Here is a 72,089-nt window from a genome sequence, read left to right as displayed (position 1 = left end):
ATTGACACATTTATTTTTTAGCCTAGATGATACTGGGTTTAAATCCAGGTGTATCCAATACTTTTAAAGACTTTTAAATAATGATTGATAATGTAGTGATATGACTTCTTTATAGTACATGTGTTGCTGTGTGTTGTCATCACACAGCTGAGTTAAGTAGCACTGGGCAGAGGTAACCTCAATATTGTACAACCGTTCACTGTCCATGCGCATTGGGGCACAATGTGAAACTGTCCAAACATAGAGCCCAAAAAGTTAAGGGATCCATTGCTTTTTTCTGCTACTTATGTGTATTGTGTGTGATTCTATTTTTAGACCAGATTAAGGGTGTCAAAATGGGGTAGATATGAAGAGGGGAGCAAGCAAGGGGAAAAACAAAGGGAAAGCAATACAGAAATGTGCAGGAGGGAGGTAGGAAAGAACCATAGCTATCCATTTCTTTAACAGTAGAAACTGAAAATACTGTATGTGTAAAATATTAACTGAATTTGGACTGTCACCTCCACAAACAGGAGTGACAACACAATCATGTTGAATAACCAACTGGATCTAATCAAGTGTGTCAAGAAGACATGTGCGAAATGGATAGCTATGTACAGGACAATTTTTTTTTTTTTTGTGGGACAAGTACCAATTTGTTTTTAAATTCAGTAAGACAGGACTGCTCAGTAAAGAACGTGGGTATGTCTGGGTCAGGTAAGTTGGGTAGGTGAAGAAGCAATGGGGATCAAGCTTGGAGACAGTGAGAATTGAGTCCTCACCCACTGGACTGATATTACTGTTCTCTTACTTTGCTGGCAGCTGGAGTGCTTAACATCTCCTCTTCCTATGAACCATGAGGCAGAGCAGTCTCTCCATCTGGTGTAGGCATACAACAATGGTGTGGCACACAACTCTACACACCATCCCTGGTAACTCCCTGTGGGTGATAACATCACCACCTCCACCACTTCTCCTGGAGGGTACCACTGCACGAGCTTCCAGGGCAGTGCTGCCAGGTTGGCTCCCAGATGTTCTGGGCATCAGTGCTAAGCTGTTGGAGAGGGGGCAGACTGATCCACTGGGCTGGCCTACCTTGTTGTGCTGTGTAGCATTTAGTGATGTGGCACACATGACATGGATGACATAGAGTCATTTTGATGACACATAACAGAAAATCAAAAAAGAGAAATAAGGGGTGGGGTGAGGGAAAGAAAGAGATGAAATTAGTACCATCATGTATGACATAGAATGCTGTAATACAATTATGCGACTCTTTTATCTGAAGTATTATATTTAAATTAACATGCTAACAGATATACACTAAACAACAGATTGCTGAAAGCAATCCTGAAATGTGCATATATTGCACATATGCATGTTCAAATTATACAGATTACAGTTTACAGCTGGACATTTGGGTCACTGGTATAGAGTTTTTATTTAATGTAAATATTATTGAAGAAATAATAGTATTGTATAGTTGTGAATTGTGGTGTTTGAACCCATAACCTCTGACTGTAGTCTAATATTGGACTCTTACAACTGGTTTATGTTACAGACTAATGCATGCATACTTTCTTTTACAGCTGGGATATACATGCTCAATTTGATACAACTCTATAAAAGATCTTTAACTTTTAATGCTATAACACTTCTCTTCTGATGCATACATATTACTTGCTTCACTCACTGTCTCCAATTAAGCAACATAATCCTGCTAATTGAACTCACACTCACTGGCAGTTGGGGAAAGAACAGAAAAGAACAGAAGAGCATTAAGCATTCCGGTCTTGTCTATATTTATTTTTCTACGTCTTACAAGTACTCTCTTATTGTCATGCTAACACAGCTGTGTGATGTCCACAGTCTCAAATTCCTCCAATCAATGGTTGTGAGTATCCATTTTTCTCCTGTGTTGATCATTAAAATGATGACTACATTGCTGTCCACAGCACGGGATACCAGTGGCATTGGATACAGTCTGGGCCAAACTATGCCACAACTCAGACTTGCACTGGTAGCCAGAATAGTCCCCTGCAGAAGCCTTTGGCTGTGGTACTCTACCAGGGGGCCAATAAATATCCTGGACTCCTAGACACCCCACCTCTGTCCCCTAAACCTGTCACCTTCTCTTCTAACTCCAAACATGTCTACCAGCCAAGCTAGAGCAATCCAAATTGATGCTTTCCCACCAATTTCGGTTATCACATTTACTGGTAGTGTGCAAACCAGAACAACTATGCCAACCACATTTGTGTGATGTTAAGTGGAGAGCAGCAGTGCCAAGCAGGTAAGAATTAAATAATTGAAAATGTAAGGTTAATCTCACACTTGGCCTTAGTTTGAAAGGTGTCTACTGATGTAGCCTGGAAATATATATTGGAAATTGGAAGGTAACTGTTAGGTGAGTAAGGTTTGCACAAATGCACTGGGGGCACAAAGGTAATGACTTGATACATTTGTTTTTACCTTTATACACTGAGAAAATTGACTTTTACACTGTGGGATTCACGCCATAAGGGGCAAAACATTTTCTTCCACAGCATTGATTTTCCATCTTTGCCACAGAAGGAGTATTGCTCGGATATAGTCAGGTATCATACATAAATACAGGTGACACTTTGAGCTGTTACACATGCATGTGTGTGAGCTAACAAGGTTATTGTATATATATCCAGTTCTGTATGTGTCTTATATAATTGTAAAGGCCAGGCAAGTCCATATTGCAGACTTATACTTACAGAAATATAGTACACAGTATACTCTCAGTCATACATGGTGTCTCATCCCTCATAACTATAATTCATATCAGCTCCACAAAGTGTTATAAGTGAAAATGAATATAATGGGAATTGGAACAACAGAGAAATTGTATGCAATAGTCTGTATTAGAACCCAGGACCATGTGTATGGCAGTCCTACACTTACACCTGTTGCACATAAACATTGAAATAGCACTTCTCTATTTTTCATTAAATTGCTATAAACTGCACTGCCACAACAGTAAAAAGAAAAAAGGTTGCATACCCTGTACTAGAACCCATGATTACCTGTACTCCAGCCCTCCACTTATACCTGCTGACACAGGACTAGATATATGACATTCTCTAATTTACTAATCATTCTTAAGGCCTCTGTGTTAACCGCTGTGCAGCACTGCTTAGTGGGTTTGTCGGGTTCCCAATAGAATTAATTGAATGTATCTAGTGTCAATTATTGGCTATCTGAGTCCTGCCTGCAGGTGTTCTGTCTACTTCCTGGGTCAGCCAGTTGTCCAGTTTACGCACTGCCACTCTTTGCACAGACGAGGTGAACACAGCTAAATCTGACATTTATTTTCCTCCATTTTCCATGACTGCACTAAGTGGTGCATCCTACAAACACTGCCCTCAAGCAAAAAAAAAAAAAAAAAAAAAGAAAAAAGGGACAAGTAGCTGAAATGAAGAAAAGCAATATATGACATACACACTAAAAATGTTGGTGCACATGAGATATTTCTATATAGGTCTGGGTTTGAACTCTCACTCCCATGAACCTTCAGAAGACAGGAAGGGTGCCTTATCCCTCTTTGCTACACAAACACTGTTGCAGCAAGGAACCAAAATCATTCTGCATACATCCAACTGTGGCATCATCTACAGTAAATTGAAACCATACAACTGTTATTTGTACATTTATTATTTCTGGATGTAGTGCACTAAGTGATCACACAAACAGTTATGACTATTGCTTGGAAATTTACAGCTCTGTCTTACTTCTCTGAGTTTATTAGTCATTCTTCACTTATCTGACCAGTAATCTGAGACATGCAGTCTGTAAGCCATTCTATGTCATTGTATTTAAAATATGTGAGGATATTAAATGGCAATAATATATGTAGTTGCCAACAAACTAAGGGGAGGTTGGTTGGTAATGAACAGAACCTGTGAATTTTGTGATGCTCACTTACATTTCCAACCATACAGCTAACACTTTGTAAGTCAAACCTGACACACCCACTGGATGTAGGGCACTCTGCAGTGCTGTGTGTTTTCCTTCTTCCAACCAGTAATCATTCACAGTTGCAATACATTAAAAACAAACACTGACAGAGTGTCTGCACTATGTTTACATCAGATACACAGATCCAATTATTTGGGATTCAGCAATTCTAATATGTTTAAACCTGATTTGCATCTTCACCATGCTAACAGCTCTGAATCTACACCATAAAAAGGCAGCTATGTAACTATGGAAACTGAAGGTGAGGAGACTTGTTCTTAGGATCATAGGAAGTTACTAGGCTAATAGCCCTAGGTCCATTATAAGCCTAGCCAAGTTCTACCCTTATTTCCACGATCAGCACCTATTCTCTCTGTCTAAGAGTGACACAGGTGGCACCCTCAGGGTGAATTTAAGGTTACCCATCCAATAATCCAGACTGTGTTTGAAGACGTCCAATGAGGTACTCTGTTTGACATGAAGTAGGAGTCTGTTTCAAGGGTGTGGTAACCTCTGGGAGACAAATCTTTCCCTCCAGCAGGTTCTATTAATGTCACATACCAGGTTAAGGTCTTTAGAGTGAGTAACTCATCCACCATTTGACTTGTGGATATGCAGCATTTCCAATAAAGTAGGGTCAGAGATTGCATTACATGCAAGGCGGAGATCACCTCTGAGTAGTTTGTATGAAACAGAATAAAGTGACAGTGACTTCCCTTGTGAGGAATCTCTGTAGTTTCACCAATTGCTGCAGGTGCTTGGAAAGATACATAGCAAAAGGGGCATTGTACTCAGTTATTAGCCTGATGAGGAAAATGTACAGGAAGGTTATAACTTCTTTTTTTTCTGGAGGCAATGCCCTTACTTATGAGATGAGTAATATAGAATGCTTTTCTTACCACTGTGGAGGCATGGTGATCAAATGTAAGGTTGCTGAAAACCTGTATGCCCAGATCTCTCACCACTGAATGAGTACTTAGGGTGTTGCCATTAATGTGGTAGTTAGCAGGAACACTGCTGTTACCAAAATGATGATTATATATATTTTTTTGCATTCAGTTTAAGGTCATGACTTTGGTACCATTCATTTGTTTGTATAAGACCATCTTGTAGGATGTTGACATAATTTGGAGATTCTTTGACCACTCCCAGTTTGCAGTCATCTGCAGACTTTCTCAGCCACAGACCTTTAGTTTTTGCCTGTACTTCAGAGAAATAGATTCCAAGCTGTAGAGGTCCAAGGGCTGATCCCTGTGGAACACCACTGATTACAGGTCAACTATTTGAGGTGGAGTCCCCTATTTTGAGTATATGTGTTCTATCAGTGAGCCAGTTAGCGACCTGTCTAATGATATAAGGGTTGATACCTAGCTGGGTGAGTTTGTCAATGATGCCTGAGTGGGGGATAGTGCCAAAAGCCCTGGCTAAGTCCAGGTAGGCTGTATACACAGATTTCCCACTGTCCAGAACCTTGGTGACTGTCTCGAAGAAGTCCACCAGGTTTAACAGGCATGATCTCCCTTTGATGAATCCAAACTGAGTAGGGTCAAGTGTTTGCAGATTACCTATATCTTTGTTGACAAGTTCCATGATGACTTACTCTGTGGCCTTGCAGATAAGGCTAGTCAGGCTAATAGGTCTATAATTCCCAGGGTTAGTGGAAGCACCACATATTTACAAGGCAATAATGTTGGCCATTTTCCATTCAGCTTGGAAGAAGCTGGTGCTTAGACTATGACTGAAAAGAGTATCCAATGGTGTTGCTAATTCTTGTTGGAGCCCATGTAGTATGCAGCCTTGGATGTTATCAGGTCCCATATATACTATGTTTTTGGCTTTAGAGAGGGTGTTTATGACCTGCACTTTAGAGATACAAGGTAGAGGACAAGTATTAGAGATGTCATAGGGTATGTGTGGTGGGGACAGGGGAGTGAAGTTTTCACAGAACCTGTCAAACAACAGGTTAGCTATGTCCAAAGGTGCAGTATATGTGGCATCATTGACTACCAGTTTGGCACAAATCTGGGCCTTTCTTTTTACATTACAGATGTAAATAAAGAACTCCTTATGGATGTCCTTAGTTGCAGAAGCTAATTTGGATTCATTATTTGCTTTGGAGGACTTCACAAGAAGTCTTATTTGCTTGTTTAAGTTGAGGAGGGAGTGTTTCCAGTTTGAATCTTGCTCCTTCTTACTTTTAGACAGCAATTTATTCATCTTATTGTAAAGCATGTTAATGGCAGTTGTCCACCAGGCAGGTTTGCTCTTCCTTGAGGAGCCTGTTTTGGTCCTATCAGGTATAGCTGAGTCAAGGCAGTTATACAGGTGTTTGTATAAAGCATTGGTGTAGAACTCAGCATAGTTGCCAGTTCTGAGGGGGAGGTGCAGTGTAGCTATTTATACCATGCTGTAAGAGGTTATAATCTGCTTTCGAGAAATTATTTACTTTAGCTGCTGCTGGGAGGGGGCGGCAGGTGTGATAGTTACTTTGGATGAGAATGATTTGTTGTTAGATCTCACCAGGAAAGACCTCACAGTGGGGGTGCTACAGTGGTCCCCCATATTGGTAAACACCAGATCCAGGATACTGGCACCACTTGGGGTGTTAACCACCTTCTCCAGGGCATTGGAGTTAACACACTTAAGGAACTTTTCAGCAAGGGAGTTTGAGCATGAGTAATTTACCCAGTCAATGAATGGGTAGGTAAAGTCAGCCAAAATCATGGGGTTCTAATGTTTCTTGATAAATTCACATAGATTCAAATAAGCAAAGTGGATGTCCTGATTAATAGAGGAGTCCTGTAGCTGGCAATGGCTTGAATAGGTGTCCGACCAACAGTTAATTGCATCTGAAGTATCTCCTGGGAATCATGCTGTTTAACCAACTGGAGGTGCATTTATCTTTAATGTATATTGATATACAACCTCCTTTAGTTTTCATGCCTTCAGTTTGTGGTCTGGGCATGTGGAATGAGGTTTAGCCTGGTATGGCTGGGGTGCTCTCTACAGCCTTGAACCAGGTCTCCATGACTGCACAAATGTCTGCATCTTCTAAGGTGAGGACTGCAATGCAGCATAACCTTGAGGTTGTTTTAAGATGGAGTTTTTACACCTGAAATTTTGTCCTTGAGACATTACCTAAAAAAGGCACTATGGGGGTGACAAGAGCTTTAGCCAGTAACCAAAATCCCAGAGGTGACAGGTGAAGACCATCTCTGACAAAGCATCGAGATCTGCCAATCATGTCATCCCAGGCTGACATATACTGGATCCCCTTAGAATGATACCAGAAACTAAGCCAATTATTGAAGTCAATTATGTTTTGTTTGAACTGAGACATAACCTTAGGTGAAGGTAAAATGCTGCTTAAGGCTAGTGACATACCTGCCTGAGACACATAGTCTGAGAACTCAGTTATGTCTCACTTCAAATAGTCCAGAGAGGTACATCTCAAGTCTTTCACACCAACAAGGACTATGATGGAGTTATAACAATGCCTGTTGTTGACAGAGTTGATTGCATGTGTGATATGGTGGATCCTGGCACCTGACAAACAGCTGACTGTGACCTTTTCCTTATCTAGCCTGGTGAGAGGGACATCTGTGTGTCTCATGATGGAATCACCTATGACTAATATGTTTAGTTATGTGTTTTGCCTTAAGGGCTTGACTTGTGAGACACTGGTATGTGAGCTATTATGTGTATTGTGTTCTGCAGAGGAAGTACTATGTGTAGCATGCTTGTGTTTGGGAGGTCTCTGGTGTTTAAGTATGTTTCTGATGAGGACCTCCACATGTGAAGGTATGTGTGATGTATGTTTGGGTGGAGTAGGAAGTGAGGTGTGCATGCTGATAACCCACTCATTGTCATATGTACTGACTGGTGTGTGAGAGAGCATGGATTCAAGGTTCTTAATATAGTTACATCTCTCACATGTTGAGTTTGTGTGGACTAAGAGTAGAGGGTTGTCAGTGAACATGAGGCAGTTGTTACACTGTCTCATGATGTCTTTGTTGACCAAGTTGGATGGAGAAACTGTGGGAAATTGTCCGTCCATAGTGTTAGGTAAATTTATATGGTATGGAAAAGAGGTCCCACTTAGGAACTGCCAGTGGGTGTGAGGTGTGTTAGTACCTCGGATGCTAGGCTTAGGGTTCCAACTGACAGTAGAGCAGGGTCACAAAAACCTCTGGAGGACCACAAGCAAAGTGCTAAGGGAAATATTAACAAGCAAAATGTTTGTGATAATAACCATCAACGGTAACCACCACTACGCGGCAGTGCACAATGGTGTGCTACACTCAAACAAGTGCAAATGTGGGGCTTAAATAAAACAAGAAATAACCCTTTAAACTCAAACTATCCAATAAAGACACTTTCTCTGAGTTCTAGTCCAATCACCCTCAATTAGACAGGATCCAGACAGCATGCTCCTCCCACAAGGGTGCAAAATGGCCTTTACTAACAAAGATGGCTTGAACTTGATGCTCAGATGTTAGAAAACAGACCCAGAAACAGCAAACCTGGAACATGGCTATGCTACAGCTGAACTAGTACAGTACACAGTAAAATGTGGCAAAAAATAGTTCAGACAATTCAAACAGACAGTAGGATGCAAATGCAAATTAAAAGTGCAATACAAGAGCAAAAACATATAGTTAACTGGAAGCCTCAGATCTTTCAGTATCTCAGTGAAAAGCTGGTTTTAGTGCTCAAGTGATCCCAAACAGTCTATACTAAGCATCAGCATTCAACATATTTATGTGGAGAACACAGAAAAAAGGCTATTACTTTGGGATATATCTGCACAGAGGATTACAGAACTTGAGAAGGTATGCTTGCATTTGTAGACTATATACTGCACATGAAATATAATTAAAAATACCTGGAAAAAGCTTTTACACTTTTATCTGTATGCCGTAGTTAGAAGTGTACAGATGCCATGGGCATGTTTGTCAGGGCATTTCACAGGTGTACATGATTGACAATACCTTAAAATGGAATGTTCTGCGTTAAATCTGTAGATATGTTTCAGGGATGGTTCATTAGATAACACTTTTAGTATTTCAAAGATAGTTTGTTTGCAAAATGTTTCATTTGTCTGTTGTTTGAGGGCAGGGGGAGCAAAGCTGCAGTTCTGTTATAGCACAAATAAGGATATATTGCTGTTGTTATTCTCCTTTTTATTCCATCCAGTCAGTTGTTCATATTTCAAATCTCTAGACTGCTTTATGTTTATAATTATATCTTGGAATAGTTATTTTGGAGTCATGTGATACTTATGTGTATTATCCTTCTGCTGATTTTTAGGACACCAATAATTATGCCACCCAGGTGTCTCAATGCTCGAAGACTACCCTTCACTGACACCGAAAATCAGGTAATTGTTGACACTTTTAGGCAAAATGGTGCCTTCCTGCTTGAAAGCAGATGGGAAGATATGTCACACAGAATGCAGATATGGCAGCAGACTGTCTATGATATTAATACTGTGGGTAGCCACATCAGGACATATGAGCAGTTGTTCCATAGGGCCACTGAAAAGATCTGCATGGAGGAGAGCAGCTGCACTGGGCCATGACTGGGTGGTTACCAGGGGGTGGCTTGATACAGAGCCACCACTAACTCCAAATGAAGAGTTCCCGTCCACTGTCATGGATCCAGAAACCTCCCAGGAAAGTGCAGAACAGCATGTCCTTGACATTGGTGCTAGTGTTTCAGGGAGAGCAAACATGTCTCAGGAAAAGCTTCCAGGTAGGCTCTTTTATCTCAGTTATTGAACACTGCTGTACAGTAAAAGAATTTAAATCATTACATTACTTATGTTTCACAAGAGCTTTTTTGGGGGCTATTGAAGATTGCTACAGTTAATAACACATTCTGATTGATTAGCTTAGGTTGGAGTTGTCATCTGAGTTCTTGTTGAAAGTATAGATAATTGATATATAAAGGGGTAAAAATATTACCCGTTGTATTACTATTAATTGTGATGATGTTATCCTTACCTTTTACTAAAGTTCTTCCAGGACCATCTGGCATGCAGAGGATACCCTCATCTGCAGATGGTATGCCAAACATTTTTATGTCAGTACTGATGAGCAATTAAAATAAATATTTTAGTGGGTGATACTGATGTGAGGACTACTGTGTGGGGTCTATATTGTATTGTCGCATGATTACAATATTGAATCTGATATTGTCGGCACAACAATGTCGAAAGTGAAGAATATCGGCCAGGTAAACAGAAATCTCCATAGGGGGAGATTTCCATTTACCTCAATGTAGTGCGGTCTCGGAGTTGGTATATTTAAGTAGCGGGGGTGGTGTGGGAGGTGCCACCCCCCATGTGGGGGGTGCAGGGGTGCTTGCCCCCTGCCTACACCCTTTAGTTTTTTGTTTGTTCTTTTTTGTTTTTTTACACTCATTCGATATTTTACTGCATCAATCAACTGTGTTCGACATTTATTGCTTCGATGCAGTAAAATTTCGATGAGGTAATATAAACGCTTATAGTTTACTGATACTTTTAACATCAGGTGGTAAAAGTCCTACACTTCCACTGTCAGGATCACCTGTGATAATAAGCAACAAACATAGGAAAAATGTATACCTAAACTACCATACTCCAATACATGCTAACAAAATTACAGTACTGCCACTATTAGACAGTACAACAACACACACAACGCGTTTATATTACCTTGTCGAAATTTTACTGCATCGAAGCAATAAATGTCGAAAACAATTGATCGATGCAGTAAAATATCTAACGAGTATAAAAAACAAAAAAGAACAAACAAAAAAAACTAAAGGGTGTAGGAAGGGGGGCAATCCCCCTAGCACCCCCCCACATGGGAGGTGGCACCCCCCCACATGCCTCGCTACTTAAATATACCAACTCCGAGACCGCACTACATTGAGGTAAACAGAAATCTCCCCCAGTGGAGATTTCCGTTTACCTGGCCGATATTCTTCGCTTTCGATATTGTTGTCAGCTTGTGACAATACAATATAGACACGACTATAATTATGATGGTGGCCAAACAGAGGCACAGTTGATGGGTGCAGAGGTTGAATCTGACACTGATGTTGAGATACATCTGTCCCCTGTAATTCCATAGGACATAGTCAGTAGGCCTATGCCTACCCATTCCAATGAGCCAACCAATATTGGACAAGTGGAGGGTGAGACAATTAATCAGGGAAGTGTGGTTACTGTGGTTTCAGTACCTGTTGACTCTGGCTGTAGCCAAAGTGTGGGCAAGATGCCACACAGGAGAGTTGTTAGGGATGCTCGGAGGAGGCTTGCTGTACATCCTCCACCTAATCCAGGTGCCTCTTCACATGCCTCTCAACTTATGTTTAGGGCCATCATGGAGGCACAGGTATATTCCTATAAGTGCTCCAGAAAAATGCTTAGGGTTGTCAATGTGGCACAGGCTGACATGTGTAACTGCTTCCACTACGTTGCCAATTCAATGGATCAGATGAATGACATGTTGGAATGAGTGGTGTCTGTGATGGAACATCTGCTGGGAGGGTGACAGAATCCACAATGCTGTAGGTCAGCCACATCATCTACTGTTAGTCAATGTGGCCATGCCCGATCACATTCCCATGGTGGCAGTACTTCCACTGCTCCATCTGTAGGCGAGCTGCCGCACCCAGACATGGCAGGCCACTGAGTCATGGTCCTGGGTGTACTCATGAAGTGAGCTCACCCAGCAGACACCAGTCACGTTCAGGTAGCTGCAGTACATCCAACCGTGGGCATGGACGTACCAATGCAACTCCTGGCAGAGCCACTTCCTGTGGTTGGGGACAACAATGATGAACTGACAACTCTACCATGCATGGCTCACACCTGTCCAACATACCAAGACATAGAGCTAGCAGAGAGCTTGGCAGTCTTCATGCAGTCACTCACACATCAGTTTCACTTGTAGGACCCCTACAGACACACACAACAGTTACATGGTTGAGCCAAGCAGCTTAAAACTCATTTTGTCTCACTGACCATTTCTCAGTTTATCCAAATGTCTGCCTGCTTCTCTTTCTTACTCACACTCACTGATCTTTTGTGTCTGCCTAGGCTTCCTGCCACCCCCAACACCCAGTGCAAGTGATGATAACTATGCCATATCCCTGTTTTGTATATTTTGGATTCAAAAGTATGTAAGCTTTCTGTCTGATGCTCAGGGTGCATAGCTGACTTAGTGCTTAGTATATCTGCATTTGTCATGTTAAACTGGTAAATTGTACCTTTGTCTTAAAAAGTAGGTAGTTGATAGCATCAACATTTTCCATCTTTATAGTTAATGATCTTGTAAGGGTTATGAAGTCTGAAACTGCAATGCATATCATTACTTTCTAACTTCTCTCTTTAATGATTTTCCAGTACAAATGTATGGTTCTAAACTGAGGGTATGCAGTGACCATCACTAATTTTGAGAGGTATGGGTGTGTGAATTTTTGACGCCTGAGGCCTACTACTTAATAATGGACACATATAAGTCAAATAAATCTCTGATAGCACATTTTAAGGTCATTTCTGTACAAATCTCCCACTTTTTACTTGCTTACACTATAAAGTGACAAAAGTCAAGGATATGCCAGCCATTCATATTATTACACAACACACTCCAGGTTCAACACTTACCTTGTAAATCCAGCAATTGCAACAGTTTTAATTCAGAGTTGTCTCTGTCTGATGCAAGCAGTACACAGTCAATACATGCGTAAGTAAAGGTTTTGAGAGTTGCCTGGCATCAATATTACTATATGCATATGCATAGGAGGAATGATTTAGGCCCTTAGGTGGTGATTGAGTGTGGTATGCATTGCCTCTTTGCCAATGCAAAGGCATTTTCAGCATGCTTTTGGCTGCCTACACCGACAGCAGCTGCTGGCTCCCCCCTCTGACTTCTCATCTACATGTGGCTGTGGTAAACTTGTCATTGGTAGTGAGATGTGTGCTACTTCCCCTTGTTCTTCCTGCTGAAGCTGTTTTTTTCAGGATGATGTTGTGTAGCATGGCACATATTGTGAATATTTCAGTACATATCCCTGGATTGAACTGCAGGACTACCCTATATGTATCTAGGCACAGGAACTGTGACTTCAGCAGCCCAAACACACACTGTATGATATTTCTGGTTTGAGCATGTGCCCCATTATGGCATTCTTCATGGGTGTGTGTGCATTTCTGATGTGTGTCATCAGCCATAGTTTCAGTGCATAACCTGCATCCCCCAGTAAATGAACCTGTGTGATATCTCCCCTAGTGAGCATCTGATACAGGTGGGAGGTGTGCCAGCTATGTGGTTCATGGTAATTGCCAGGGCTACCAACACACATGTTCAAGATGATTTCCTTGGCACTACACACAACTTGACATTTAATAGAGTGGACGCCCTTTCTATTAATGTAGACCCTTCCCTGCTCATCAGGTGGTGCTTTAATTTCTACATGGGTGCAATCTGTGGCACCTAGTATTTCAGGGTAGTGTGCTACAGGGTAAAGCACTCCTGCATATTTCTGGCCCTATCCTCAGGAGTATAGGGAAAATATATGTTGTCACTGGCACTTTGGAGCATAGCAGTCAAGAATTGATGGAGAATCCTAAATGCTGATGCTTGTGACACCCCCAGCATGTCCCTTGTTGGTCCCTAAAAGATATCTGTAGTTAAGATTCTAGGTGCTACACATAACTTTGTCTCAACTGGGATGGGTTCCCCTTGGTTTGCCCTGGCTCTGAGTTGAGGGTGACAGAGGTTGCAGAGTTGCTGTAGTGTGTATCTATCCATCCTGTAGCACTCTACAATTTTCACATCATCCAGATTGTGTTAAGTTACCCAGGGTCTGAAAACTTTTCTCCTTCTTTGCCTTGGTCTATTAGCAGCAGCAACAGCATAGATTTCAGCCTGTTGCACATACACATTAATTAAACCAACAGCAGCCCCTAACATTGTTTCTGTGCAGATTCCTTTCTGTTTTGGTTTATAGCTTGTTGAATAACTCCTCCATCTTGGATTGTTTGATTTGCATACAATTCAGCTGCTATGGTGTAATATGCATGCCATGGTATTTACCTTGTTTGTGTGGCTGAGTGCGGCTCTACACACCTTGTTTAGTGAAACCAAAATGGGCACAATTCACACATGGTGTAAACAGACTGTGAAGGCCTTATTGAATATGGCAGAACAACTTTTGCTTTGGTATTCAAATAAAAAGCTTTTTGAAACTTTACCATAATGGCAAGTGTGGTCTAGGAAAGAAATATGGAGAGGAGACCCAATGAGATAGTATTAGGAACTGTAACATAAATTCATTCTAATCAATATATTAATATAAAGCATATTCTATCAAAGAAGTCCACCAAGATAACTAACAAAGGCTGTCTGCAAAGTGAACTTATATCTATTAAGTTACACATCATATTCTGAATCTATATATTTACCAGGCTTCAGAAGTTGAAGGTTCCATTTTGTTTACTCTGTTTTGAACTTTCTATGTTTTTGGAATTATCATCCATCTGCGCGTGTTCAAATACGTTCTCTAACAATACATTTAATGTATGATGTACTTATACAAGAATAAATATTCTAAATAAAAATTAAATCTTAAAATTATGTTCATTATCATGAAATGTGCTTTTCTAAATTCTAAAAGAATCACATAATGTTAACAGTTTCTTGTGTAAAAGATGCAAAAGAAACCCTAGTCAAACAATCCCATTCAGGATGTTTATCCACTCAGATGAAGGCTGAAAGGATAAATTAATGCTTTACTGAGCACTTTTATCCTACAACTCTATGGTTTATTGAGCACTTTTATTCTACAACCCTATCAGCCTCCTTCATAATAAACTTTCCATAACAAATCATCCCATTTCCATTTTAATCACATACTACGTAACTCATGTAATGAATATTAAACTGATATCATACAATATATCATACAAATAAGAAAGCCATGATCATTACTAGTGTATTACAAAAATATATAAACTTAAAAACATATGTCGTAAATATATAAAATGTATATTAAAATATAAAAGCTATATATTTTGCAACTTAGCTACCTTGTTTTATTTATTTATTAACATTTGTTTACCGGGAAAGTCTGATTGGACACAGGTCCATTTCCAGCGGAGGCCCGGGGAGAAAAGCTCCACAGTACAATAGAATGCAGTACATGAGAGAACAAAATATAGAACATACAATTGATTTTAATACATAATAGGTTAGAAGTTAACAGTTTTAGACAGTACAGTCGACAGTCATTGAGGTACATAGTAAAAACATCGAGGTACATAGTCAAAAACATAAAAAAAAAAAGTTTTTTTTTTTTTTACCAGTATCTGGGTTTATACTTATCTGAACATGTGACACACAATTAAATTGGTATGGATTAACATGGAGTATAACATGAGCATAGCAAGTTAGTTATGTAGTGGGTTTTAAGGAGGTTTTGAAATGATTGAAGGAGGTGGTAGAAGTTATATGGATTGGTAGTGTGTTCCAGGTTTTGGCAATGATGCTGGCAAAGAGTGATTTACCAGCATTATTTGTATGTTGGATGACAGTTATTAGGTTCTGGCTGTTAGATCGTAGGGTTATAGTGAGAATGTGGGGCTGTATTAAATGCTGAAGTGCTAGGGTTAACTCAGGCAGGTAGTAGAGCTTGTGAGCTATAGAGAGTTGATTGAGCATGAGTATATGAGGCAACTCAAGCAGGTTAAGCTGTTTTAGGGATAGACAGTGGTGGGATGTAAGAAGCATCAGAAGCAAACTTGGCAATCTTATTATAGCAAGATTCCATTTTATTTAGTTCGGTTTGGTGTAGATTAATCAAGATGGGAGAGGCGTAGAGGAGGGTGGATAGGAGATGAGGCCTAGCGATGGTGACTTTGGTATGTTTAGTCATAAACTGTTTGTTTCTGTAGAGGAGGCCTAGCTTTTTATTGACTTTCTTGATTGTTTGTGCTATGTGGATGTCGAATTTCAGGTTATTGTCTATCTCTACGCCTACCAGTTTAGTGTGTGTGGTTGGACTAATTTGAATGTTTTTTTTGGAGTTGATGATGAAGTTGTTGCTCAGGGGAGGAGATCTACCTGGACCAAAGAGATTTAGTTTGTTTTTTTTTGGGATTAAGAAGAAGTTTGATGTAAGTGAACCAGGTTTTGGCTAGGGTGAAGGTGTTTTGGGTTAGGGTTTGTAGTTCACTTAGGGTAGGGGCGGCACATATAAGGGTGGTGTCGTCAGCATATTGTACTACTGAGGCAGTTGCTAAGGATGAAGATATCTGGTTAGTAAATAGAGAAAACAACAGAGAGCTGAGGATTGACCCTTGAGTGACTCCTATAGTTACTGGTAGCAGGGGGGGACAATTGGTATTGCCATAGGACAGCTTGCTGTTGATTTGACAAATAGCTGTTAAACCGTGATATAGAGGAGGGACTTGTATTTAGGGTAGATAGAGTTGCAAGAAGCATGCTGTGGATTACCATGTCAAAGGCTTTTGATAAGTCTAAGAATATGGAAGAAGTGAATAGACCCTTGTTTCTGTGGTGGTTAACTATGTTGGTAAATGATAATAATGCTGTTGTGGTGCTGTGGGTAGGTCTAAAGCCATGCTGGGATATGAAGAGTAGGTTGTTAATCTTGAGGTATTGCATAAGTTGAGTATGAACTACTCTTTCTAATATTTTGGATGACGGTGGTAAGATAGCTATAGGGCGATAGTTGGTAAGTTCTAAGGAGTTACCTCCTTTGTGCAGTGGAATGATATGGGAGGTTTTCCAAGAGGCTGGAACTTTGCATTCTGACAGAGATCTATTAATGAGAATGGAGACTGGATAGGCTATAGCTTCAGCTGATATTTGAAGGAAGTCTGCTGGTAGCTTATCAGCTGCTAGAGTGGTTAGTTGAAGTTTCTTAATGAGTTTAGAAATTGCCTTGGTGGACACAGGGTGATGTTGAAAACTGGGGGTATTGTTTTGTGTATTGGGGTGGGTTGTGGCAGTTATTGGTGTGGTGTGGGTAGTACTATTATTTTGAGCATTGGCAAGGGTCTGGACTGTTTTGGTGAAGAATTTATTAAATTGTGTGGTTATGCTTTCATGATTATTTGGTAGCACAGGGGTTGGTGTAGTGGACTTTCCTGGGTGCAGTATACAATTTATTGTGTTCAAGAATTTTTGGGGGTTATGAGCATATTTTTCTTGTAGATTTTGATAGTAGTTAGATTTGTCTAGTGGGATATGTTTTTTGGCTTTGTTCCGGAGCTGTAGATAATTTTGTCTTAAGGTAGTGGTTTTGTTTTTTTGATATTGAGACCAGGTGTTGTCCCTTTCTTTCACTATAGTTTTAGTGAGATTTATTAGCCATGGGGCATAATTAGTTTTCATTCTAATGGTTCAGGAGGGTGCATATTGGTCCAGGAATTTTAGGAAGGTTGTGTTGAAGTATTCAACTGCTTTGTATAGAGATAATTGCTTTAGGGGAGTCCAGTTGCAGTTTTTTAGTGCATTGATGACGTCAATAGATATGAAGGTCTTTTTGTCATGAACTACTCTGAGGATAGGTTGGCTGATGGTTTGGGATTTGTTCCTAATTAGGTAGGTAGGATGATGGTCACTATGGTCACTTAGGGTATCTGGAAGACAGCCAGATTGTTGTGTAAGACTGGGATCAGATACCAGGATCCAGTCTAAGATGGACTGGTGATTGGATGTTTTGTCAATTTTAGTGGCAGTGGTTATAGTTTGGGGAAACCTTGGAGGTTTATAAAGGCAGTGGGATTATGGCTGGAGCAGTTGAGCCAGTCAATATTAAAGTCTCCTAATAGTATGGTTTCATGTGGAATGGAGTTGGACATCCAATTAAGCAAGTTTTCCATTAGAGTGATATTATTGCCTGGTGGGATGTAGCCACCTGCAATAACTATGCGTTTATTGGAGTTTATTTTTAATCTGGCAAGGATTAGTTCCACATATTTGACATCTTAGGTGTTGTAATCTAGTTGTTTTATGGTGAGGTGGTTTTGGAATATTATTGCAACACCACCTCCCTTTTTCTCTACTCTGTCTTTGTGTATTGTAGCCATGGGTAGTAATCTCATTGTCATGATGTTTTGGTTTGAGCCATGTTTCAGTTAACACAACATCTGGTTTGATTACTGCTTCTAGCATTAATGTTCAGAAAGCACACTGTTAAACATTATGCTGCCATTCAAACCAGGCTTGTTACTGGCATTTAATTTAAATTATTTGTGTGTCTGGTGGGGGACGCTGCATGACTGTTTGTGTGTATGTGTGTATATGTGTGTGTATGCATGAACCAATGTTTTGTATTCCATCCAGGTTTCTCAGCTACAACCTCTGACATTGGGAAATCATTTATAGGATTAATATCAGAGGACAGTGAGTTTTGTAAAGAACTTAAGATACTTTTGGAAATGTTTTTAGAAAATGTTATCCATACTATATACTAACATATACAAAAAGTAAAGCTTTGGAAATGAAAAAGTCCAAATTTCCATCTGTGATGAGTTTTGGGTTGAGAAGTTTATTCAGCATGGGGTGCGGCCTGGATCGCTACTGTTTTCTAAAATGCAAAAGTGTCTATCTTTGGCTGGTCTGACAAGATTGACTTAAGCCCATATGGATGATCCAGTGGAACTAGTTATGGCATTATATTTCCAGGTTAGGAAATCATCTGCTGCTGGTTTCTTACAGAATGCCGCAAAATCATAAGGTTACAGACTCTTCATTAAATGTTTGGTGTTAATTGTGATGTTAAGCCAAGGCAACCAGAATCTCTGGAAATAACTTCTTGTTGGCCTTTAGTTTAATGATTAATAAGAACAATTTGTTACAACATTGCTGTATTGCTGTCACTAACACAGATAAGAATTTATCATGATTCTTTTTTTGCCTGGTTGAAAACTGAAAATGCATTATCTGTTGCTTTAGTGCTCCCATTTCAGTTTGGTTTTGTTAAAGGTAATGCTTTTAATAAAGCAATTCAGAGGACACTTCTGCTGTGGTTGCATTCAAATTTTACCTGCTCTGAGGCAATGTTTCTCAGCCTTGATATTAGCTTTGTTTTTGATCTTACTTCTTTTGATTTTCGATAGGAAGAACTGATCACCTTGATGACTTATGGCATTTTCAGTATTTTTTGACAAGTCAGACTCCATCTACAGTGGTTATTTGATATACTTTACAGTGATTTAAACCATATCAGAACCTACTTCTGTGTTATTTGGTTCTAATCAAGGGTTTTGTCTGTTTCCATACTTGTTTAACCTTACTTTTGTGTGCCAGCTAGGGATATTTCATCTGATTCTGAAAACAGGTATTCCATCTGATCAAGGGTATAAAAAGTAAAGGAATTTCACCTCATCCAGCTATAGATATACTTTTCACTGATGTCTTATTTAACCTCACTCTATATCTGTCTTCATCTGTGAAGTGAGGAGACAGGTATTTTTTCTGTTTTAGAGTCTTTTCAGTTGTGATTTCAATTCTAGTATATATATTGTTTGTATCAACAGTTTCACCCCTAGCGGTTGCTGATTAGATAGCTTGGGACTCTAATATAGCTTAGGTTGTGCATACCTAAGCATGGTGGGATGTCAGACATGGTCAGTCTGAGATCTCATCCCCCAAGCTATCATTTACCTGTGCCAAAAACAGACACTGTCTGCCCTGGATGGCTGCATTAATTCCATGACATAATTCAAAGTAAGGTTTTGTGGAACAAGAAGCCACCAAAGCCACTGATTTTTGCTGTGCACTCCATACCAACACATGTAGATTTGTGAATTCTAGATTCTCAGATGCATGATTTGCCCTAATGCAAAGTACTTCTTTTCTTTTGGTTTCTTCAGAATTTATTTTGTGGTTATGATATATACAATTTGATAATCTGTGCAAATGAATAACGTTATGGTCTACTTTCATTCTGAAATAAATGAAAATGCACCCAGGCTCATTGTCAATAATTATCTTACCTAGAAGCAGTTTGTTAAGAAGGTGTGTTACACACATGATTCTGTCCACAGCTGGCTGCATTTATATATTGCATAAAAAGAGGGTGGAAAACATTTACAACAGCTAATCAGAAGTATTCATTGTCACAGTAGGGACATTATTTTCCTGTAACACCACTGCTAAATGATGTTCAAACTGGTCAGATGATACTCTGCATATAAACACAAGAAGAAAAATAAATAAAATACTCAGTAAAACACAATGCCATATACAAAGTAAAGGCAGTCACCATACACACCTTAAGTATCAAACAGAATGTCCATGCTTTTGTAATACATATGTGAAACAGTCATTAAAACTAAGCATGACACATTTCTGTAGTTAACAACCATCTTTAATACTGTCCACTTAAAATTGCTCACCCTTGTTCCATTTGTTCCTCTCAATTAACTTTCAATAAATTACAAAATGCCATACCATGAAATTTCATTCTATCCACTGCCCTTTTCGCTAACTAAAAAGCAAGCAATGCTGCTAGGCAATGCACAAATGAGCATGCTTGGTGATCTGGAAAGATCAATGACCATTTCAATATTTTATATATTTTTCTTGTTAACATTTGTAAAAGTGGCACTAATTGAAATAATAATAATAGGCATTGCTTATTCATTAAAAAAATATGGAAATTCACTACTATTTAACAGCAGGCACAATAAAAATACACATGGTTAGCAGTAACCTAAAATCTTTTAAACTTTTCCTGTCTTATTATAGCAGTAACTCCTTGGACAAGTGGGAGCAGTACGAAAGTTTTACTGCACTACCCCTTTAGCTTTTTTCCCTAGGATCAAGCATGTCAAGTACTAAAGAAGTCAAACTATAACACCAACCTGCTAGGCATTATTCGTATAGTAGCCCATCCCTCCCTAATCTGCCAGCCTTCTGGTACATATACTAGAGATGACTGAGCAGAAGTGGATGTTTCAGTTGTCTACCCAAGACTAGTGATTCATGTTGTCTTTCTAGTGGGAAACATATGATATTGCTCTTGTTGCCACTGTCTGATATTATTTTTTTTTTGTAGCCAGGTATAGTTATCATCCTGCAAATAATCTCGTGGGAAAGGCTACATGATACGATAACATAATTTCTGCCTAGTCTTAAATTGCATTACTGTTTCTAGCTGCCTTTATAAGAATCTGGTGGATGGAGGACACAGACACTGACACACAGTCTTTATAGAAAGGGGTAATGTGTATGTTACATGATTTACTTCTGGGTCTTAGGAATCTTCTTCTAAAACTTTTCAGAATACAGGTGAAGTCATAATGATGGAGGTTCCAAGCCTGGAAGATAATCAATAATATTTTCTCACCCTTGAGAGAATCCATTATTTTTTTTACCAATATCATCTCCTGATGGAGGAGCTGTACTTTGCCCATATATAATGAGGTTCAAGTCATGGCTTATGTATAAGTCATATCAAGTTAACTATTGTCTGGAGGACACACATGATATTTCATCTGTCTTCCTGCGGTATAGAATCCATTTCTAGAAATTTCTTGCACCATATACATAGTTTATTTTGCTTGGACTTAATTAAGGCTCTAATGCATAGGTTTAGAGCATCGATAGCTCTACCAATACTGAGCCACCCGAAACAAATATGTTATTCACTAAAGATAAGTATACAGTTGTCAGATGTGTTAAATCACAGCACAACTTGTTATCTTAGATGGAGATATAAACATATAAGTGGAATTCAATAAAGCCTACATGGATTAATTTTCTGTGTAGGCATAGTGGCACTGAGCTTACATGGAAGTAAGCAGCCATGCAATCCAATAAACACAGCTGAGGGACGTGCACCAGCATGCCAACATGGAAGTGTCCATAGCATGCAAATCACCTCATAAGCAGGTGAATTGCATGCAAATGAGGGTGTAGAGTGATCCAGCAAGCAGATAGGCAGTTGAAGATCCCGTGTTGGTGCCAGAAGTGCACACAAAAAATTTCCATATACATGAAATTAAAAAGTGAACAGGGGCAATAAAAGCCCTGTTAGATGGTCAGAAATAGCAAAGCAGATGCAGATATGTGCAAAACTATGCTCTATGTGTTCAAAAAGTAATGAAACAATATTTAAAATATATATATATATATTTATTTATTTATTGCATTTGTTGACTGGGAAGGTCCACTAGGCCAAAGAGTGCCCATTTTCAGTGGAGGCATGGGGAGAAAAGCTTCACAGAGAATAAAAAATAATAATGATATAATGCTTACAGTGTGATAGAAGACAAGATAACAGACATATCAGATAAACTGCTAAAGCATACAAGCATACAGTACATTCAAAGTAATAAAATCACATGGATCAAATATGACAGATTAAACTGCCTTAGCATCTGGCCACAGTGCAGTATGGTCAGTTTGATAAGAATCCATACAACAGTTGCTCCATATTAGACTGACAGGCCCATATAGTAGTTGGCACTGAGATAGAGTCAGTAGTGTTGTCAAATATCAAGGGGCATAGAGAGGATTTAAGTGTTCAGGAGAAGGTAAAGGTGAAGATACTGGAGGTGGAGGGGAGGAAGGATGGAAAGGTGGAAGGAGAGGAAGGGAAGAGACAGACGTCAGGTTATGGGTTGTGAAGTGTTAGCACAGGGGCATTGCCAGTGGGAGGAGAGGTGATGTTTCAAAATTTTTTTAAAGATACATGAATTACTAGTTGATGTAAGGGAGGGAGGGAGAGAGTTCCACAGTTTAGCAGTGGAAAAGGAGAGGAGCCATTGTCCAGCAGAGAGTTTGGGTTTATCTACCTGTAGGAGCATTTGGTTTTCTGACCGGAGGGGCCAGTTAGGATGGTATGGAGTAAATAGGTTAGGAAGGGCTGGGCAACTGGAAGGGTTGTGTATTAGTTTATGGGCAGTGGTTAGTTGAATATACGTGAGATGGTGAGGTAGCTCTAGCCATTTCAGAAGTCTAAGAGACGTTTTATATATACATAAATATATATATATATATATATATATATATATATATATATATATATATATATATATTTCTTTTTTACTACCCATATTATGTTTGCTCAGCATGCAGCAGTGAGCAAACATGCCATTATGTAAAAAAAAAAAAAAAATGTATATATATATATATATATATATATATATATATATATATATATATATACATACATTGATATATAAAAGTGTAAAAACGAAAAAATAAAATATGTGAAAATAATGCATTACGGGGCCTCACATGGAGTATGTACAATGGTCTGTGGTTGCTAAGGAGGCAGGTACTGGAATAGTGTGGTATCCAGGTTGTGTGCATGGATCTGTACGCAAATGAGCTGGGGGTTAGTAAATAGCAAAAATGGGTATCTGTGCCCGCAGATCAAACCTGTGTAGCCCTAAAACCATGTTGGTGTCCACATAACAGGTAAGTGACATAAAAAGGGGGTGTGTCTCTATTTCTATAATCACATTGGAGCACAACAGCACCCGTTTGCACGCTGCTAAGCTGAGCTGAGCAGGGGTGTGTGTCCAGTGCTGCTAAACTTTGTTTAGCCGTGGGACACATGTTTAAGCTGCTTTGAGTGTGCCCGTTCATGGGGGGGTGTCTATTGACTGCTAAGTATTGTTTATACCCGAGGCGCAAGTTTGCACACAGTGCCTCAGTGCTTAGCAAGGAAGGCTGTCAAAAAAGGAAAAAAAAGAAATTGACTAAGAAAGCCAATCATATATAAATTACTGATGACCTCTGTTCCATCTATACTTGGCCATTTCAACCCCACAATGATGTACCTGGCAGGTGGAATGCATCATAGTTAGCCAACCACACAGGCTGCATTTGCAGCAGTGCACTATAAAGTATGCATACACCCTACAATCTCATGTCCCCCCATACTCTGCATCATTAGAGTATGTGCATGGGAGTTTTAACTGAGAGAATGCTAGTAACTGCTGCAGCTCTGCTACATCTGCATGTGCTAGATGATGAGGTCAGTGCTGATGTTGCTGCTGACAATAGGCCTAGATTGAGAAGGAGAAGAGTGTTCAGGCCCAGGGTAACCTAACAGGAGCTACATGAGCTGGAGATTGTAGAATGTAACAGGGTGGACAGGTACATACTATAAGAACTCACCAAGCTTTGCCGCCCTCAACTCAGACCCAGAGCCAACAGGGGGAAACCCATCACTTTGAAACAGAGGTATGTCTTGCCCTTAGGATACAAGCTACTGCTACTTTTAAAAGACCAACTGGGGACATGATGGGGGTCTCACAGGCATCATCACCCAGGGTACTCCACCAGTTCCTGGATGCCATGCAAACACATGCTAGTGAGCACATTTATTTACCCCGCACCCCTGAGGAGAGGGCCAGCAGTATGCATCTCTTCTATCATGTAGCACACTATGCTGAGGTACTGTGTGCCATAGACTGCACTCATATCCACATCAAAGTACTGCCCAGTGAGGAGGTTAGAGTCTATGTCAACCGCAAGGGGTATCTCTCCATCAACTGCCAGGTCATGTGAAATGCTCAGGGCATTATCATGAATGTGTGTGCTGGCAATCCTGGCAATCCTGGCAGTTATCATGACTCCCATATCTGGCATGCATCATAGCTGTACCAGATGTTTGCCAGGGGGGACATCCCACATGACCATCTACTGGGGGATGCTGACTACACACTGGAACTGTGGATGATGATACCCATCAGAAATGCACATGCACTTACCAAAGAATGCCATAATGAGGCACATGCACAAAGTAGGAACATCATAGAGCATGTGTTTTGGTTGCTGAAGCCATGGTTTCGGTGCCTCACTATATCTGGTGCAGCCCTTCAGTACTGTCAGCTACATGTGCACAGATGTTGACAGTATGTGCCATGCTACATGATATGATCCTGCAGAAGCATCTGTGCAAGGATCATCACATGAAAGGGACACACAGCCCCACACAGTGCCTAGGTCCCCACAGCCACACCCACAGGGGGACTTGGAGGACGAACCCCCTGTGGATGTCCCTGTAGGCAGATATAGGTGTGCCAAGTATGCCCTGGCCTTGGCCAAGAGGCAAAGCATAGCACAAGCACTGACAACCTAGGGTCCTAGGGACTGACACCTTACTCCCACTCGCATACATAGTAAAAGGATGCTAGCCACACCACACAACCTGTACCTAATCATGTATTGGCTGTGTACTGCGAGCATCAGACAGCATCAACCCTGAAACATAGGTCTCTCAACCACTGCGTTCACAAGGTAAGTCACTCTGCTATACAACAAATGTATAGGGTACTAGACTGTGGTAGCATATGTATTGACCTGCTGCATGTATGCAAGGGAATAGAGTGGGCTATTAGGCAACTTGCAGAGATCTAACAGCCAGTTGGGATAACAGGTACTCTGTACAATACTGAGTGCCCCATAATATTCATTAGGCCACATGGCTGGAAACCTCACTGCATTTTGCAAGGGAAATACCAAACAGTGGGGTCAGAGGACAGATGCATGACCGTCAATGCCAGAGTCCCCTAACCCCAACACATCCTTATTCCCATCCAACTGAAGTAACATTGTATGCTTGCAAGGATATATAAGCTGACCACACAATTCCAGGGCTGTGACAGACAACCTAACCACATATTTTACCCACAAAATGCAGCGGTCGGTGTATGTCTGTATGCTGTTGAAAGGGTGAGGAATTAAACCTCTGTCACTCTCTGGTAGCTGGTGTAGCTCACTGGGCTAAGGACATTAGCATGGGTGAGGGTGTTGGTACAAAGCTGGCAGCATCTACAACTTTTGCATGTGAGTTACTTGTATGATAGGAGTCCTAGAGACTGTCTTTACACCACAATCTGTGACTGTAATACAGCTGGACAAAGCCAGAGAAAAAATTGGGAGGTGACAGAGGGCCAAACCTACAGACAGATTTCATACATGGTCTGAGTAATCTAGAAGGTGGCTAGTATAACAACAGGCTGCAACAGGTCAGATTAGCTGCAGGATGTAAAGGCCATCACTTAAATGTCTCAGTAGTTACAACAGTTCAGTGCCTGCATTTTACAGTATAGTACCGGACAACCACAACTGTATGAGGAATAGAGCAGATATATGGGGCGATAGGACAGACATTCTGCAAAAACATGTATAGGGAGAGGAATGCAAACTATCACCCTGTATTTGGTGTTACAGCATGTACACCATCACATCAAACCTCTCAGCCTGTTACAGCAACAAATCTGGCCAAAGTCATTAATATAAGTGGGACAAAGGCTCACAAATAGAGACAAACATTAAATACTGCACTTACAAATGTAAAGACTTCATAGAATAACAGGTCTTGCATTACCATGAATCTCCTGGAGTGTTTGCAGTCTGAATCTCAAATATCTGTCATTATTTCCTAACATCATTCTTTAATGTTTTGCCACTAATGTGCAAGAAAACCACAATGTTATATAACACACACCAAAGATATGAGGCAAATATCTGGACTTTCTGTGCAAATCTGTACAGCTGTTAGATATGAGTCACATATTACATTCAGCAAACAGCCTGGGAATGCCTTGGACAAAATATCAGGGAGGTGCTGGAGTGTGGAAACAGGTGCAGCAACCAATGGTCTGCAGCAGACAAAATCCCGGACTGGAGTACAGGTAGGTCTGGCTTGGAGTCACCTTGTAACTACCGACAGTCAAAATGGGCATGCTCCTACACTTAGCTAACTTGAGGCCATGTCTCTTGCCTCTTTCACTCAAAAAACAACTATGTGGAAATATGTCTGTGCATACAGACAGTTATGTATGTCTCCCCCTATCCCTCTCACACATGATTACCCTAGCTATAAGTATGTGGCACATAAATATATATATATATATATGGATCTAGGACTGTTGAACGAAAGTTCAACAGTCCGAATCCATTATCACAGAACACACTTTAACAAAAGCGTTTTCACCGAAAAAGCGCTTTCGTTAAAGTGTGTTCAAAAAAAAAAAAACTTACATTTACGTTTTTACAAGAGTACAAGCCCCCCTTCACCCCCACACCCTCCTACTTTTATATTCTCACTCTAAATTTTCCCTTATCCCCACTGTAGTGCGATCTCTGCAACAGTCATACTTACGCGAAAGTGCTTCTTAGGTGAAAAGCACTTTCGCATAAGTATTCCCAGCTGTTTCACATTTGGTGAAATGGCCACTCAAGCATTGATCCTAGACCCATATATATATATATATATATATATATATATATATATATATATATATATATATAAATATATGTTGATATGAATATATATGTGTGTGTGTGTGTGTGTGTGTGTGTGTGTGTGTGTGTGTGTGTGTGTGTATATATATATATATATATATATATATATATATATATATATATATATAGTCATGTCATAGGAAAAATAAACTTTCAAAATGATCAATACATGGTAGGTTCAGGTTAAGGCATTGCAGCAAGGAGACAAAAACGTGCTAATACAGAGTTTGTCTAACTAAAATCAGGAAGTGCAGATATTTTTATATATTTTATAATAAGACATTGCCTACCAAGCTGACGTAACAGATCACAAGTTTTAACATCATCATTACATAGCAGCTGTTTGTCCATGATTTTTATGCTTTTATGAAAAGCTTCCTAAGAAAAACAATGTGGCCTTGGTGACCACCAGTTTGATACAGCTTCCCACTATGTTATGTTACCATTCAAAGTACTATAGCTAATTCCAGCACAAAGCAAGTACAGATTCTTCAAGCAGTCTTTTGTTTCATGTATCTCTTCTTTTCAGCAGCTGTGCATGTTCTCATAACACGAACAGAGCTGATTGTTCATATTCAATCATATTATAGAAAACAGTATTGTTCTATTCATACATTTTCCTGCTTCTCAGTACATTTCCAAAAGGCATAAACATGAATTTTGCTGTGCTAGCAAATACTAGGTCAGGGTCCATCTTGCAGTTTCAGAAAGCATACTGTGGTTTGAAAAATCATCTTATAATTTCATACAGAATTAAGCTTGTACATAAAATAGAATGAAAATGTGTAAACCCTTTTAGCTTCTAATAAGCATTAGACATATATAAAAATGAATATTTTTTCGGACATTTCCCCCCTGTTAATACTTTTTATTCTATTTTTAAAAGCATAAACAGTTTGTTTCTTCTCCTAACCTCTTCCATTCCAGATTTGCAGTTAAGAGAGTCATTTAGTTTAGACTTATGAAAGCATTTCAGTTTTCAACAACTCTTCAATTTCAGTACTTTGATACAAAGTCTCAGAAACTGATATGTCTATAAAATCTTTGATCAACTTTTTCATACAGGGGAATACCACAACAAATGCATGCTCCTAATAGAAGTAATCCCACACAAATGGCAATCAGGATGTTCATTAGGATGGAACACCACCCCCCAAACAAATTCTGGAAAAAGTCCATCAGAGGGTTTGGGCCTGGTTTGGTCATGGTCGACACTTGCTGGATCACCTCAAGATGGTCGTTTATCTCATGCTGGTTTTCAGGAATATACGAACAGCATTCTCTTTTGATTAAAGTGCACGTACCACCTCTCGCCACTAGGGTGAAGTCAAGAGCCATGCGGTTCATAGGTTCATAGGTTCATACTAGGCTATCTGCCCTAGGGCATTTATAAGCCTAGCCAGAGTATGTTTGGCTTTCGCCACCCATTTTAAATTAATTTTGCTATGCCCTTTTTCGAGGTTAGTATACTGTGCCTCTGTCTAACAGTGACACAGAAGTGATACCCAAGGTAAACCTACAATCTCCAATTCACTCATCAAGATTCCTCTTGAAGAGAGTCAATGAGGGACTCTGCCTAACCTGGACTGGGATTTTATTCATGAGTGAAGGGAGCCTCTGGGTTATGAATCTGTCCCTCCAGCATGTCCTATTTATTTCAGTGCTGAGGTTCAAGTCTCTCGAGCGTGCAGCTCAATGGGATTTGGATTTTTTGAGGTGCAGCATGTCCCTTAATTCTGGGTTGGACATGGCTTTATACGTCAGGCACAGATCGCCTCTGAGCAGGCGGTATGCCACTGAGTAGAGCTGGAGTTTCTTTAACTAGGCAGCATATGGCATCTGTTTGAGCCCTTTGATCCTCTTGGTGAGGTACTTTTGGGGTCTTTCCAGTTGCTGCAGGTGTTTGGTAAGGTACATCCCAAAAGGGGCATTGTACTCGATTATGGGCCTGATGAGGGATGAGTAAAGAGGGACGATGACCTCCCCTAATCTAGATGTGAATCCCTTCATGATTAGGTGGGCTATATAAAATGTTTTTCTAACCACTTTGGCCATGTGGTTGTCAAATGAGAGATTGCTATGAACTTGGGTCCACAGGTCCCTAATTACTTCTTCTGTACTTAATGGATTACCACCTATGTGGTAATTTGTGGGCACTTTGTTTTTGCCAAAGGGGATGACTATACACTTTTTGGGGTTTAGCTTGAGGCCATGGCTCTGGCACCAGTTGTCTGTTTCTATGAGGTCCTTTTGGAGGATGCTTGTGTCAGCTGGAGAGTCAATTATGGTGCCCAGCTTGCAGTCATCTGCGAACTTGGTCAGCCACAGTCCTTCTGTGTTGGCCTGTACCTCTGAGAAATATATACCGAACAAGAGAGGTCCCAGGACTGAGCCTTGTGGGATGCCACTTGTAACTGGTTTGGAGTCTGACATGGCTCCAGCAATTCTAACCATGTGGGTTCTGTCCTTGAGCCAGTTTGCAACCCATCTAGTGACACAGGGGTTTATATTTAAGCTGGTGAGCTTATCTATAATGCCCGAGTGGGGTATTGTATCGAAGGCTTTTGCAAGGTCCAGGTAGGCTGTGTGGACCACCTTCCCTTCGTCAATGGCCTTGGTGACTGTTTCAAAGAAGTTGACCAGGTTTAAGAGGCAGGATCTGCCCTTAACAAAACCGAACTGGGTAGGATCCAGTGTCTGTAGGTCCCCAATATCTTTATTTATGAGGTCCATGATGATCCTTTCCATAGCTTTGCAGACCAAGCTAGTCAGGCTTATGGGGCAATAGTTTCCAGGGTCCGTTGAGACACCACCTTTGTGGAGAGGGACCACTGTTGCTGTACGCCACTCTTTGGGTACGTTTTGAAGCACCACAGTTCTCATAGCATTTAGTTCATCAGTCACTAATTCGAGAGCAGAAAAAGTTGCATTGCTCATAACTTTGAGAAGTTTGGACAGTTTTCTCAGCTCCCAAATCAATTTCACTGCGCCATATGCAGGGGCTATGCCTGCCCATGATATAATGGTGTCACTTAAGTCCATATGTGTCAGTTTATCTTTGTTTTTCATGGAGTTATGGTTTCTCCACCCTGCTTCGATTCATCCCACTGCATTCTTGGGTCTCTTGATTGGACTTCTAGGTTTACTGCTGACCTCTCTGACGTTTCGAATTTTCCCCTGAGGCAAAGCTGCTGTGTGTCATATGGCCGGAACCAGGTAACCCAAAAAACAACTGCTGGACCAATTCTCAGGTAGCCATTTGTATGCCTTTGTCCCACAAACAAAATAACAATTCTCTACTTTAGTATTGATATATTCTCACCCTGCATGATACATTTTCTTGTCAATAATAGAAAGTTGCTTCAAAAGAACAGGATTATGCTGTATTTCACTAACAGTTCTCTTCATTTTCTCAAAGTATGAGTCATAGTTTGTATCACAGATAGTTTCTGTCTTATTAGCCTTAATATAACATTTATAAGAAACAGTCACATTGCAATTGCTCCAACCCACCTGAATAGTGTCATTTTTATAAAAACATACAATCCCTTTTTGTGTAACAGGTAGGTACAATGCTATTTTGTCTTGTGATTTCACAGGTGTAGTATCAAAAATCAAGTTTTCCCAAGTCTCATTGACCCCTAGGGGGACAGCAGTCATTAATAATCCTTCGTATGCTGTTGGTATAGCTGTGCAAATCCAGCAGTTTGAAACATTAAAAGTCCCAGCATACTCATATTTGATTGCTTGGTAAGTGTTAAAGTTTGGATGCCAGTCTATGAGTAATACATCACGTTTGTTCAGTTCAACTCGTGTGGCTGGAAAAAGGAAAGGCCACCGCAAAAAGATCATTGTTATCAGTATAGCTAACAGGATGATCATGCAATTTTTCTGAGGTTGTTCTGCATCCCTGTTTACTCTATACCTGGTCAATTTGTTCTCGTTGTACAATAGTAGCAAGGTTTTTGTCCAGTTCAAAGTTCTTAACCATTTTACAGTGTGTCAGATGAATCCAGGACGCTCGCTCTGCGATCTTGACTCCAGTGGGTGTTGACAGTAGCACTTGGTACGGTCCTTCCCACTTTGGAGAACTCAGATTCTTTTTCTTCATGACCTTCACCCAGACCCACGTGCCTGGGACTACTGCTGCTTCTGATGGTCTGGCTTGTTCTTTATCTGAAACAGAATTTAACTGCAGAAGTTTGTTATTCAAAAATCGCCTCATATACTCTGCAAGTGAACTGTCAGCCTCCTGGTCTGCAGGCATGAGAGGTTTCCCCCTGAGGTGTATAATATGCCCTCCCAAACAGAATTTCAAAAGGAGTTAACCCTTTTACATTTGGAACAGTTCTCATACTCAACAGTGCCAGAGGCAGACAGTGCACCCAGTTCTTTTGTGTCTCACTAATCAATTTCTTAAGCTTATTTTTCAGAACTCCATTATGCCTCTCTACTAATCCTGCAGATTGGGGGTGGTATGCACAATGGTTTTTCAGAGAAATCCTGAAATAATGGCTCAATTGTTGTATAGTTTGATTTACAAAGTGTGTGCCATTGTCACTATAAATCTTTTCCGGTATGCCAAATCTAGGAATCATTTCTTTAATGAGGGCTTTTGCAACAGTAGCTGCATCTGGATTTTTAACCGGAAAAGCTTCCACCCATTTGGAAAACATATCTATAATGACAAGACAGTACTTTTTATTTTCACATTTGTTTAGCTCTATAAAATCCTTACAGATAGTATGGAATGGATACGGTGGTGTAGGGAAACTCCCTTGCTTAGGCTTCAGTGCCCCGTGCATGATGCTTGTTACAAACATGGCATGCTGCACAAAAAGATTTTGTGTAGTTTGTAAATCCATACGTTGTAAACACTTGATTCACTAACTGTACCATCCCTCCTGTTGAGACATGGCACTGCCCATGGCTCAACAAAGCTGCATATCTAAACAAGTTAGATGGTAAAATTGGTTTCCTTTCTTTGGAGATGTACAGCCCTTTCTCAAGAATTGCTCCTCGTTTTATCCATTTTTGTTTTTCTACATTTGTAGTAAGTGTCTGCATTGTTTTTAACATTTCTAAATCTAAAATCTCAGATGGTTGTAATTCATCACTCAAAAGGAATACTTCTGAAGCTGAAGCTGCTTGCTTTACCTTTTGAAATCCTATCCTGTTGTTTGGTGTGAGCTATGCATTTGCAAACAGCTACTTTCTGAGGTAACTGAATAGATTCTAACAAATCTAAAATAAATTGCGCATGATTAATTGGTTTACCAGTAGATGTTATCATTCCTCTATTTTTCCACTGCTGCGCAAAAACATGTACAGTAGAAAAAGCGTACTGGCTGTCAGTAAAAATGTTCACATGTTTATCCTTTGCCAAGGTACATGCCCTTGTTAAAGCAATCAATTCTGCTGCTTGTGCAGATAAGTTGTGTGGTAAAGACTTTGCTTCTAAAATCTCAGTATCAGAAACTACTGCATACCCCACTAGATTCTGTCCTGTAGGACCCCTCCTACACGAGCCATCCACATAGTATGTCACCTTGGCATCATCCAAGGGAACATCCGTGAGATCTTTTCTAGGCAGTGTCTTTTGCTCAATCTCCTGCAGGCAGCAGTGTGGTTTGCCATCTGCAGGGGTTGGGAGCAAGGTTGACGGATGCAAAGTTGTGCATCGTTCAATTGTCATATGAGGTTGGCTCAACAGTATAGTCATACAGGAAAGATGTCTAGCAGAAGAAAGATATGCTACTTTTTCTTGCAGTAAAATAATCGCGACTGCATGAGGCACTCTCAATGTGAGAGGGTGGAATAACACTACTGAGGCTGAAGCCTGCACTGCCATTGCAGCTGCGACTACTGCTTGTACACAGTGGGGCAAGGATCACGCCACTGGGACTAGCTGTGATGAATAGTAAGCTATGGGGTGTTGTTTGTCCCCATGTTGCTGTCTTAACACTGATGTCATATAATCCTGCTTACAATCTACAGTTTGGAAAAATCGTTTATGATAGTTCGGTAATCCTAAAACTAATGAGGATGCTATCAGTTGTTTCAATTTGCAGAAAGCTGATTCTGCTTCTGGTGTCCGTTGTAATAAATCTTGTGCTGCCATAGGCTTCTTGAATATCAAGTTGGTCAGTGGAGCAGATTCCAAGGCATAGTTTGGAATCCAACTCCGACAAAAATTAGTCGTACCTAGGAAGGACATCATTTCCTTCTTGGTAGTTGGTTTGGGTGCTTGTAATATTGCTGTTTTTCTGTCTTCATCTAATATTCTGCCTTCTTTGGATATTACATATCCCAGGTATTTAACCTGCTTTTTCCAAAGTTGCAGTTTGTTCTTGTTTACTTTGTGTCCTTGAGTAGCTAGAAATTGTAGTAATGCTATAGTATCTTCTCTGCATTCTTGCTGGGTGGGGGCTGCTAGCAGAATGTCGTCTACATAAAGTAAAATCTGGCTGCCTTTCGGTGGGATAAATCCCGCCAGGTTTTTTGCCATTTCCTGTGTAAAAATTGTTGGACTCTCACAATATTCCTGTGGTAGTCGCGTGTATGGATACCTTTTCCCCCTGAAATATAAATGCAAACCAATGTTGGCTGTCAGGGTGTATTGGTATTGAGAAAAACGCATTGCTAATATCTACCACAGAAAAATACTTCTGTTGATGTTTCAAATCATTTAATACAGTGTGTGGATCTGGCACTGTAGGTGCTCTAGGTATAACTGCGTCATTTACAGCTTGTAAATCTTGGACCATACCCCATTCTCCATTTGCTTTCCTAGCAGGAAATAAGGGTGTATTACATGGTGAATCGGGAGATTCTATCAATACTCCTTCCTTAAGTAAGGTTGCTATTATAGGTTTGATTCCTACTTCTGCATCCTTTCTTAAGGGATACTGTCTCTTTTGAGGTCTAAATGCTGACTTTGGTGTGATAGTGACTGGTCCTGCTGTGTGAATAAGTCCTACATCTGATTTCCCTGTTGACCAGAGAGTCTCTGGTATGTCTCATAAGGCTTTTTCCTCTTCCTCCAGTAAGAGTGCTACTCAGCTGTCCTCACTTGCCTGCAAGTGCACAGCTGGGTGTGTCTGTGTTATCCAATTCAACTTCTGCTTTTGTACTCCCTGTTCTGAAAGTTCTAATTCTGTCTGTTTTTCCCACCTTGTGACTTTTTCTCCTAAGTCTGCCCACTTCACATTCTTATCTTTAGTTAAACTAACATGTGGTAATCGATTAGATTTGTAAAGGGCTAGGAATTCCTGGGGCAATGAATAGCTAACTACACTGTTTCCTTCTGTGTCCCAGTACAGATTACGTAATACTAATCTGTTAGCATGGTTTCTAAACAGTTCTTGCTCATATTCTTTATCAGGTCCTAGTTTGCTACAGTAATATAGAGTGCAATGCAACAAATGCTGTTTATCAGCGTCAAGGGAGGGGGATTTACTGATGGCTACATTCATCAGTTCTTCGGTTACTGCCCCTGGACCAGTCGTAACCAAGTCCTGGCTGTACCAATAAAATGTTTCACCTTCCGGTTGCACCACAAAAGTATCTATTTGTCACTGTGCTTCCATACCCTGCATGGTTGGAACTACTGCTATGCCAAATATCTGCATAAGGTCTCTACCCAAAAGATGTACTGGGCATTTTGCAGAAACAACAATTTTGCTTTTCTGGGTCATCCCTGAAACAGGGTCAGTTATTGCTATGTTGTGGGAGAGTGGATCCAGATACAGCTGTCCATTAGCTGCTTTCATTAATATGTAATCAAGTGATTCTGAATTTTCTGGTAGTTTGGAAGGATGTATCAGGGTCCGTGAAGCCCCTGAGTCACACAGGAATTTAACTTCCCTCCCCTCTACCAGAAGTGTAACTTCCAGTTTTGTGTCTGCTAAGCAGAGCTCTAGGCTCAATAATGCTAAATCCAAGATTTTATTTTCTTCATTATCTGTGATTTCATGCACATCCTCTATTTCTTCTATCACATTCTCTACTCCTTCTATCACATTTGCATTTGTCTTTTCTTGATTATTCCCTTCTAGTGATTCTTGACTATCATATAGTCAGTCCTCACTCTCCTTGTCTTCCGTGGTTACCTTTTTATTTTGCCTGCAATCCCTTGCTAAATGTCCCTTTTTTCCGCATTTAAAACATTCACCCCTTTTCTTTCTCTCTTCAAACTCCTCTTATCGCTTCTCAGATTGTTTGTTTCCCTGGGCATTTTTCTTACCCTTCTTCCCGGTCTGTACTACAAAGACTTCTGATCCATCTTCTACTGCAAATACTTGAGTTTTCTTTTTCTTTTTGCTATCAAAATGCCTTTCGGCATGTTTTGCATATTCAAGTAATGACTGTAATCTACTCGTACGATGATCTACCATGTGCTTTGTAATAAAGCTGCTAATGGGTGCAATACTGCCTTTCAAAAATGCATTCTTTAATTGCAGCTCATATGGGGAATCACGTGTTTGGTCTTCAGGTACCTGCATTCCACAATGGTTATTAAAACACTCTAATAATCTGGCATAATATCCATCAACAGTTTCACCTTCTTGTTGGATGCATTGATTAATGCAAGTCCAGTCAGCCCTAGGCTTCCATTTCTCAGAGATTCGGTCTGTCAGACCATTCACTCTGTTATCCAGTTCTGCGTTACTACGTGGGAGTGGCCTATGTTCTGCATCATGGGGATTCCAGTTGCCACTGATCATGTGCCAATCTGGACCTATGATTTGTCTGACTACTTTCTCTACTTCCTCTCCATTTAAATGGTAACTTAACCTCATGCCCTGTAAGTCTTCCAAGAATTTTCTAAAATTAACTTTCAGATGGGGAATTCCCTCTGTGGCCTTCCGGATGTCTTCTGGTGTCCACGGTCTATATACTAGAAGAGTTGGGTCCTGTCCTGCCTGTCCTGTCTGTGGATTTGGTACTTCTACGAGTGGACATATTTCTTCTTCACTCATAGCTTGTGAATTTTTATTTATTTCATACAATTCAATATCCCCTCTTAAGTTGCGTGTTCGAGACCTAGTCTCGACAGGATCTCTGACAAATGGTTTTGATTTCGTAGGGACAGTTGGATATAGCGGAGGTGGATCAGCTTGTCCACTCACTTCATATTCTGGTAGGGGAAGGGGAGGGGGTGGAGGGGCCGATGCTATTACAAAGTTATTGTCTTCTTTATCTAAAAACATTGCTTTTGAATTTTTATTCTTTTGGTTCCTGCGGTTTGCTTCCTCAAGCCACCTGTGTGCCTGAGGAACTCCCAATTGACGTTGCTTTTTTACCTGACCTTTTGCCTCTGTTTTAAGTTGTTTGACAAGTTTGATAAGTGAAGGTTTATCTAATTTGCCATCAAATTTGTATTTATTAACCCATTTTGTATAATACCTAACGTTATCGGCACGCTGTAACTGCATATATTTCGCGTCTTCGGTTAAAGGCGGATCTCGGGAACTTTTTGTGCACTTATTTCCCATGTTGTCTTAACTTAGTTAGAAATTGTTATGTAACCCTTTTTATCACGCGGTACCATGATTTTCTCTTTTTCGCAGTTTATCTAGAATAACTGCCTACCTATCCTGTTTCCCTGATCTATGACAAGACAGCAATCTTTTTTGTCCCTGATTTATATAAAATCTCCCTGACAAAAACAAATACTGTAAAAAGTCCCTGATCTGAAACAAAGAAAAGGTAAATTCCTCCTTACCTGAGCCTCCATGATTGATTGTCTCACCGGAACTGTTGACTCGTCCTCCAATCGCAGATCAGAAACAGTGGCTGGCCTCTTTTGAACGACAATTCAGTCGGAGGTCTTTCAGAGCAGAAGAACCGATGTGGCCTCTTCCCCATATGGTTTCATGCCACCGGGCCCATCTGACCTGAGCTAGAGCGAGAGTTTTCCGGTCCGAAGGACCAATCTGTCACAGGAAAAATAAACTTTAAAAATGATCAATACATGGTAGGTTCAGGTTAAGGCACTTTAATCTTGCAGCAAGGAGACAAAAACATGTTAAGACAGAGTTTGTCTAAATAAAATCAGGAAGTGCAGATATTTTTATACATTTCCTAATAAGACATTGCCTACCAAATTGACGTAACAGATGACAAGTTTTAACATCATCATTACATAGCAGCTGTTTGTCCATGATTTTCTGCTTGCACTATCAATTTGATGAAAAACTTCCTAAGAAAAACAACGTGGCCTTGGTGACCACCGGTTTGATACAGCCTCCCACTATGTTATGTTACCATTCAAGGTACTATAGCTAATTCCAGCACAAAGCAAGTACAGATTCTTCAAGCAGTCTTTTGTTTCATGTATCTCTTCTTTTCCACAGCTGTGCATGTTCTCATAAAATGAACAGAGCTGATTGTTCATATTCAGTCATATTATAGAAAACAGTATTGTTCTATTCATACATTTTCCTGACCTAGCAGATAATCACCTGCTTCTCAGTACATTTCCAAAAGGCATAAACATGAATTTTGCTGTCCTAGCAAATACTAGGTCAGGGTGCATCTTGCAGTTTCAGAAAGCATACTGTGGTTTGAAAAATCATCTTATAATTTCATACAGAATTAAGCTTGTATATAAAATAGAATGAAAATGTGTTAACCCTTTTAGCTTCTAATAAGCATTAGACATATATAAAAATGAATATTTTTTCCTGACAATTTATTTATTTATTTATTTATTTATTTATTTATTTTATTTATTTAACATTTGTTGACTGGGTTAGTCCGACTGGATACATGTCCATTTTCAGTGGTGGCCTGGGGAGAAAAGCTCCAAACATACATACAGATAAAGACAAGCAAGTTACAGTATACGCCCAAACATATTGTATTAACATTCAAGTTGCAGTCTCGCATTTCAAGCTTATGAAAAATACAGTTTATATACAGAAATATATACAGATATGTTACAGTTTCTCTTATCAAACCTATAGGTGCAGCTTATATACAGAGTATCTCAAAGATATTACAGTTTCTCTTGTGAAACCTTTTAGTGTAAGAGGTTAGCTGTTATGAATAAGAAATTGCAGGGATATGGAAGGAGTTGAGGCTTTAGTCAGGGTTAGAGCAAGGACATAACCAGTGAGTTTTAAAATACTTGGTTAGATTTTTTTTTAACTGATTAAGGGAGGGGTTCAGAGTAAGGTCAGATGGGAGCAAATTTCAGTTTTTGCCCACTGAATTTGCAAACAAAAATTCTCCAGATAGGTTTATAGCTTTAACAGATTGAACCAAACGTTTTGTAGTGGAATGAAGAGGCCTAGCGTTTTTGTAAGGATGGATAATGTTTTTAAGAGAGGGTGTTTTTTCTGGATGGTTAATAACCTTGAATGCTACAGTAAGTTGATTAAATTGAAATAGCCTGGGTAGTTCTAGCCAACCTAAGAGGTTTAGGTTTTGACAATGGTGTGTCCTGTAGGGAGTTCCTGTGGCAAACCTGGCAATTTGATTGTAGCAGCTAGAGAGTTTGCTGAGATCAGTTTTATTCAAGTTAGTGAGTATTGGTGAGGCATAGAATAGAGTTGAAAGAAGATGGGTACAGACAATGGCAGTCCTAGCTAGAGGGGTGAGAAAAGGTTTGTTTTTGTATAGGGAGCCAAGTTTTTTATTAATGCTTTTAAAAGTTTGGTTTACATGCATATCACATTTGAGGTTGTTGTCTATTATAACACCCAGGAGTTTGGTATACATATCTGGTGATGGGTCTATATTAGAACATCGAATATTTAACAGTTCGAATCACTAAAGGTCGATCTTTAGTGATCAAACTGGTGAAACATCGACTGTTCAGAAAAAAAAATAAAAACAACAAAAAAAATTTAACGGTATAGGCAGGGGGGCTCCCCACACAGCCCCCACTACTTAAATATACCAACACCGAGACTGCACTACATTGAAGTAAATGGAAATCTCCCCTTACTGAGATTTCCATTTACTTGTTTGATGTTCTGCAGTTTTGCTATTCTCGTGTCAACAATGTTAGATTCGACACTGTCGGCTTTCAAGAATTTAATATTCTCTGGTGAGATTATGTTCCCATTGTTAGATATTATAGTAAAAGTTGAGAGGATTTGCGAGTAGGGGAGAAGAGCAATAGCTTTGTTTTATTAGGGTATAATATCAGCTGTTGATTAGAGATCCAGTTTTCCACTGTATTAAAGGTTTTTTTCGGTTAAACTAAGGAGATCTGTAGGGGTAGAGGCTGAGCAGATCAGGGTAGAGTCATCGGCATATTGTATACAGGTTGCATCTGGGATTATAGTGTAGAGATCATTGATAAAGACGGAGAAAAGAAGGGGACCTAATATGGAGCCTTGAGGGACACCAAGGGTAATGGGAAAAGGGTGGCAAGTTTGTCCTGCCAAAGGACAGCTACTGTCTTCCACTAAGATAAGATTGAAACCATTGTATAGCATCGTTGTTTAGGGATATTTTATTTAGGGTAAGTAAGAGTAGCTGGTGGTTAACCATGTCAAAGGCCTTGGAAAGATAGAGAAACAGGGCAGAAGATAGTTTATTGTCGTTACGGTTGGTATTTATGACATTTGAAAAGAAGAGGAGGGCTGAGGTGGTACTGTGCTATGGTTTAAATCCATGCTGGGAGTTGGCCAGAAAATCATTTTGAATAAGGTAGTGTAAGAGTTGTTTATGGATACACTTTTCCATAATTTTAGCCAGAGGGGAAAGGATATATATATATGTGTGTGTGTGTGGGGGGGGGGGGGTTGCAGGAATGCCCCCAAGTAGACGCAGAATGCTGGGGTTATCTGACCAACACATCACAACAGTTGACAGATGGTAACAGATCAAGACTGTAGAAGGACAGAATCCACACACCCACAGAACCCTGTGCCTGCGGGATGTCACCCTGTAGACAGACAATGGTGAGCAGGTGGTGTAATGTGCAATGGTTGTAATGCAAGTCTTGGACAAGCCATATTGTCCATGTCCAATTTTCCACCTACCAAAGTGCAACCAGCCAGACATGACCATACTGGGAACTGTACACACATAGCAGGGGTATTAACAGGTACCCCACTGCTATGACACTAGAGACAATAACAGCAGCATGCTGGAGCACTTTGCAGGCCACACATGCTGTGTAATACAAGGTCACTTTGCATAGGCCACAAGTGCTGTGGCTGCATCCACAAATACAACAAACATAACCTGTGGTGCATGTAATAAGTACTGTGAGCTATAGTGTGTACAAATACTTAGATAGGGGTTCTAATCCCGCAATAGGTAACTCTCTATATGTCTCTGTGTGCATACAGATGTATCCCCTACAGCAGTTACGACATGCCCATCTGGCCTATGTCTGTACAATGGTGATGCATTTTATGGCCCTGTGACTAGCTGCTTTCCTCAACAGAGGCCTCTTTTACAAAGCCTGATGATGTCATTTACCTTAACAGCACTGGTTAACAATCTGCTTTCAAGTAATATATGTGGTGCATGTGATAAATACTGCAAGCTATGGTATGTACTAGCTAGATAGGTAGGGGTTCTAATCTCACAACAGCCAATTCTCTGGGTGTGTCTGTGTATAAATATCACATCTTGCAGCAATACAGATAAGCCTATCTCTGAGCAATGGTTATACATTTTAAGGCACTTTGACTACCTGAAGGCCTTTACATTGGCCTCCTTTACAAAGCCTGCTGATGTCATCCACCTTAACAGCAATGGCTGACAGTCTACTTTCTCCATGGCACATGCAATAAGTGCTACAATCTGTAGGGTATACTACTAGATAGATAGGGGTTCTACTTTCACATCAACTAAGTGTGTGTGTGTGTGTGTGTGTGTGTGTGTGTGTGTGTGTGTGTGTGTGTGTGTGTGTGTGTGTGTGTGTGTGTGTGTGTGTGTGTGTGTGTGTGTGTGTGTGTGCGTGTGCGCATGTATATGCATGTATCCATCTGCAGCACTATGGACAAGCCCATATGACCAATCCCTGTGCAAGGGTTATGCATTTTATGGGCCCAAGACTAGCTGCTGACCTCTAAATTCCCTCCCCCTACAAGGCTTGCTGATGTCATCCACCTTAAGAGTACTAGCTGACAATGCAAAATCAGATAAACTCCATAGCACATGTGATAACTACTGCAAGCTATAGTGTGTAATAATAGATAATTAGGGGTTCTAGTCACCTGCCAGACAGCTCTGTGAGTATGCGTGTCCATGTGTGTGGTTACAGGTATCAACAAGTATAATATCACTACGGACATACCCATATGGCTGTTTCTGTGCAATGTTTTTTTCATTTTACAGTCCTGTAACAAGCTCCAGGTCCCATATAGGCATCACTGATGTCTGCCACCATCTAGGTTTGTACAGTCAGAAAAAACAGGTGACATGTATATAGGGTAGCATAACTTCTTACAAAGTATGAAAGCATAATTATGCTGGCTGCCCCCATTGTTGCACACATGACCTTCTACACAAATGCACCTAGGAAGCCATGCAAAATACTGCTGTACCTTGCTGATATCATATTTCTGCTGTACTGTCATGCCATCCTGTGCTGGTATAATGCCACCATGTGTCCATAGAATAACCACTCAAACCCCTGGAACAGACACATATACAGGTCAGTGATAAACCTGTCATTCTGTCACACTACCACCAGTCTAACATCATGCACCTAAGATACACAGGGTTTGCTGTGTAGTCATGACACATGCCAGCACACAGTACCGGTCATGGACCACAACACCTGCAATGGCATAAAAATACTGCACTACACAACTACATTGAAAGTAATATAGTCACTCTGTGCATCAGACACATAATTGCATGTACCTGCATCAATGGCATGGATGGCAGGGACATGGCATAGGTACCATCACATGCACAGGATATTGTGTAGGGTGCCAGGGGCCTAGGCTGTGCCATACAGTTGGCAGCATGTATGTGAGTCAGGAATGGGTTCTGGTCACATGTGCCTTGGAGAGGTGCCATGTGTGTCTGTCGGTGACCTTCATGTGACAGTCATGTTTGAGGGTGTGGATGTACACAGTCAAGCCAGTGCTAGCCCTACACATGTGCATGTTGAACAGTTGTCTCTGGCCATGAACATGGGAACTTGCTCTGCCAGGAGTGGTAGTGGCATCAACAAGAGGGGGCACATTACAGGACCAGATATGTGGACATTCACTATGTGCAGACCCTGCACAACCAATATGACCTGCTCTATCCACCATTCCCTGACAAGTCATACCCCACGGTGTATCAACACACTACATGTGGGGCTATCACCAAGATAGTAGCAATACTGGATATGTCCCTGTGTGTAGTGACAGACTCTGCTGTATGTCTCGACACCTATCAATACAGTCTACTGGGGTGTGTCCCCTATGGGCAAGTTCCTACTAATATGTCATACAGCCACTGTCGGACAAATAGCTGTGTGATATTACAACTATAAGGGGACAGGTCAGCAACAGCAGTGTGCCACAATGACAGACAGCAATGCAAACCTGCTGTAGTATATGTTCCCTGTAGGCATTCCACCTTCACACTACACAGATGCTTGTGAACTGTGAATGTCTGCCTCATGAATATGTTAATTTTGTTTGTGGATGTCTGACAAATGGTCAGCCATTCATTGATGGTTGTTGATGGACACTAGGAATCTGGCTGTCACATGCCAGACCCCTCAGAAAACATGTGTGCTACAATAATATCTGTTAATGTATTCATAGTTTTATGTTGTATGGCCAATATGTATCTCCTGTCACTGAGGTTGGACCTGTGTCCCCTCATTACTTATGACTATGATGGAATCCCTGTTGTAGGGGGTAGACAGGTATGTAAGCCATAACTCTCAACCAAAGAGGGATGAATATCAACAAAAGAGTGACCTAGCCAGGGTACATCAGGGACAGTCAGGGACACCTGTAGAATGCCAGCAATATTATGTGTGGCATTGACAGACGGAGAGGTTGTGAATGACAATACATCATTTGATGTTACAGGCGTGTACACCCTTATGCAGTGTCACTATGTCTAACACAGATTCAACTAGCTTTCCTACAACAGCTGACCATTGTAGGAGGGAGTAACAGGGGCAGATCTGGGATTTGACTCAAAACACTGACAGCTATGAGGCATGCTTGTATCTGTTGGACTGCAGAGTATCACCAACATGTCAATACCATAGACGTATGACAGGCCTACTGTTGTAATACCTATTCCCCATACATCCATCCTATAATTTGCAGCCCATTACATGTGGACATCTATTAAATACCTAGTAGAGTGCAGTACTCCTTTTTTGAAGTATTCCTCAGAAAATAACTTGCAAAACCATTGTCTGTGTGAGCAAAACAATATACAGACCTGTTCCCCATAGGCAGTTGATTTCCTTTTGTTGGTACTGTTCATTAACAGGGTCGATTTTATATATTCAAATGCTTAATTGTTCAAATCACTAAAGATCGAACTTTAGTGATCGAACAATTAAATGTTTGAATATATTAAAAATTAATATTTACAAAAAAAAAGAAAAAGTAAAGGGTGTAAGCAGGGGGCAAGTCCCCCTGCAGCCCCCACACTCTCCGCTACTTAAATATACCAACTCCGAGATCGCACTTCAGTGTGCTACATTGTAGAAATGGAAAATTTCTCATTTCCTACACTGTAGCGTGGTCTTGGAGTTGGTATATTTAAGTAGCAGGGGGTGTAGGGGGGCTTGCCCACTGCTTACACCCTTTTTTTTTTATTATTTTTTTTTTTTATTTTTTAAAATAGTCGAACATTTAAATGTTTGATCACTAAAGTTTGATCTTTAGTGATTCAAACATTTAAGCATTTGAATATATAAAACAGACTCCATTAACAGGCCAATGCACCAATTTGTGCCTCACCCTTGTTAACTGCATCCAAAACAGCTGAGTTGCACTTTCATTAGCCAATGACATGACACCACAGTGCAATATTTAAGGCCTTCATGTAGACCTTGGCCACTTTCTTAGACTTTGAGATAGACATTAGTCAGGTGTGGAGACTACAGCATCAGAGAGTGTAGGTACAAATACTGTCCACTGCTGAGATTTCTGAGGTATGTCCACAGTTTTGCATGATATGTTTGGCCATTGTCCCATTACATTGTGATTGTCTGGCAGTTCAGTGGTAAACATTGTGGGCTGAGGTCAGTAAGGAGAGGGAGACGTGAATGTGAGACATCATACCCATCAGACTATGATGCTGATGCTGTAGCTGCTATTCTTTCAGCTCACTACCTTTGCAACATGTCCTTGCCGCTGGACCTTTGGCCCCCCCAACCCTTTATGTATGGTTGTACTTGGATCCCTTGTTATAGGGAGTTGTGAAGTATGGTAGGTCTGTAGCAGCTAGCTTAGCATACAGCTGTGGATGTTTCAGGCAGCAGCTGCTGCTTCAACCTCGGACACATAGAGGGGAGTGTGATCTCTTTGGAGGACAGCAACCTGTATGTGTAACTGACACAGCAGTGTTAGCTGTGTCATCACAGCAGAGCCAGGGTAAGGGTACCCTTTATAGTCCAGTTGAGGCATGTGCATAAGGTACATCTATTATGCAACAGTGCCAATCACAGAGTAGTAGGCAGCATATAGTTTGGATATAGAAATATGTGCAGTGTGTCCCTACCTACAGGCCTTTGATTTGTAAACATGGATAGCAGTTAATGTAGTAGCAGCAACCTGTGTGGGTTAAAACTGCATGACTCAGTCATTACTTGCTGTGTTCATAAGAATGTAATTGATGTGCAACACAGTGGATTCGAATCCAGGACTGTGGGTGGCAAAATACACCACATGCAAGAAATTTAACAGACTGAGCTATTAGGTCAGTGTTGTAGCAGGTGTATTTGCAAGATATATGTGCATACATACAGTCTGTGACACACGTCTGCATCCATCATTATGTGCATGGCCTTCAAAAGCAGTTGTTGTGCAGTAGGGTCCCAATTGTACACATATACTTTTCCATTGCTGCCTTAACTGGTGTGTTTAAACATTTTGCTGATAAAAGGGAAAAATTATCTGCTATCATACCGCTCAACCTCTTAGACCAAGAAATCTGGACAAAGCAATAAATAAAAGTGGGACAAAGGCCCAAAAATATGGACACTCTTTACATAGTGTTCTTACAAATGTAGAATGTTGATAGAATAACAGGTTTTAAATTAGCATGTGTTTTCTGAAGGGTGTGAAGTATGAAACTCAAATGTCTGTCATGATGTTCTAACCTCAGTCTTTGACGACTTTCCAGAACTTTGCCAGAAAACTATGATTTTTCTGAAAAGCTGGCTAAAATAGGGGGCAAAACTCTGGACATTCTGCTACCATCTGTACAGTTGACAGGTATGCCTGCTATACCAGGCCTCACATGCATCCATTATTATTTATTTGGCTGTGTACTGGTGTAGTGTTTGCATCACAGTCCCCGGTACACACCCATTTTTCCCATTGTATGTACCTGCACTCTGTCAGTGGCAATCAGTGCATTTTGCTGGAAACACCTGCTTTAATTGAGAGCTGAGTGGCTTAGTGGGCTAATGCATTATACTGTAGTTGACAGGGATCTGGATTTGAGATGTGGCAGGTGTGGTTATTTTGCTGATCTGCCTAACACTGTGAGAACAAGGTTTGGGTTCAAGACATGGCAGGGGTGATTATTTTGCTGATCTGCCTAACACTGTGAGAAACACAGAAAACCATTTAAGCACTATTAAGTGGGTTTGAGTGACATGCTGCATCGCAGCACACTGCTTAGCTCCACATAAACCCGCACTAAAAATTATAAAAGAAGAGAAAATGGGGTGATAGGACAGTGGTGAAATGGGGGCAAGCGGGAGAAAACGTATTGAAAGGCAGGTACGGTTGTGCAGGAAAGTTGTAGGAAAGGACCATAGCTTTCCATTTCTTGTACAGCAACAGCTGTGCAGGTTTTACAGAATTTGTACATGAATTTGGAGACTCACACCCCAGAGAGATGTGTGAGGACAACATAAATATGTTAATTAATTCATTTCATAATTAATAAATAAATAATTCACATGTGAAATGAATAGCTATGTATGGGCCAATATTTTCTTTGTGGGACAGTAGTCCGCCTTTTTTTTTTTTTTTTTTAGGAGACAGTGGAATATTGGGGGAAGAATGTAGGGAGGTAAGGTAGGAGATGTTGCATTTGCAGACAAACAACACAGCTGACAGGGGCAGTGTGTAACACATGAGGAGGTAAATACCTTGGATGGGGAGGGTGTTGTGGAATCTGAGGTGCATGTACCTCTAGATGGCAGCAACATGACTGAGATCCCCACCCATTGGCAGCCAGAACTGCTCCTTCACTGTCCTGAAGGTGGCTGTGCTGGAGGCTGGGTGCCGGGGCCAGCAGGAACCACCAGGTTGTCCAGTCTGCCCTCAATCTGGTGAAGGTGATGTTCATAGCTCCTATGAACAATCCTGCCCACCATGGCTGGTAGCTGATCCTGGGTGACAACCACCCCCTCATCCCCCATTCCCAGGGGGGATAGGATCCATCCCCTGAGGTGGAGGGGGAACCACCGGCTTGGGTCTCAGACATGCTGGAACCTGCTGTCATGGCCGGGTGAGAAAGAGAAGGCCAATCACCAGGAACTAGCCTACCCTGACGTGCTGTGATGTTATGAACAAAACCATTGTTAGTAACAGCAGCATGCTAGAACATTGGAAATAACCCCACTACAGTTCAATGCATATTTATGTGAAACACAACAATAAATATCAGAACAATCAGTATATTAACAGTATGCCAGTAACAGTTACAGCATAAGGCTAACAAAATAGGTAATTCAACAGATATGTTAATAGGCAATCATAGTAATGCATAATATTAATAAATACATGCCCCAAAATAAAGTTTATGGAACAACATATGTTAATAGTAAACCATAACCAACATATAACAATAATAAATTTATGAAGATAAGGGATTGGGTGAGAATGAAATACAGTCCATTAACACCATCATGGGCTATATAGTTGACAACAGTAATGCGATCGACTCTACAGGTCTGTCCTTTCTTTATGCATAAATGTGCCCTATAGATGCTGTAGCATGTACCTACCTCTCAAGCTATCTGCATGGGACACTATGGGCCAAGCAGTAACACCTGCAGGTATACGACAGCAAAGAAGACTTACACATCAGGTGGACCTATGTAACTACCATGGTGTACTATGGGCTAATGTACTGTTAGTTTGCAGTTGACATGTAACCACGTCAATGATACATCTGTGACAGAGAGATAGATTATGCAACAGTAATTACATTTCATGATAGTGTGACACTTGAGAGGCATGTTTCATGTTCACAGTAAAGAGAGTACACAACTGACATTCCTTGCTTGGCAGGCATGGGGTTAGAAACCAATAGCAGTGACTGCAGGGAACATGTGCATCACATGTATTCATTGACTGCAGCAATCTTTACAAGACACTTCAGGCATACACCCATACCAAGATTAACACATTTTATTTCTTTTATGCTAATATATTTTATTATTATTTCACATATTTCCTTTATTTTTATGCATTAATAGCACATTGGTGGTAATGATTTTAACAATCTGTAACATCTGAACAAACAATTATTTACACATAATATGAGCTATCTCACCCATTTACCTGCAGTTCCTGTGAAGAGAATGATATCTGTAAGCAATATGTGACTGATACCATTATATTTCTGGCAGATATGTGGACAGAACCGAATAGCAGTGACTGCAGGGGACATGTGCATCATATGTATTAATTGACTGCAGCAACCTTTACAAGATACACAATGCATACAGCCATACCAAGATTACACATTTTATTTCTTTTAAGTTAATATATTTTATTATTGCGCATATTTCTTTTATTTTATGCATTAATAGCACATTCATGGCAATGATTTTAATAGTCTGTGACATCTGAATAAAAAATGATTTACACATAATATAGGCTACTTCACCCATTTACCAGTAGTCCCTGTGGAGAGAATATCTGTCATCATTGCATATCTGATTCAGTAATATTTATTAATACATAGCACTGGATTTGAGCCCTATTCTGTGTGCGGCAAGATGTATTTCATAAACAGCATTTAACAAACTGAGCTACTGAGTCACTGCTGAAATCTGGCTGACTGCTATTTACCTAGAGCTCATGTGGAAACAAAATATGACCTGATACTAGTAATACAGTGTGATAGTACACTGCAGTGACAGTTGAACACTCATGCATGTAATGCAATCATGACAGAGATACTAGGTAAGCTATACATTACTAAATAAAATGCAGGCTTACACAATATATTGTTAATGGGTTGAAATATCAGCTCTAATTCAACAAGTATTGCACAACAGTTTATCACAGATACATTCATGCATTTACTTGAATAGTTTTGAGTTTTTCTTGCATAACAATTGACATTATGCAGCTGTAATTCCACAGTTACTGCACTACAAATGTTTTTTATAAAAATGGTTCATGTTCTACTCTTTCTGTCTTATTTGACTATAGATCGTATAATACAGCTGCACTCATCACTCTCATGGTGCATCTGGCCAGGCACCCTGCGTGCACCTCAGCATTGCTACCTCTCACCTCTGCAGCTGTTGGAGAGAAGCACACCATTATACATACCAGTTTAGCAGACATTCAAGATTAAATATTGGTGAAACACATGTAAACATACTTACACACATGTGGAACATTGCCCGCCCAGAATTCTTGGAAACAGGCATCTAATAGATCCCCTTCCTTCTTTTCAGGTCATCATGGTGCTGACAACACTGCTCAGCTTTGCGAGGGGTACCAGCTGCAGAGGTGAGGTTTCTTGCCAGCTGGTTCCAGGCCTCCACTTTGTACTCTGAGCCCCAGTAACCTCCCTGCATGAGGTGGTCTTCATGGGTTTTCACAAGGAGTCTGACCATGACCCTGAACACCTGAAGGCCCCACCACTGTGCCTGAGAGCACAAGCCCTTTCCAATATCTGCCACTGTATCCTTCAGAGACAGAATTTCAATGGATTATGGTATATTCTCACCTTTTAGGCTTAATATAACCCTTTTTCTTGCCCTTATGCACCATTCGGCAATTTTTAAAAATGCAGCAGAATGGTTGGCACTGTGCAAACCAGTGCAACTCAGCTGAGAAGTGCTTAAACTTGCAATGCTTAACAGTGCTTAGCAGTGTGCAAACCAGCTAAGCACAGCCAAGTGGAGCCAAGCACTGCCAAGCAGTGCCTAAACAGAGATTGTTTAAGCAGTGCTTATCATGGCTTAGCAAGGTTTATCAGAGCTTAGCTAACCCCAGCAGATCATGATTTAAAAATAATTGGCATAATTTGTATTGTGAAAATAATTGCTTAATTTCCCTTCAATGTATTCAAACCCTGCACCTACTGCACATGAGGCCATAACTCTATCCACTTGGCTACATGGATATGTGGAATACTGCTATACTTTTACATATACCTCTGAACCACTATTAAACACTAAGCACCGTGCCATGCAAACCCATTAAGCAATGCTTAAACTTGACCTTTGAATCACAAATTAAATGGATCTGGTTTCTATTTTTAAATGTCTGGCACTTTTCAATTGCTGCTTGCCATGCTGCTCTGCACAAACTTTAAAAAAAAATAAAAAAAATAAAAATTAAATACACTGCTATTATTCACTTGGATAATGCAGGATTGTGTTACTGATCTGCAGACATAGTCACACACTCCCTATGCTTATTCAATAACTCTGTTCCATGGCTGTCCCTCAGCAGCATGCCATCATTAATATGCATGGTATGCTACTGAGAAGGAACTACGTACATGGACATATTAACTTCTATGTAGTCGCTACACTATACCTACATGGAATTTATTAAATCTGGGTGATATATCATTACTGTAGCATTTCACATCCAATTCTAACCTGCAGCTCCTACTAGTTTTGCCACTTGTTATTGTGTGCATGTCCCATATCTTTAGTAGTCCCTGCATCATGCAATTGTAAAATGCATAGACAGGGACCTAAGTTGGAATGATCTGGAGAAAATCAGGCTTAACTAAAGGCATATGTGAGCATTTTTTGTTCATTACTCAATAATCCCACAAAAGGGTGTGCCATTGTCTGCAACATTTCTAAAGTTTCATACCGTTTAGTTGCTTTATTGATGAGTTTTGCCTTCTGGAGAGTCTGACCATGTACAGAGTTTTTTCATTCTCTTAATTTGAGGAAGTTGCATGGTTCTATGCAGATGAAACTGTCAGTATCTGATATTTTTTCCATTGGGCTCATACATAAAGCAAAGTGATATCTAACCTAAGAAATACCTGATTTTTGTTGGGTAATGTTTTTGTAAATTTTAGGTTAATCATGAAGCAATCATAAACTTGTTAAACTTTGTGGTATTCCCAGTGCAGTTTGGATCACAGACCACTTTAGGATGGTGAATACTTTTGAATTTGCAGCCCTAGTGATTTGCCAGTTTGCTTGGACTTCTGTGGGGACCAGGATTTCCCCATCTTATGGTAAAGAGCCCTTGTTACTGCATCTTCAAAAAGGCTTTTTTGAATGTCCATTTGTATATGGCATGTGATAAGTTTGATCTTTATTTATCCATTGTGTACATACTACTGCTAAGAGAGGTCACTATGGCAGAGGCATTTTGTATCACTGTTATGCTGATCCTACTTAGGTATAACTTTTTTTTCCTTTCCTTTCCTTTCCTTTCATTTCCTTTCCATTTCTCAGGAAAGTATCCAAGTCATCATAACCCAGTTCTTCAAAGAAAGAGGTGATACTGTTGCCAGCTTCTATATATCCATATTCAACATCCCCTCTCTGACCTCCTGTCATAGGTACAAGTGACTGTAGTGTTGAATCTGTGCCTGGTTATTACGCATGTAAACTTCCTGATAGTAAAAAAGCTGCCTGCATTTGCTGAGGCACTATATAGTCATATAAACCATAATACCCATACTGAAAAACTAATCCAATCTTTGAATCTATGTACATAAATACATGCATTGATATTTTCACTATTAGCTTAGTGTAATGCACTCTACCTCATCCTAAGGATGTAGATGTGTCCTTGCTAGGTTACTGATTGGTACTTTTCATATGAATCATATTCCTTTACTGTAGAACATAAAATGGCTACCTCATTCTGTGAGGTTGGCTGGCAAAAATCTTAGGTCTTAATTATTATATCCTACATGGTCAGGGTCAAGCCATGAAAACCTACTGTAGATGATTCCATGAGCCATGTCAGAAGTGCTGCAGATGCCAGGGCTTGGTGGTGCATAGTAAAACAGTTGCTTTGGTTGATAGTACAATGCATTCAAGTGACATGACTCATAGAGTTAGCACAGCAATGTGTTTCAAGACTTGCTGCTTATACAGTGAGAGCTGAAAGATCTTTCAGATGCGTGGAAGATATCCCTGTTACTATTAATGTGACAAGCTGCACCATATCATAACCAGAAGGACTACACCTATCTTTCAGAAATCCTCAGGCATTTTTCCTGACATGGCTTTGCCATTCCTGGGACACATATATTAGTAATGGTGATGCCATTAATAATGTTGTTTTTTAGTACTGCTATTTTATATTTCTGACAAGAATTTGCCACTGACAATACTAGTGAAACTGAACTTGCCACATATACTGCAGGTGAATACATAATGGGAATGTGTATAGGGTGTCAAATGTATGTTGTCTGCTGAACATGAAACAAAAGGCTAATACTATTCTATTCATACATTCTCCAAAGTCTACTGTGCCTAGTTTGTGAACACAAGGGAGTATATTCAGTCATCACACTGACTCATACAAGACATAGAAAATACTACTGGATTAGATGCCAGTCTATCAAAGAAATGTACACACATACCCAGCCCTCCACCCAGACAAACACCTTTGAGTTAATTTAGATTACTACTAAGTCACCTATGGCATTCTTTAGAATAAGGGAGGAAAGGATAACAAACAGAAAAAGCCAAGCAGTCATGGTTAGAATGTACAGAAAGGACATAAAACGCCATATGCTGTGAGACTGTAAAGTTCTCTGCTGTGATACTGTGCCATCTCACAAAATTCAGTAACTTAACTTATTTTGTTTAACACTGTTATGCAGTGAGTGGTGAATGAGGATTTATTTCATGCAAGTCCTAGACGCAGCACATTAAACAGGAAAACATCCTGTAAATAAAAAATCTGTAAAAACAAAAAAGCAAATATACTCACACCAAAATACAGAGGAAATTTAAAACTCTGTGATAGCATGTGAAGGTTAGCAACAAATGTTTATCAAAGTTTAACTTTTTTCTGTTGATAAATATATGTCACGTTTCATTACATTAAATTAGATCTGGCTGGATGAAGGGCTTATCTCTTAGAAAATGAAAATAAATTCATGCAGGCATCACAACAGTTATACTAAGGGAACATGAACTAGACAAGCTCGGTTGGGGGAAAACTGTGGGCAAACCTGGAAACTATCTGAATGCATACAGTTATGAATATCATTATAGTCTGTAGGCTAGCAGATGCCCGTGAAATTCTGTTGTTGGTAATTCACTGAGGTGCATGATCATTGACTATGCCAGCAACAAAAGTATAATGCCCATGGCTGACCTATTCAGATAATACTTCTCTCACAAGATGAGAAGGCTCTAGCTTCTCATGGTAGACAGTCATAAATAGAAACTAGGAAACTAGGACTGAAGGAAAGTCTAACTGTATTTTCCATGTGATATTCATGAAAGGTCCACATTATATGCTATAATGTAACATATGCTGTTAACTGTACCTCATGCATATGGACACATTTATCTGCACAGTAAAGGATTCTGTTCTGCCACACCATCAGCTGGACACTGCGATTCTGAAGTGGTTTTCTCCACTCATGGAAGATTGTAGTTAGTGAGATCTGTGTGACATATTCATATGACTGCCACAGATACAAAATGTGCATGCTACTCATGATGTGTGTGTTTCATTACCTACCTCTAGGATTCCCATTCAGCAGCTTTTTGTAGGCTGCAACCTGCCATCATCCAGTCTGCATTATCACAAGTACCTTCTAGGAATACCAGTGCAAACCACCATGGCTGTCGTGGAGTTTACCAGGGACTGTTTTTGCTAAGTGCAGAGTTTACTGTATGTTTTATCAATGGCTGAGTGCAATGATTTCCATTATAGCTGAGACAGTAGCATAAATGGACGTGATTTATTTATTGCTTGGATGTGCAACTGCTAACTTAATATATTAGGTTAGGGGGAGGTAGTGCTCTCAACTCGGGGGGAGGGGGTTGGAGGTGAAGACCCTAATATAAAACATATCATTTAATTTTTTTTTTGTTTGTTGTTCATGTTTGGATTTCAAACGTAAACACTGAGTTTACATTTGGGATCCATACCATATGATAATGTATGCAGTGATGAAACAAGGTGTCAGCTAATCATCTTGATGGAATGTGTATCACAAAAGGATTTGTCATCTATTGTTAACATAGTCAGATGTATGGTACTGTTTACATTTTCTGCTGCTGGTTCCCCAATGGGTCATGTGTTTTTATCGAGTGAGGGATTTAGTGTTACGGAGCGGACAGGTAAGTGTGCGATAGTGAGGGACTGTGGGTTTAGGGGTGGGTTAAGTGAGTTAGGGTTAGGGTGCAGGTAGGGTGAGTGTGCGGTAGTGTCGGATCTTGGGGTTAGGGGTGGGTAAGTGAGTTAGGGTTAGGGTGCAGGTAGGGTAAGTGCGCGGTAGTGTCGGATCTTGGGGTTAGGGGTGGGTAAGTGAGTTAGGGTTAGGGTGCAGGTAGGGTGAGTGTGCGAGTGTCGGATCTTGGGGTTAGGGGTGGGTAAGTGAGTTAGGGTTAGGGTGCAGGTAGGGTAAGTGTGCGTAGTGTCGGATCTTGGGGTTACGGGTGGGTAAGTGAGTTAGGGTTAGGGTGCAGGTAGGGTGAGTGTGCGTAGTGTCGGATCTTGGGGTTAGGGGTGGGTAAGTGAGTTAGGGTTAGGGTGCAGGTAGGGTAAGTGTGCGGTAGTGTCGGATCTTGGGGTTAGGGGTGGGTAAGTGAGTTAGGGTTAGGGTGCAGGTAGGGTGAGTGCGTAGTGTCGGATCTTGGGGTTAGGGTGGGTAAGTGAGTTAGGGTTAGGGTGCAGGTAGGGTAAGTGTGCGGTAGTGTTGGACCTTAGGGTTAGGGTTTGGGTTAGGGATAGTGGATATGTTATGTAGTGTACTGTGTTGTTTACGTGTAGTGTGTTGGTGTAATGGTTTTCGGTGTTTTGCGTTGTCGGTATTTTTAGTTGTCGGTCTTTTGGTGTCGGTGATTAGTGTGTCGGCGAAATGCGATTTCGGGGATATAAAGGTGATCCATATATATATATATATATATATATATATATATATATATATATATATATATATATATATAAGTTCTGTAGTTTATTTTTGTATACTTTGCAAGTAGCTGTCTATATCAAATAGCATGTGCAGCAAATGTAAGGTAAGAGGATGTTAAAACTCTCACGGGGCCCAGTGAGAGTTTGGGTGTGCAGCAATATCCAGTTACTAGAACTAAAGGAGACATATATTAATAGAAAAGAGCAAATACAGTAGGAAGTCTATTTAAGGAAGCTGATAACCACGATGATGAGAATGCTAGAGTTTTAATTGTTCTGCACACACAGTCTGACAGTGGTAGCAGAGATCATACAGACATGGCAACAGCAGGGGTGTGGAGAAATATGAGAGAAAGGGCTGATCTACTGAAGCTGCCTGCATTGTCTACCTGTTTTTTTTTTCATGTCAAAAGAGCCGTGCAGTACTGTTAGCCCTAGTGTTGAACAGGTAGAACATGGCCACAGCAGGTAGCTGGAAGGTCCAGTGACAGGACAGCAGGTGCTGTGCATCATACAGTCTGTCTGTATACACAGAATATGCTTTGTATCACAGCTTGAGCCTTGTATTCTTTGTCTGCACAATATCCAGCTGTATATCTAAAGTGCAAAATCCCATTCAAAACTATCTACTACTTCTGTCACTTTATTACAGTCCTCCTTGACTTGGACAAGCCTGCTGGCATGTTACATAGCACAGAAAGGCTGGGTGTGACACAGATATACTGAAGATGCAATGGAAGTGGGCCTCTCAGAATCACATGCCTCATGCACCACATAGTGGCTCTGATGCACACATATACATTCTGGAGAGCATAGCACTCTGCATGTTCTATGCCTGAGGCACATGTACATCATTCCTGGACACACTGACATAAACTCAACTAATAGATCAGCAAGTGCATTAGTTAATGACAGATTGTTACAAGACAGGTGCCTATATCAACATATTCTAGTGCATGAAAAATCTGTACATCATCTGCTGTCTACGCAAAGTCATGTGTTAATGCCTCCATAAAGTGTCCAAGGTCTTGGAAATGTCAAACACATGCAGCTATCAGGTATCATAGGTCTTAGAAGCAATTATGAGGTATCCAAAGTCTTGGAAGTGTTGCACACATGCATTTATGCTGTGTAATTGAGGTAAATATCTGAGAAATGAACTGGTGGTCCAAAGCATAAAACTATTGGCCAGATGCAGCTAGGATATATGATTAAAACCAGAGTCTATACAATTTAGTGAGTGTCCAAGGCCTTGGAAATGTTACTCACATGTAGTCATGGTGTGTGATTATTGCTCATGTGCTCATGTCTTCAATATGTTGCATACATGCAGCTATGAATTGTGCTTTTGGTTAGTGTCTATGACATGCAGTGAACATGAGCAGACTATGCTCTTTCCTTGTAGTGACGTGATGACTACCTATCAGTTGTTGTAAAAGCTGCCTTGTGTGATTTGCTATTTACACAGAATATGCACTATTTGTACTATGTTATGGTCATAGTACGTCATTAAGTACTTATAAGGCTGTAAATGCCATTAAGTCATGGCAGAAGTTTATGTTTATACACTTATATACCTTCCATCTAATTAATGAGCTACACCCCACTCTTGCTGGCATCCTGCACTTTCTTACTTGTTCTTTCAAGCTACTGCTTTTATGACTCTCTCTCTTTGTTTGCATAGGCCGGTCTATGCTGATTTGCTTCATCCCTTTTCCATGCCCTGCATTTTTCACTAATGAATGAATGGACAACTTATACTATGAAATTTAAATGTGATTGGGTTTAAAAGTAGATAAGAAAAAAGTTCTTTTCTCATTTTTTCCAAGCTTTCTTTTCCTAACCACCTCAGTCTACTGCCTATCTCACACACCTGTGTAGATAGCGTACTCATAATACACTTAAAGTCTTCTTTCACCTCAGTACTTCTATACTATTTTATTGCATGTTGCCATATAACTTTCAGGCTTACAGATAGCTTTTTATTCACCCACAGCAACTCTACCTCATTCTCAACCCACTCCATTCTCCCTTACTATACTCGGGGTCTCTCCACTTCCATACCCTACTCTCTATTCCCACCCACCCCCACTTTATCTAAATGTATACCATTCCAACCTCCTTCAACAAACCAACCAATCAACTTCATTGAGGCATCCAACTGGCCTAACTCCTCAACTTTTAAACTCATAAAATAAGCCAACGTAGATCACTTCTCTCAATCTACTCCAGCAAAAATAGCATATAACCTCCACCCAGCTAAATCTGTCTTCCCCTAACTTAAGCATAATATGCTACTCTTCCAGTCTACTCTCACAATTATATTAAGCATACACACTACCCCCCCCCACTCTCTATTAACCTTTTCAATTTCATTCAAGTTATTACATCGCCCACTAGAATTGACAAACACAGGAACATGCACTCACTACTACACAGGATCCTTAGTACCTCACCCTCAAACACAAACAGCACATCAGTGACCATTTCTGGTCCATTTATTACAAGACAAACAAATCTCACTCCCAAACATATAGTTTTAAAACAAATGTGTAGACTCTTCTCTTTTAACAAGGACACCTTTATAATGTACCTCTCCTGATACAAGTATAAACTCGAAAAACCCTACCAATAGAAGATGCTGTTACCTATTTCAATACGACATTCCTTAACATACTAAAAGAGTTAGCTCCCATAAGACCAAAAAGAACCAAAAGTAACTCTGTACCATGGCTCAACAAAGGAACCAAACATTTCATGCTAAATAGAGACAAAGCCTGAAAGTAACGGTATAAACAGAATACAACAAAAGTGACAGTTTTTTAGACAACTTAGAAACTGATGTAAACAACAGTTCGAACTAGGCAAAATTGCATTCTTTCACTCACTTAAAGGTAAATATCACCACAATCCCAAGCAATTTTGGGCGACCATAAAAATCCTACTATACCCTGGTCAATCCACCACCCCATCTCCTACCAAAACAATGAAACAGATGCCATAGCCACCCAATTCTACACACACTTCATTCAATCTGTCCTCTCTGTAAGGAAGCAATAACAGGGTGTGTGTTACTGTGTAAATAATGCATGCCCAGGGGTGTTATGAGAGCCAGTGCCACAGGCCAGATATCTACTCCATGTTTTGGTCCCTTATTCCTAAAATGTGTGGTTTGCTGCCAGTCATTGGGAATTGACGATAATAAATAATAACACACATTTGAGCTTCAGACATTATTTCCTTCAGAAAATTCATGCTAACATAAATCCTGTTATTTCAGTACTTTCTAATTTTATAAGAGCAATATTTAAAATCTGTCCCTATTTTGAGCCTTTGTTCCCCTTTACATTACACTTTATGGTTATCTTGATCCAAGTTGTTGAGAGGTATGCAAACCTCAGCTGTTACTGCCAGCACCCAATCGGTCTCACTCTTCACACTCTTTTTCACATTTACACTCACACACACACACACACACACACACACACACACACACACACACACACACATACACACACACACACACACACACACATTGACAAACATGCTTTTTTGTGTTTCATTCACTTTTACACTCACCAAACAGCAAAAGTACTACCTAGTGAGTATAAAAGAATAGCTCAATCGATCTCACTCTCACTCTCACACATGCATATACTCAGAGCCTGATCCAGTACTAGGTGACCAAGGCAGTCACCTAGGGCCCACTGTCTGTGAGGGGGCCCTTGGTGGCTTAGAAGGGTCCTGCTGGTCAGGGACTGTCATATTTACTTTTAACATTATTAAAAAAAAAAAAAGAAACTACATATTCTTTAAGGGTGTTCTTCTTTAAGAACACCCTTTACATCTGGCTGCAGCATGAGTCATCTTTGCCCAAACCTTTTCCTTTCTGTGTTCCACAGGCACGGAATTTAAATACAAAAAAAAGTCCCTCCAGCTGAGACATTCCTCGAGTTGCTTCTGCAGATGTGTGCAGCAAACAACACAGATGGATATGTAATGAGTGTGTGTGTGTGTGTGTGTGTGTGTGTGTGTGTGTGTGTGTGTGTGTGTGTGTGAGAGATACCTCTCAGTTGTCCAGATCAGACCTCTCAACTATCCACATTTTCGCAGACTGTCCAGATTTTTGCATATTTAACATCTATTCCTCATAAAATTTGTGATTTGGCAAATCGCTGGGATGATCTGATGACTGAAGTCATTAAATAACGATATACAATTGAGTTTCAGACTTCATATTCTTCAGAAAAACATGTTATTCTAGCAGCTTTCTAAGTTTATAAAAGCAATATTTAAAATTTGTCCATATTTTTGGACCTTTGTCCCCCATTATGTCAGGCTTTGTCCACATTTTTCATGCTAAGAGGTTTACAGGTATGGTCCAGATTCTGCCTCATATTTTTGGTCTGTTCCTGATAAAATTTGTCATTTTCTAGACTTTTTGTGGCAAGTCAGTGAGGACTGAATTCTGTAAATCACAGGCATTTCAGTTTTAGACTTTGTACCCTTCAGAAAATGCATGGTAACACAAGCCCTTTTATTCTAGTAACTTTCTAAGTTTATGACACCAATAGTTAAAATTTATCTCTGTTGTTCAGGTTTTTGTCCCTATGTATTGTGCTAAGAGGTTTTGTGTATGTGTGCGTGTGCATGTGCGTGTGCGTGTGTGTGTGTGTGTGTGTGTGTGTGTGTGTGTGTAAGTAAAATTCCATAATTAAAGATAGCAAGTGGCTAATTTGCTCAAACTCAAACCCTGTATCTTAGTTACAGGAAACAAGAGCCTGCTTCCTCTACCCCAAACTCCAAGATGCCAAGGAATTGAGTTTCAGGTACATATCTCAAAGAACTGAGTTTCAGTTGCATTTCTCAAGGAATTGTGAGCTTCAAGGGAAGTAAAGTTTAATGCTGCTCCTGCTAAGTCTGTTTACAATATGCAGCTGTTTTGTTTAGCAAATTGTATCTCTATTGTACTGTCAAATTAAAAGCTGTTATTAGTAGCTTAGTAACACAACAGGTAGCATCCTTCCCTTTTGATACAAAAGGCTATGGGTTCTACTCCCAAAGCATGTAGATAGATTGCTGATACTGGCTTTAAGGTGGGGGGGGGGGGGTGCTGCAAACCTGAGCATATTCTCCTTTGCATGAGATGCCTAGTAACTATGAACCTATCAGCTTGCCATCCATTCCCTATTACAAAAATACCAGACTACCATTTTTAATGTAAAGTAGACAATTTATTCTTCAAAGCAGCTGGCACTGAATTTGTGAATGAAGCACTGAAATATAAAGTTGTTTGCTAGTAACAGCATCTTCATTTGTTACAGAACATCTTTAATGTGGAATTATTCAAATTACTTTTACTATCAGAGAGCTAGTGCATATTGACTGATAATGGATTGTAATGGCAAAAGTTTCAGTGGCCTTTTATGGTAGAAATGTTCTGTATTGGGAAGTTTTTCATTATTGATTCATGCATTTTGTTTTATTGATTACTGGAAAAATGTTCATAACTACAAATTTAAAACACTCTATCAAGTAGTGCTGTATTTTATACAAGGAATATAATTTAATACAACTAGGAAGGTGAATCAAAGAACACAAACATTTGTGCAAGGGACCTTTGATTTGAAAACAGCCCAAAGTTAAACTTTATCCACCACTGGCCTGATGCATTTTCTTTGAATGTGGGTTTCAATGCCATTTCAATGAATGTGAGTTTCAAGGACAGAGAAGTTTTAATGCTAAGTCTGTTTTCATTGTTAGACTGCATTGCTTTGTTTAACAAATGTCTGTCAGTGTTTGTGTTATAAAATTTGAAATAACAGTTTTAAATTAAATCTAAATATTTGTAAGCATTACAGAAGTAAAGCAGAAAGCAGTATGCACACTGAGATGTTTGAACAGTGTTTATGGTAACCAGGGAGAAATATCCAAGTAAAGGGACACATGAATGGCTGCAGGGGCTGTGTATGGGGGCCTGGGGTGGGTCTGTCTGGGAGGGAGCCCTGATCCACTACCCTGTCTATGGCCCCATTTGACCATGATCTGCCTCTGCATATAGTCATTCACACATACATAAACACACACACTTTATTAAATTTTCTTTTTTGTATATATTTTACACTCATTAAACAGCAAAAGGTTTGCTTGGTGAGTGTAAAATAATGATGGCTGTTAACGTTCCTTCAGTGCATTACCTGTAGATTAACACCCTGCTGGAGAATGTTCATTCTCCAGTCAGTGTGCAATCTACAAATGGCCACTTCTCCAAAAGAATCTAATCTACCCTTCCATCTCTTCTTTCCACCAAATATCTACCTCAGCTATCAAAAATTGCCTTCAAAAACTGAAAACCACTGCACCAGCTGCTGACAAACTCCCACCCAAGCACCCTAATTTAGCTTCCAATGTCCTGGCATACCCTATCTGAATAGTCATAAATAGTTTTATCACAGAACTCTACATACCCACTATCTAGAAAAAAAATCACATAATATATCACTTCACAAAGGTGAATCAGCCACAGACTTCTCCAGCTGTTGCCCCATTGCAATTATCAACAGTTTGCATGTTCTCCCTGTGTTCGCGTGGGTTTCCTCTGGGTACTCCGGTTTCCTCCCACATTCCAAAGACATGCATCTGGAGCATTTCTCCCCGGGCCTCAGCTGAAAACAGGCTCTGTGGAACCTAGTCGGACATTCCTGGTCAACAAATGTTAAATAAAATAAATAAAATAAATAAATAAATCAATCCACTATCCAAAATCTTGGAAACATGCATACATTCCCAACTCCTAACCCATGTCACAAACAATAAACTACTCCCCCCACACAGCATGTCTTCCAGCCACACAACATCAAAGCAACAGCTCTGCTTAGTTTCTCATAAAGTAGAAACAATGATAACCTAATGTCCTCCCTGTTCCTGGATCTGTCAAAAGCATTTAACACATCATCCCACCAACTCCTAATTAATGAACAATCTTAGGTTCATAGGTTCATAGGTAGGTACTAGGCTATCTGCCCAAGGGCATTTATAAGCCTAGCCAGAGTGGGTCAGCTTTTGCTGCCCCATTGATTAATTAACTGAGCCTCTATCAAGAAGAGCCAATGAAGTGATCCCAGGGGAGTATTTTCTGTTACTCATCCACTCCTCAAGGTTTCTCTTGAAGAGTGTTAGTGAGGGGATCTGCCTAATGTAGTTAGGAATTTTTTTCCAAAGCATGGGGAGTCTCTGTGACAGGAATCTATCCCTCCAGCATGTTCTATTTATTGTTGTGGTGAGGTTTAGCTCACTAGAGTGAGTGGCTCGCAGTGACTTGGATTTCTTTAGGTGGAGCATGTCCATCAATTCCGAGTTGGACATGGCTTTGTAAGTCAGGCAGAGATCTCCTCTGAGTAAGTGATATGACACTGAGTACAGCCAGAGTTTTTCCAGTTGGGCTGCATAGGACATATGTTTGAGGCCAGTAATCCTCTTGGTTAGGTACCTTTGTGATCTTTCCAGCTGTTGGAAGTGTTTTGTGAGGTACATCCCAAATGGGGCATTGTACTCTATGATGGGTCTGATGAGTGACGAGTATAGGGGGCACTATAACTTCTTTACTTCTAGATGCAAACCCTTTAGTAATTAGATGGGCTACATAGAAAGATTTCCTAACTACTTTGGCAATATGATTGTCAAAGGAGAGATTCATATCTAACTGGGACCTCAGATCTCTTATTACCTCTTCTGCATTAAGGGGGCTGCCACCTATGTGGTAATTTATGGATGTTTTGTTTTTCCCAAACGGGATGACTATGCATTTTTTGGCATTTAGCTTGAGACCATGACTTTGACACCAGGTGTCCGTCTCAGTAAGGCCCTTTTGGAGAATGTCCGTGTCAGCCGGAGAGATAATTATTGCTCCAAGTTTGCAGTCATCAGCGAACTTGGTTAGCCATAGTCCTCCTGTGTTTGCCTGTATTTCTGAGAAGTATATGCCAAACAGTAGGGGTCCCAGGACTGAGCCTTGTGGGACACCACTTGTGAATGGTTTAGAGTCAGACCTGGAGCCCGCTATTCTTACCATGAGTGTTCTGTCTGTAAGCTAGTTGGCAACCCATCTCATGACTTAGGGGTTTATATTCAGGCTGGTGAGTTTTTCTATAATTCTCAAGTAGGGAATGGTGTCAAAAGCCTTGCTGAGGTTAAGGTAGGCTGTGTGAACCACCTTCCCCTCATCTATGGCCTTGGTGACTGTCTCGAAGAAGTCAACCAGGTTTAGTAGGCTTGATCTGCCCTTAACAAAGCTGAACTGGGTTGGGTCAAGTGTCTGAAGGTCCCCAATGTCTTTGTTAATGAGTTCCATGATGATGCGCTCCATAGCCTTGTATACCAGGCTAGTCAGGTTTATGGGGCAATAGTTACCAGGGTCAGTTGTGGCCCCACCTTTGTGGAGCAGAATAACCATTGCTGTGCGCCATTCTATGGGAACGTAGCTTGAGGAGAGGCTAAGGTTGAACAGTGTGTTTAGGTGGGAGGTTAGTTCGTTCTGTAGTTCATGCAAGACGCAGCCTGGGACACCATCTGGCCCCATTGATGCTGTGCTTTTGGCTTTTGAAAGGGCTGGTTTCACCTGGTGGTCTGTGATTTCCGGGACACTACACTTTTCCGGTATTGTTATGGGCCCTTTTGGGAGTGAGGGGGGGTGAAGTTTGCACTGAATCTATTTGCCAGAATGTTGGCAATATCAGTAGGTTCAGTATATTTTGTGCTATTTTGCACTAGCTCAGAGCATATCTATGAGTTGCCACTTAGATTCTTGACATAGCTAAAGAAGGCTTTGTGGTTATCTTTCGAATCCTTGGCTATTTTTCTTTCGAAGTTAGCCTTGGATGATTTTATGAGGGACCTTAGTTTCTTACTGATACCGATCAGGGATGTATTCCCTATCTCTTACTTGATTCTGTAGCTATCTCTCCAACAGGCCATAAAATGGAATCAGGATCTATCCCCCTTCCTACCTGTTTCCATTATTTTTTCACAAACAACACGCACAAAGCCAGTAAACTTGTCACCTTAGTACAATATGCTGATGACGGCATCATTATCTGCTCAGCCTCAGCTCTTTCACTACTTCAACAAATGACTCAAGACTCCTTCATTTCCACAGAGTTATGGCTAAAGGCAAATCAGCTAATCTTAAATGCCAAAAAAAAAACAAAATTGTTGCTTCTCGCTCCCAGATCTCTTTCAGCAACCTGTACACCTTGTATATTACTTCAACAAACAACACCAACATAGAAACTATAACAAACACCAAACTACTAGGAGTCATAGTGGACAATAACCCAAAATTTGACCTGCATATCACCTAGGCCATCAATAAAACTCATCAAAAACAAACCCAACTGCACAAACTCATCAAGAAAATGCTTAGCACCATCCTACCTTCTCCCCTCCTTTCTTTATGCATGACCCTTATTAAAGAACATTCAAGCCACCCTACTTAATAAATTAGATGCATGTGTTAACAAAATAGCCAAGTTTGCAGCTAATGCAGCCTTCTGTACACACCACTTCTTAACGCTAAAGAAGTTCAACTGGCTAGAACTACCTAATCAACTTACATTCACTCATCTTCAAATAGCCCACAAAATAATAGAAAAAACACACACATGCCCTTCTCTACTAAACATTCTGAAGCTCTACTCCCTATCACGTCACCTTTGCTCAAGTAATCAGAGTCTACTAATAATTTCCAAATGACATAATACAGGCGGAGACTCACCATATTCATCCTGAGTCAGCAGACACTGGAACTCCATGCCAATCCCACAAAAACAGGACAGCTGTGCATCTAGCTTTAAGCACAGCCTAAAACAGCACCTAGACTCTTCCTGGCTCTTTTCTTGTTCACGCCCAGACTGACACACTCACTCGCTCTTTTGTCTTTCTCAGATCTCTAGACTATCATGAACCCCTAACTTTCCAGCTCTGCTACCTTATCCTGCAAATGTAAATATATCCCATCTATAACTGTATACTGCATCTTATAGCTTCTTTAAATGAAATTTGTATATTGCTGTATATGTAAATGCAACTTGTTTATTATTGTACACCACTCTTACAGAAATCAAATTGTATTAACCTCTGTCTTGATTGTATTACCCAGTGGATGATTCTAAAACCCCCATTTCTATTGTTAAGAAAAGTATTCTTTTTTTCTTTGTAAATTCTTTGTATTTTTTAAATTTTTATAACTTGAATGGAGCTTTTCTCCCGGATCTCCACTGAAAATGGTTCTGAGTGCCCAGTCGGACCATCCTGGTAAACAAAAAGCAATAAATAAGCAAAAGGCAATAAATAAATAAATAAATACAGCACTTTAGTTGTACAGATTGATCTGTGGCATGAAGGGTCCTAGGACAGTGATGAAATACCAAAGTATGGTCATGGTGTGCTTATTGTATGGCATGCAGTGGTGATTATATTACATCATTCTGCTGTGCAGCACAGTTTCCACCTGTTACATGTGCAGTCCAGCTGCCAACCTTACTTATAGCCACATGTTGCAAGTCAAAACATAGGTCAGGAACATCCATACTAATCTGAATAGTGATTAACGAATCATACTCCATGGACCCTAGCCCTTTCGCAAGCCAAATGCATGCTCTACCACTATAAATCTTTGTGCATGTTCCCAGCTGCATCATTTCTCAGTAAGCCATTGGAAATTTTGACTGGGGGCTTAAACAAGCAGATGGTATCCTATTGGATAGTTATTGTTGGCCAGTTGTTAACCCCTCTTTATTAACATTTTTGCTCAGCATTACCAGTGCACATTGTGCCATGCATACTTAACAGCAAAATATGCATGTGGCACAAAGGTGGGAGACCAGAGATAAAGCTATGGTGGGGCAAAGGGGGCAGTTATCTTGGGTGCAAGAGGTTAGGGAGCTCAATCAGTAGATGCCAACCAGTCTTTAGTGCAGTGCTAGCATTCATTTCAGTATTCAGTAGCAGCAATTTTGAATATTGGTATGGAAATTAATTTTGATACTACTTTGGTAGTCAGGACTGACGCACTTGCTTCAATACTTAGTATGTGGCTTAACTTGTAGCAAGCCTACAGTTTTAAAAAGTAGATCATGGGCTGAAAGGTGCTTCTCCTTCTCAGAATTTCCAGAACAGGGAATGGACCTTTTAGGGGAGTTGAGGGGCGTCAGATCAGGGAGCAACATCAAGCACTGGATGAGCCATTTATAGCTCTACATAGGATAATGCTCAATGCAGGCTTCTCATGTACTATGCAACATCAGACACAGGCTTCTCATGTACTATGTGATATCATGAGGAATCTTGAGTATGTTTCTGCAGCCCACCAATAGTAATGCCAGTTATGTGGGTCTTCCAATGTATATAGTCCAGTCCTCTCTGACATGAATGGTATGTTTATTATAAGGTGTATTCTATTCCAACAAGTGTCACAAGCTGATCTGTCATTCTGTACACCGAATGCATGAGTATCTTTCACTGTTTATAGAATGAATTTACTTAAGTCTATACCATATAGTTTTTCTGAGGAAAGGAAAGCTAACTAGAAATTACATGGTGGAAGGACTTCTGCAACATTATAGAGTTTTAATGCAGAGACTAAAAAGGTGGCTGAGTCAGAATTGGTTTCTCTTCATTCTGCAACATGTAGGCAAGAACTGTATCGAGAATCCTTCATGCAAATGAGCAAAATATTCCTGCTATATGCCATGAGGGTTGTCACACAGTATCTGTGCCTAGAATGTTGAGCATTGCGCCAACCTTAGCTATATGTTCTTCAGGTCCATTTGGCATTGTGGCAGCATGGCACATAGCACTGTACAGTTTGTAGCGACCACCACGATACGTAGACTTTGAATTTGGCTTCAAACAAAATCGCATGATGGCAAAATGGATGCAAAAATCATATTCAGAAATATATACTGGCTGTGTGTATTATGTTTTGTATGCAGTTAGCTCAATGTCTTGATTTATAATGTTGAATTGCCCAACTGATATACCAGCTGCAAACCTTTATCACTCATGGACATGTACATATAGTACATACATGCGTAGTAGGAACACTAGTGTAGGAATCACTGACTATCAGGCACAAACTACTCCTCATAGTTTGATTCTTGTTTGGGACTGGTGTCCACTATATAGCACTGTTCCAGATTTAGGATTGTATGTACTGAGCTGCAAAACTATTTTCATGTGTAAGTTATGTTTGATATGTGCATCTATAGCAACAAATGCATGTGTGCACTAGTATTCTTTTACTGTTGAAGGTTCTGCCAATGCAGACACATAGTAAGATTACACCTTAATGAAGGCAACTAGTGCCAACTACCCCTTGTTACCCATTGCTGATTAATGTTCATTGATAGCTCTTTCTTAGCTAAGGGTAAGGGGTATAATGTGGATGTATTTGCAGCTCAAGGTTACCCAGCATTCTGAGGTCAAGGTAAAGTATAACTAAGGACTATTCAATATATTGTAACCATGACCATGGAGTATAGATTGTTGTGTCTTTCGGCTTTTCCCGGTTAGGGGTCGCCACAGTGGAACTTCGGTCTGCTAATGATTGGCAGTTGATTTTTACATGCTGAGCTGCCAGCCCTAATGCACAACCTTCAACGAAGGTACGCCCATTCACACATGTCTCCAATCAGAAGACACTCTAGCTGAGAGTAATTTTAATATATGTAGATCAGGGAATCTTTTTGTGTAGCTTCTCCCATTGATGGAAAACTTAATGTTTCCACTAGTGTGGAAGTGTTGTCAGGTTTGTGTGTCACATAGCATTTGTGCATGTGACAGTGCAACCTTAAATGCCACGCTTTTCTTTTGATAGAATATGTCGGTATACATTAGTTTGCCCAGCTATCAGATACTTTTGCTATGACTGTCTGGGACAAATCTGAGACATTTCTCCTTTCTTTGTTGATGGAAGTCTATAGTTGGATTTCCATTGTTAATGCATTCCCAGCCAACACTCTTTGTCAAACATCATTTGCATGCCTACTTCATACCATTACCCTCTCAGATGTTTAGGTCTGTGTCCTACTAATTCAAGTAATGAGGTAACATTTATGAATTGGACATTGTGGTATGTGGCTTGTGTACATGCTTACAAATCCTGGCCCAACTGTACACATGACATTATTGGCAAGTGTAATTCAAAACACCTTTATGAATAGTGATCTGTTGAGCAGTCAGCACAGTGACGTTGTGTTCAAGGTGTAACAGATAGCATCACCACTCTATGGCTTGATATGAGATATGTGTACTCCCTTTTGGCTTCTGTCAACAATTAAATCAACAAGTTGAGTAATGCATCCATTTTGAGTTATGCCATCCCATGCTTCCTAAAGGGGGTTGGAGTTAATATAGGGCTTGGGTGTTAGTATAATGGTTATGTTGCTTGTCTCACAGACACAATGTACAGGGTTTGATTCTTACCCTTTGAAGGAGGAATTGGCTAGGCTTAAAATGGCCCCACAAGGCTGGTAACCTATTACTTATCTATGCACCTAAAATGTTTCATTTGCACTGCCTTCCAGCACACAAAGGCTACAAGCTTTTATATAGATCAGGAAACATGCAAAGCTAAGCAATGACCTGATGCTGATTGCTCCATCCCTAATGACTGTACTGATATTTTTTACCCAGTTACACTACACAGATTTGTTACATGTAAACAAGTGTGACTGTTTTGCAATTTATAACCTTTTCTTGATGAAATTTTCCCCTGTTTCCCAGCTCAGTGTACTGGTTTTACATCTGTGTATACATTTATTTTAAACGTTCTGCATCTCACCCATAATGTTTGTGTGTGTGTGTGTGTGTGTGTGTGTGTGTGTGTGTGTGTGTGTGTGTGTGTGTGTGTGTGTGAGAGAGTGTGTGTGTGTGTGTGTGTGTGTGTGTGTGTGTGTGTAGCTTTATTTATTTGCATATTTGGGTATCTATTTAGTTTTGATTGCTTCAGCAATTTATTTTAATTTTATTTACCATTTGTTTACTGGGAAAATCCTCCTAACATGAAACAGATGCACCTTTTCAATCGATGTCTTGGTAGAAAAGCTGCACAGGAATTTTATAAACAAAAAGAAAAAATCCATCCATCCATCCTCAGCCCCTTTTCCTATTTTGCACATGGGGTCGGAGTGTCACTTCAGCAATGACAATCATCTTGAGCCAAGGTTTACACCACCGGGTGGCTAGCCCTGCCACGGTAGTTCATCTGTACCACTCACTTGTACACACATACTCACACCTACAGCTAATTTAGAGTGTCCAGTCAACCTACTGCATGTCTTTGGAGCAATCAAACCAGTAAAATCAGTACAATTAAAAACAAAACAACAGTATAAATCAAGAACAGTAAAACATATTACTAGTAATATTGCACTACGTAGTTGATAAAAACAGAGCACCTGCCAATATGTGGTAAACAAACTGAACAAGGTAGTTACAGAAAGTATAGCAAGGTCATCAATGAGAACAAATGCAACCACGTATAAGAATTTACTGTCCACAAAACTCTTTCACATCTAACTAGATGACAACAGCTTGTACTGTGTGCTTTTATAAGCTACAACAATTCAAAATGATTGCAAATTCACCATATAAATGATCATATGAATCTATGTACCTATGTACATCACACCATTTGTTTAATGTTAAATAGAGCTTATGAAGCTGTGTACCTATGTACATCACACCATTTGTTTAATATTAAATACAGCTTATGAAGCTGTGTACCTATGTACATCACACCGTTTGTTTAATATTAAATACAGCTTATGAAGCTGTGTACCTATGTACATCACACCGTTTGTTTAATATTAAATACAGCTTATGAAGCTGTGTACCTATGTACATCACACTGTTTGTTTAATAGTAAATACAGCTTATGAAGCTGTGTACCCATGTACATCACACCTTGTTTAATATTAGATACAGCTTATGAAGCTGTGTACCAATGTACATCACACCGTTTAATATTAAATACAGCTTATGACGCTGTGTACCTATGTACATCGCACCGTTTGTTTAATATTAAATACAGTTTATGAAGCTGTGTACCTATGTACATCAAACCGTTTGTTTAATATTAAATGCAGCTTATGAAGCTGTGTACCTATGTACATCACACCATTTGTTTAATATTAAATACAGCTTATGAAGCTGTGTACCTATGTACATCACACCGTTTGTTTAATATTAAATACAGCTTATGAAGCTGTGTACCTATGTACATCACACTGTTTGTTTAATATTAAATACAGCTTATGAAGCTGTGTACCTATGTACATCACACCATTTGTTTAATATTAAATACAGCTTATGAAGCTGTGTACCTATATACATCACACCATTTTCTTCATGCTAGATACAGCTTATACATATGCATCTATGTATGTTATACAGTTTGTTTCATGTTACATTTCAGGATAACCTACAATTTCTTTTTTGTTAATGAGGTAAGGGTAGCAGCAGAATGACTTGCTTCTGCAATTGCAGTATGTTTTTGTTTTAAACTTCTATCATAATTAATTTTCTCGCGAGGATCTGCTCATCATTTACCAAGAAAGAAAGCACAGCTATAAAGTACTGACGATCTCTGTGCTGCTGGTATGCAGGTTTTAACATGTAGCAACAGTGTATCTCTTGATCTCTTAGAACAAGAATTCTGGATGAAACCAAAAGTAACGGGAGGACAAAAGTCTAAAATTTGGAACAGATTTTAAATATTGCTATTATAAACTAAGAGAGTGACTAGAATTTCAAGCTTTGCACTAGCATGCATTTTCTGAAGAATGTGATGTTTAAAAGTCAAATGCCTGTTATTATAATTTGCAAGAAAAACCATAAATTTTATAACAAACAGACCAAAAATATAAGACAAAAATCTGGACTTAGTGTAACATTCTGGACAGTTCAGAATATGAGCAATGTGAGTTCTCTCATTCATGATTGCATGAGTCTAGGCAGACTATTCTGTTCAATGTGCATCCTGTTTCATACAAAAATCCCATATCTCACTCATGCTAATAACACCTATTGTTTATACTTGTACTTAACACCCATCGCTGACTTGTCATCCTGATACTTTTGGGGAATGGCTTCCTTAACAAGGTGAATTAACAGTTAACAGTGGCAGCATAAGAAAGTGTACATTGTTGGTAACAAAATGATGCTAGGATTATTAATCTGAGGTTTCCTGTAGTGGACAAATGAATCACTGTTTTGCAGTTATTTGTGTTCTTGTAGTTTTCATCTTAACATTTTCGTAACTGATCAAGCTATATTTTTGAGGGACATGTTGTGAAATGTGGGACACATAAAAACGATTGCCACTCTTCATGTATAAAGCACTGTGATGACATTAAAACTTGTTTGCTAGTAACTATAAATAGATAGAATATTTATTTTTGTATGTACATCGCTATTTCCAAAACCAAGTCATAATCTATTGGACTGGATCAGATGAAATCTTAGAAGATGTTAAAAAAAAAACACTCATTGATAGATGCATTACAAATTGTCCAACTTGAGAGATATCAATGTTTTTTGTGTAGCCAGTTGTACAAATAATTCTCTTTATATCTCAGTAAACAAGTATTTAGAAAGGAATGTCTTGATTTCATGTAAAAGTCCAAGTTTGGATGCATAAAAGATAACTGATTATACATCTAGACTATTTTCCTCACAAACAAATCTAGTGAAAGTTTAGAGAAAAATGTAAATAAGGTCTTTGTGTTTGTATATAAAGAGAGAAAGAGTGAAACAAAAAGAGAAGAAAGCCTTTTTTGGGAAAAAATAATTCTAGTAATTCCAATCAGTGAGTTACATTTTCTTCCCTTTACTCATTATGTTTATATTGATTCTTTATATGTTTTATTTATTTATTTATTTAAATTTGTTGACCGGGAGTGTCTGACTGGACGTGGGTCCATTTTCAGCGGAGGCCCGGGGAGAAAAGCTCCACAGTTAAAATAAACAGACAGTAGTTACATTGGATTACATAGCGATTAACAATTTAACATAGAAATTACTTACAACATATTTACAGATGAAGAACATAGTACATCAGTAGACAACTAGAATCTTTATCTGTGAAGTACATAACAGGATTAACAAATGTAATAATGAGAAGTTCCTGCTGTATAATAAGTACTAGGCTTATGAGCATCTGAGCTTGCTATCATCAAGGTAGTTAGTGGAGTGGAAAGAAAGGTAGTAGTTGGATGGGGTGGATGATATTAGAGTGGGAGTTGCAAGGGCATAGCCAGCATGTTTTTAGGTGCGCTTTTAATAAAGTTTTGAAGTTGGTGCATGATGG

Source organism: Protopterus annectens, chromosome 11.part0, assembly GCF_019279795.1.
Source record: "Protopterus annectens isolate FY-2018-M chromosome 11.part0, PAN1.0, whole genome shotgun sequence".
In the NCBI taxonomy this organism is placed as follows: domain Eukaryota; kingdom Metazoa; phylum Chordata; order Ceratodontiformes; family Protopteridae; genus Protopterus; species Protopterus annectens.
The sequence above is the reverse complement of the archived record's forward strand: the minus strand, read 5'-3'. Positions refer to the sequence as shown.